The sequence below is a fragment of the Salmo salar genome, chromosome ssa01, assembly GCF_905237065.1.
Source record: "Salmo salar chromosome ssa01, Ssal_v3.1, whole genome shotgun sequence".
NCBI lineage: Eukaryota > Metazoa > Chordata > Actinopteri > Salmoniformes > Salmonidae > Salmo > Salmo salar.
In genome coordinates this window covers 129,327,770-129,398,598 of record NC_059442.1, presented here as the reverse complement: position 1 = coordinate 129,398,598, position 70,829 = coordinate 129,327,770, and the positions used below count along the sequence as shown (strand labels likewise).

Sequence of the window (70,829 nt, the reverse complement as noted above, 5' to 3'; positions counted from 1 at the left end):
ATTTCAGACTAAAATAATCTTGAAGTTACCTCCCTAACAAGCTGAGTCACTAACTATGACATATTTACATTAGATCAAGCTTTGATAGCTGTCACCTGCAAGCTGATTAGGCCTAAATGATTAAAGCTGTCTAGAAAGGTTAACTATAAAGGCAACAGCTTTGTCACTGTATCCTGAACAGTGAACTTCGTCACACTTCTGATTCTAGTCTCGGAGTGTATGCTCAGGACAGGTTTATTATTGTATATGTCAGGATTCTAAACCAGCAGTAACTTAGTGTATGAGAAGGAACAAAAGTGAGGCAATAACCAACAAGACCATTAACACTAACGTTACACCAATGACAATCTGATAATAGAAATCAATGCTTTTCAGAAGTTATAAATATCGCGGTGACAACTTGGTTAGTCAAGTTAACGTCGTCAGCCAACTTGGCCAGATATGACGCGCTGGTTAGATAGTTAACAAGTTAGCTAGCTATGCACGATCACAACAGGGACTAACGTTAGCTAGCTAGCATACTTTGGCTTGTTGCCACTCCAATAACGTGAACTACTTGTCTCCAGCTGGCAAAATAACAGTAGCTAGTTACGTGTAAAAGTAAGTTAGCTACTGTAATGTTACTTGTCTAACGTTAGCTGGTTAGTCGCTTACCCGTCATCCTGCTGGTTTTTGCTTGCGTTTATCTTGGAGCCCTCTGGAAACTCGTCTGTGCTGAAGTCAACTTGGCCTTCGGTTTCCATTTTTTCACTTCAGGCGGTTGTCAGCTGTAAATATAAATTTGTATTTAGGCCTGATTGCTAGCTACTTTTTGGGACGAATTCAGTCGCGATTGCTATGTAAAATGGCTGACATCTAGGGCGGCCAGGGTGGCGGGGAATGACGCAGATGATGTGGTTTGTTTGCGGGGGCTCATGCCTCGTTCAAATGCTAGTTGGAACTAGGAAACGCGGACATTTCCGACTTGGTGTGTATCGTTGAACGCGGCACGTGTATAACTACAACAAGTTGGCAAGTCGGAAATAGAGTTTCCTAGTTCCGACTATTACTTGAACGCGACATCAGCGTGTCATCACTAGTTACCCCAGCCGCAAAGTCCTAATTATGCCTAAACCTTGCCTATTTCCACAATGTATGTTCTTAGAATCTTATTTTAAACATAACCTTAGCCACACTGCTAACATTAGGCCTAAAATTAAATAAAAATGTAAAAAAGCTATTTTTGGTGTTCATACATTTCTACGATATAGACAATGTTTGACTTTGTGGGTGTGGTAACTAGTCACTCACTCTAAAAAAAGAAAGAAAAGCAATGCAAGTTTGAATTTTGTAAAGTTAGTGTGGGAGAGGTGGAAAAACGATTCTTATTGATCAATAGTGACAACCTGGCATTGACAACTTAGATGGAAAGCTACTGAGGATGGTATCTGACTCCTGTCTGTCATGTCTTTAAAATGAGCCTAGAGGAAAGTCTGTCCTCAGGCCTGGAGGGAAGCCAAAGTCATTCTGCTACCCAAGAGTGGTAAAGAGGCACTAACAGCAGACCTATCAGCTTGCTGCCAGCTCTTAGCAAACTGTTGGGAAAAAATGCTACTACACAATGCTACTTCTCCATAAACAAATCAACAAGAGACTTTCAGCATGCTTGTGAAGGGCACTCAAACACATACTGCACTGACACAAATGACAGATGATTGGTTGAAAGAAATGCATAATAAGAAGATTGTGGGAGCTGTACTGTTAGATTTCAGTGCAGCCTTTGATATTATTGACAATTTGTTGAGAAAACGTATGTTTTATGACTTTTCAACCTTTGCCATATCGTGGATTCAGAACTATCTATCTAAAAGAACAGATGGTTTTCTTTAATGGAAGCTTCTCTAATGTCAAACATGTAAAGTGGGGTGTACCAGTAGGCCGTCTACTCTTTTCTATTTAAAAAAATTACATGCCACTGGCATTAAACAAAGCATGTGTGTCCATGTATGCTGATGATTCAACCATCAGCAACACCAGCTAATGACATCACTGAAACCCTTAACAAAGAGTTGCAGTCTGTTTTGGAATGGGTGGCCAGAAATAAACTGGTCCTGAACATCTCTAACACTAAGAGCAATGTATTTGGTACAAATTATTCCCTAAGTTCTAGACCTCAGCTGAATCGGGTAATGAATGGTGTGGCTGTTGAACAAGTTGAGGAGACTAAATTACTTGGTGTTACCTTAGATTGTAAACAGTCATAGTCAAAACATATAGATTCAATGGTTGTAAAGATGTGGAGAGATCTGTCCGTAATAAAGAGATGCTCTGATTTTTTGACACCACACCCCACAAAGCAAGTCCTGCAGGCTCTAGTTCTATCTGATCTTGATTATTGTCCAGTCATATGGTCAAGTGCTGCAAAGAAAGACCTAGTTAAGCTGCAGCTGGTCCAGAAATGAGCAGCACATCTTGCTCTTCATTGTAATCAGAGGACGAACATGAATACTATGCATACCAGTCGCTCTTGTCTAAGACTTGAGGTCGGACTAACTGTGTCACTTCTTGTTTTTATAAGAACCATTAATGTGTTGGAAATGTCTAATTGTTTGCATGGTAGACTTACGCAAAGCACTGACACACACACTTACCCCACTAGACATGCCACCAGTCCGCAGGTCCAGAACAAATTCAAGGAAACGTACAGTATTATACAGAGCAATGAGTGCATGGAACTCCCTTCTTATATAGAACAAATGAACAGCAAACCTGGTTACAAAAAACAAATAAAACAACACCTCACAGCACAATGCCTCTCCCCCATGTGACCTACTTGTTGTGTGTATGTATTGACATGTATGTGGAACTGATAGATGCGCACACACACACACACACACACTACATGTTCATGTTTTTAAATGTATGTAAATTGTAAAGTCTTGTTTGTAATGTTTTTTTTTGTTATGTCAGACCTCAGTAAAACTAGCTGTCTCCATTGGCGTTGGCTAATGGGGATCCTAATAAATCAAATCACAACCGTTCTCAGTGGGGGAGGCGCTGTGATCTTTACTACAAGCACTGGTCCGACCTCAGCTTTGAGTTTTTACGTAAAGGACTATGGTTATGATTGGGAATGTTAAAGCTGATCGTAGATCATCATCATTACAAACAACTTCCTGATTTTAATATTTCTTCATTTTATCAAATGCAATTTATTTTAAAATCTCAGATTTTGGCAAAATAGAGGTTTTGTGGTAAAATTGTCGCACAGTAAATGCCCTTTTTTGTTGTGTCAAAATGAAATGCTGCATATGATTTCCATTGTAATCAACATTTAACATACACCAAAGAAACTGAAAAGAGGTTTCAAACATCTCTGCAACAGCCAGAGACAGATACTGTAATATTTCTCCAGGAGCAGCACCATGGAGCAGCACAGTTGGAGATACAGTACCTGCACAGCTGGAGATAGCCAAAGCAAGCATTTCTGTCGCCATCTACTGGTTATTTTCAGACCTCACATGCGCTTTGACCTCATACAAGTACCAATAAATACAGTACAGTATGAAGATAGGCTAAAACTGTTCATCCAATAGAAAACCCCAATCACACTTGTAGGCGATGTCATGGCGACGTTGGCTTGCTAAACTCATGCGTAGAAACACGTCATCGGGTCTAACGGTCGTCGAGCTGGTGTAACTGAATCAGGTTTGTAGGCCTCCTTGCTTGCACACGCTTTTTCAGTTCTGCCCACATATTTTCTATAGGATTGAGTTCAGGCCTTTGTGATGGCCACTCCAATACCTTGGCTTTGTTGTCCTTAAGCCATTTTGCCACAACTTTGGAAGTATGCTTGGGGGTCATTGTCCATTTGGAAGACCCATTTGCAACCAAGCTTTAACTTCCTGACTGATGTCTTGAGATGTTGCTTCAATATATCCACATAATTTTCCTTGCTCATGATGCCATCTATTTTGTGAAGTGCACCAGTCCCTCCTGCAGCAAAGCACCCCCACAACATGATGCTGCCACCCCCGTGCTTCACAGTTGGGATGGTGTTCTTCGACTTGCAAGCCTTCCCCTTTGTCCACCAAATATAAAGATGGTCATTATGGCCAAACAGTTCTATTTTTGTTTCATCAGACCAGAGGACATTTCTCCAATAAGTTTGATCTTTGTCCCCTTGTGCAGTTGCAAACCGTAGTCTGTCTTCTTTATGGCGATTTTGGAAGTGGCTTCTTCCTTGCTGAGCGGTCTTTTAGGTTATGTCGATATAGGACTCGTTTTACAGTGGATATAGATACTTTTGTAACGGTTTCCTCCAGCATCTTCTCACGGTCCTTTGCTGTTGTTCTGGGATTGATTTGCACTTTTCGCACCAAAGTACGTTCATCTCTAGGAGACAGAACGCGTCTCCTTCCTGAGCGGTACGACGGATGCGTGGTCCCATGGTGTTTATACTTGCGTATTATTGTTTGTACAGATTAACGTGGTACCTTCAGGCATTTGGAAATTGCTCCCATGGATGAACCAGACTTGTGGAGGTCTACAATTGTTTTTCTGAGGTCTTGGCTGATATCGTTTGATTTTTCCATGATGTCAAGCAAAGAGGTGCTGAGTTTGAAGGTAGGCCTTGAAATACATCCACAGGTAAACCTCCAGTTGACTCAAATTATGTCAATTAACCTATCAGAAGCTTCTAAAGCCATGACATCATTTTCTGGAATTTTCCAAGCTGTTTAAAGGCACAGTCAACTTAGTGTATGTAAACTTCTGACCCACTGGAATTGTGATACAGTGAATTATAAGTGAAATTATCTGTCTGTAAACAATTGTTGGGAAAATTACTTGTATCATGCACACAGTAGATGTCCTAACAGACTTGCCAAAACTATAGTTTCTTAACAAGAAATTTGTGGAGTGGTTGAAAAATGAGTTTTAATGACTCAAACGTAAGTGTATGTATACTTCCGACTTCAACTGTAGATGTTTCAGTAAGATTGGATTTTTTGCATTTCTAGCAATGATTATCAACTGTACTGCAGGAATGGAACGTAGGTCGCTGAAAATTGAGGTTGTGGTGGCAGCTGTAGAGAGGTATTTGAGTGTGCGAGACTTGTCATCAGAGGAGTTACAAGGTGTGTTAAGTGGTGGTGTCCAACCCTTTCAGGTTGTTGGCTTGAAGTAGGAATAAATAGATTTGAATAATGGAGTAGGGTGGTATTTTTGTGTGTGTGTGTGTGTGTGTGTGTGTGTGTGTGTGTGTGTGTGTGTGTGTGTGTGTGTGTGTGTGTGTGTGTGTGTGTAATGTTAGATGGTAGGTTATTTGTTAATTTATATTCAAGCAAAGTATAAGGGAGTTATACTCCAGTCTAGTAGGTGGCGGTAATGCAACATTTATTGGATACCAACTGCCGTTAAGCCTCATAAAAGAAGAAGATACCAAAGACGCAGAACACTTCCTGGGCACTCGGCTATTATTATGTACGCTCCATGTGTTGGGAACGTTCAAATGAGTCTGTCTGGCTGTTACATGTCTGCTGACGTGACGAGCCTCCACTATCCAACATTAGCTAATTGAAAAGGAACCTAACACGACTTGGAAAGGAATTGGTTTTCCTCTCTCTTAGGTTGGATACCGTATTTTTCCAACCTGGATAGCTGAGTAGATAGCTAAGCTAACAATCGCTATACTAGGCGGATTTAGACAGAAACATGGCTACGGTTTCAATCCCTGCAAACACTACCGCACTTTTGCTGGATATTGAAGGAACCACGACACCAATAACGTTTGTAAAGGTAGGACAACATGCTGAGACTAATATATGGCATTTGAGGTGTGTATTGAAGCTCGCAAGTTACATTCTTTGCTAGACCGATTGCTACCCAATGAGCAAAATGACGTTGAAAATACGTCTTGTCCAGACGTTGGAATTTGGTTAATTTTCGGTTCTGAATGGAAATTGAAAATAAATATTTTCTATAGCCAAATTTCAACCGTACACATTCACTTATATACATGTCAATTAAGAAAGCATTATCACATTATTTTTGTATTCCAATTTAAGTAGGAAAATGGAACAAGCTGAAGATTTCAGTATGGAATATTTATTACTCCATCTGTCACAGCTTTTTCAAAAGCTTTGAAACGGTCAGTGATCATGTTGTTTGTCTGAACTTTCATTCTCAGTAATGGTTACAGAAAAGTTTTTCTTTAACTGTGATATGTGGTTGTTTATCTACCTTAGTTGAATGCACTGACTAAGTTGCTCTGGATAAGAACGTCTGCTAAAAGCCCAAAATGTACATGTGAAAAGGAACACTTGCAAAATATGCTGGGTATTATTCTAATGAGCTCTGCCCCCAAACAATAGCAAATTTGGTTGGGCTGGACTGGATGTCTATGTCTCAAGTTTGGACAGTACCTTACAGCCCTACAAAACTTGCCGTCACATACAGTTACAACCGCAAATACAGTTATTTAAACAGTAATGTTTGGTCTTTGTGCATTGCATAGAAGTGTGCAAGATTAGTACTCGGCCAATGACTGTACCTGTTTTAGCAGCACGTGTCCCGTGTTGGACGCTATCTGTAATTGGTAGACGTCGTTTGCATTACAGATGGGTATGGTTAATCGAATATCCGAACGGATGTCAGTATTTGATTACTTGCGAGAGTATACATTTCTTTGAACAAAAAAATAGGCCTATTTTTCTTTTTTACAATTTAAAAGGCTTTGTCTGAATTAAATACAATTATTTATATGATATTGCTACATACAAGTGTGTGTGTGTGTGTGTGTGTGTATATCTCACACACACACGTGCGTACGTACGTCGACACCGATTCAAATGTCTGCCCTGTTAGAGCTGCCCCGGTCAACTGTAAGTGCTGTTATTGTAAAGTGGAAACGTCTAGAATCAACAACGGCTCAGCAGAAAAGTGGTAGGCTACACAAACTCACAGAATGGGACCGCTGAAGCGCATAGCGCTCAGAAAACATCTGTCCTCGGATGCTACACTCACTACCAAGTTCCAGACTGCCACTGGAAGCAATGTCAGCACAAAGCTTTTCGGGAGTTTCTTGCAAGGAGTTTCCATGGCCGAGCAACTGCACACAAGCCTAAGATCACAATGCCAAGCATCAGCCGGAAGGGTGTAAAGCTTGCCGCCATTGGACTCTGGAGCAGGGAGAACACGTTCTTTGGAGTGATGCTTCACCATCTGACAGTCCGACGGATGAATCTGGGTTTGGCGGATGCCAGGAGAACGCTACCTGCCCCAATGCATAGTGCCAACTGTAAAGTTTGGTGGAGGAGGGATAATGGTCTGGGGCTGTTTTTCATGGTTCGGGCTAGGCCCCTTAGTTCTAGTGAAAGGAAATCTTAAATCTACAGCATACAATTACATTCTAGATGATTCTGTGCTTCCAACTTTGTGGCAACAGTTTGGGAAGGGCCTTTCCTGTTTCAATATGACAATGCCCCCATGCACAAAGTGAGGTCTATACAGAAATGGTTTGTAGAGATCGGTGTGGAAGCCCTGACGTCAACGCCATCAAACACCTTTGGGATGAATTGGAATGCCAACTGCGAGCCAGGCCTAATCGCGCAACATCAGTGCCCGACCTCACTAATGCTCTTGTGGCTGAATGGAAGCAAGTCCCCGCAGCAATGTTCCAAAACCTAGTGGAAAGCCTTCCCAGAAGAGTGGAGGCAGTTATAGCAGCAACAGGAGGACCAACTCCGTTATTAATGCCCATGATTTTGGAACGAGATGTTCGACGAGCAGGTAATACGATGACATATTTGACACACTTTTGAATGTAGTTATGATGTGCAACACAAAATAAAATGCCGCTTGTTGTCAAAGCGACAGTACAGTTGGAGCAGGGATTTGGCAACACAAGTCCTCGGGGGCCGGAGTGGTGTCACACTTTTTCCCCATCCTTAGCAAATGCAGCTGACTAAACTAATTACATTCTAAACCTGAAGATCATTAGTTTATAATTAGAATCAGGTGTGTTAGTTGGGGCTGGTGCAAAAGTGTGTCACCAATCAGGCCCCCGAGGACTGGAGTTGCAGTCTAGCAGTCTGGACCATATGTAGTCTAGCTGATGAAGTGGAATGCAAAATGGAATTAAAATGACGGAAATATGTTACTTTAATGAGGAGTAGACTGCAAACAGCAGGTAGGCTGTTTAATCTAAATTGATTTGTTGTAGAAAAGGACAGGAAGTGCGGGGGAAAATGGCCACAATTATCCTTGCTAGCTAGGTAGTTGGCTGGTGTAGTGTTAATTTCATCAACAACTACTCATCAACCTATTTTTCTTGACAAACTATTACTAATAACTTCATTTTATTTGACAAAAAATGTGATGAGACAAATTCCATGTGACAGTAATGGACAATCAATTTGACATGAAGCTCCTTTTCATCTGTTTTGTCTATTCCTAAACTTTCATGCATGCAGAATATTTCATGCAATCCTCTCATTGGCAGAATTTAAAAAAAATTCAGTTGCGTGGTCTCCCGAACAGCTCCCAGGTGGTCACTTCAGTTACTCGTCAATCTTTTGAACTGCTCTGAAGCCAAGACACTTGACTTGTAACTAACCTCAACTAGAAACAATGTTTACACTCTCTCGCTCTTACTTTAAAGTAGGCTATATTTGCATTCATCTGTGTGGCCACTCTCGTGCCACAGTCGACAAAAGCGAGTTGCGGTTGCTTTTTTTCCAATGGGAAAAATGAATATTTGTTTATTTTTTTTATTAGTAGTACAGTAATACTTCTGGCATTTTTGGAAAGCAAAAATTCTCCCATTTTTCAAGGAAACCACTTATTTAACCCCTTGATGGTTATGATGGGGAGAAAATCAGAGTTGTAAATTGTTTACCTGTAGGCTTTATACCCAACATGGTTAATTATGGCTGGCATTGGTTACAATCTGCCACAATATCAATGTTGCCAGCTAAGGTATAAAAGGGGATAGTAGCCTTGTCCATCTAGGCCTATCTGAATGTGCACATGATGGAAGTTAGAGGTTGCCTAAATATTCATTATTTAATAGAAAAAAATGCACAGACTATATTGTGACCTAAAATGGCTGACTAAAGCGAGACATTGTCCAGAGGTTTAGTCGTCTGAACTAAAACTAACGAAGGATGAAATTATCAAACGGTGACGAAGACTAAGTTAATTTAAGACTAAATATAAAATAGCTGCTAAAATTAACACCGTTAGCATAGCTTGCTTGCTTTACATCGATTTGATGCAGTCAATAATATAACATCAATGTATATCACAGCCTCTGGCTAGTGCTCGTGAACCACAGGCAGGATTTGGTATGATTGCAGGCAGTCTGTTTACCTGTCTAGATGTGAAAGCGTGCCATGTGAGTGCACAGCTTAGGAATCTTTCAATTAGATTGGAGGGGGTGGGGGTAGCATCCCCAACACTGGGCACGTGCTGCTAAAACGGGTAAAGCAACAGGTTTGGTGATATCTCGCAAGCTTTCGCTATGGATTGCCCTTCAGACCCAGCTTATTAATAAATAAATAAAATAATTAAAGGTATCTAAATTTGAGCTAAGTACAGTAGAGCACAGTAGATTAATTCCGTACAATATAGTACATTATACTGTATTTTATGCTAAGCTGCTCTACTGTATTGTACTGAACTATACTCAACTGTACTATGCTCTGCTGTACTGTGCTCTCCAAACTTGTGAAAGATGGACGTCTGATTGGTTCAGATTTGGTCCGGTCCAAATCTGAACCAATTATAGACGTCCAAAAACGTCTGTAGACCTTGAAATCAAGGACAGGGTGGAAAGACCAAATTTCAATGTCTTTTCAACATCCATGAACAAGGGGGTCGAATGGTGCACACAAGGTAATGAATGACAGCTAGCTAGCTATTTGCTAACGGTGCTATTTTCTCCTGTAGGACATTTTATTCCCATACATCAAAGATCATCTTGAAGAACATCTGTCTGCGCATTGGGAAGAAGATGAATGCAAACAAGATGTGCATCTCCTGAAGAAACAGGTAACTGGTTTTCTGAAAACTGTGGACAATGATGAGCAGTTAGCAGTGACTGCACACAGACAGAATATGCAACACCCATGCATACATTCTGGGTGGAAACATATACCTTGTTCTTTGTTGAGCCTGTTAATGATTGCTTATGTGGTATGCCTCAGATTAGTACATTAAATGAATCAGCAGTTCAGGGTATCTACAGTGGGTTTGGGTTTAGCCCAAATATATAAACTCAGCAAAAAAAAGAAACGTCTACTGCGGTTATTTTCAGCAAACTTAACGTGTAAATATTTGTATGAACATAACAAGATTCAACAACTGCGACATAAACTGAACAAGTTCCACAGACATGTGACTAACAGAAATGGAATAATGTGTTCCTGAGCAAAGGGGGGGGGGGGGGTCAAAATCAAAGTAACAGTCGGTATTGGGTGTGGCCACCAGCTGCATTAAGTACTGCAGTGCATCTCCTCCTCATGGACTGCACCAGATTTGCCTGTTCTTGCTGTGAGATGTTACCCCACTCTTCCACCAAGACACCTGCAAGTTCCCGGACATTTCTGGGGGGAATGGCCCTAGCCCTCACCCTTCGATCCAACAGGTCCCAGACGTGCTCAATGGGATTGAGATCTGGGCTCTTTGCTGGCCATGGCAGAACACTGACGTTCCTCTCTTGTAGGAAATCACGCACAGAACGAGCAGTATGGCTGGGTCATGTCAGGATGAGCCTGCAGGAAGGGTACCACATGAGGAAGGAGGATGTCTTCCCTGTAACGCACAGTGTTGAGATTGCCTGCAATGACGACAAGCTCAGTCTGATGATGCTGTGACACACCGCCCCAGACCATGACAGACCCTCCACCTCCAAATCGATCACGCTCCAGAATACAGGCCTCGGTGTAACGCTCATTCCTCGACAATAAAGGCGAATCTGACCATCACCCCTGGTGAGACAAACCATGACTCGTCAGTGAAGAGCACTTTTTGTGATGTCTGGTGAGGGCCTGCCTTACAACAGGCCTACAATCCCTCAGTCCAGCCTCTCTCAGCCTATTGCGGACAGTCTGAGCACTGATGGAGGCATTGTGTGTTCCTGGTGTAACTTGGGCAGTTGTTGTTGTCATCCTGTACCTGTCCCGCAGGTGTGATGTTCGGGTGTACCGATCCTGTGCGGGTGGTGTTACACGTGGTCTGCCACTGCGAGGACAATCAGCTGTCCGTCCTGTCTCCCTGTAGCGCTGTCTTAGGAGTCTCACATTCACATAGATGAGCAGGGACCCTTTTTTCAGAGTCAGTAGAAAGGCCTCTTTAGTGTCCTAAGTTTTCATAACTGTGACCTTAATTGCCTACCGTCTGTAAGCTGTTAGTGTCTTAACGACCGTTCCACAGGTGCATGTTCATTAGTTGTTTATGGTTCATTGAACAAGCATGGGAAACGGTGTTTAAAAGACAGGCTCCTGAAAAAGGGACGTTTCTTTTTTTGCTGAGTTTAGCTATGTAGGTCAAAGATTAATGGGTGTATTTGATTAGCTGCCGGCGTTAAGTGCCCTGCGTCCTGTCAAATCGGATGACATGAGTGCAAGCGACGAGACAAGCGTTCAGAGCTGCACTCACATTCACTGGCTGCTGAAGTCTAGCAGACCTACTGCAGGAAGTTCTTTGCCAGTCCCTCCCTGGTGTAAAGCTATCTACATCCGAGAAACACTTGACTACAGTAAATTCTGTAACAACATTGGGTTCTTCAATAAGGGATGCAGCCAGGTCTGTGAATGGAGCTAATGAGTTCTCTCCTCCTCCAATGAGCTTATTGATTTGCACAATGCAGAACAGTGATAAGTTCTCATAATAGCGTGGCGGCTACCATAATATCTAATTTACTGGAATGAACAGTTTCCCGTCGGCCAAGACCTGTCTGTCTTCAACATTCGATAACAACAAGAGTTGTCAATGGTTAATTCCAACCCTGCTCCCTAATGAACATGACTCTGATTAACCCTTGACCCTGTGCTGACCCTTTCATGTTAGGTTGAGGAGGACCTGCGTCTGAACCGAGCATGTGCGCAGCACGCCCTGGACCAGTCTGGGCACACGGACGAGGAGAAAGCCATCAGGGAGGTGGTGGACAACGTGCTGTGGCAGATGGCTTCGGACAGGAAGACCACGGCCCTGAAACAGCTGCAGGGACACATGTGGAGGGCGGCCTATGCTGCTGGGAGAATCAAAGGCGAGTAAGTAGCAAGAAGTTTTCCTTCTATTGCACTAAATGTACTGTATGACGGATGAATCCTAAATCGATTTTAGTGCAAATATCCCATAGACATAATTTCATGGTTAGCATAAGACAGATACAGTTCCGGCCAAATACAGTGCCTTCGGAAAGTATTCAGACCCCTTGACTTTTTCCACATTTTGTAACGTTACAACCTTATTCTAAAATTGATTAAATCGTTTTTTTCCCTCATCAATCGACACACCCCAAAATGACAAAGCAAAAACAGGTTTTTAGAAGTTTTGGCTAATTTATCAACAAAATACGGAAATATCACATTTATGTAAGTATTCACTCTTTACTCACTACTTTGTTGAAGCACCTTTGGCAGTGATTACAGCCTCGAGTCTTCTTGGGTATGACACTACAAGCTTGGCACACCTGTATTTGGTGAGTTTCTCTGCAGTTCTCTCAAGCTCTGTCAGGTTGGATGGGAAGCGTTGCTTGCACAGCTATTTTCAGTTATCTCCAGAGATGTTCGATCGGGTTCAAGTCCGGGCTCTGGCTGGGCCACTCAAGGACATTCAGAGACTTGTCCCGAAGCCACTCCTGCGTTGTCTTGGCTGTGTGCTTCGGGTTGTTGTCCTATTGGAAGGTGAACCTTCACCCCAGTCTGTGGTCCTGAGCACTCTGGCCAAGTTTTCATCAAGGACCTCTCTGTTTTTTGATCCATTCATCTTTGCCTCAATCCTGACTAGTCTCCCAGTCCCTGCCGCTGAAAAACATCCCCACAACATGATGCTGCCACCACCATGTATTGCCGTAGGGATGCTGCCAGGTTTCCTCCAGAGGTGACGCTTGGCATTGAGGCCAAAGAGTTCAATCTTGGTTTCATCATGAGAATCTTGTTTCTCATGGTGTGAGAGTCTTTAGGTGCCTTTTGGCAAACTTGTTAGTTACAGACATTCACAGCCTTTGGTTCTTATAGCCATCAATGAGCTTGCTGTACCTTTCTACTGGCAATTTGGGCCACTCTTCAGCAGCAAACTGCTTTAATGTTTTAGGGGTTCCCTTGACCAACTACTGTTTTCAGATCTCACCATAGGTTTTGGATGGGATTTACATCTCTTCGCTTCACTTCGGATTTACATCACTCCAGAACAGTTTAGCGTTTTCTTCTTGAATCATTACTTGGTGCTTTTTGATGTGTGTTTGGAGTTGTCATGCTGTAAGAACCACAACCTTCATTGGAGACCAAGTTTTTGGACACAGGGTTGAACGTTAGACTCAAACACCTGATAATCTGCTGATTTCATGATGCATTGCGCACGTTCAAGGCCCCCAGTACCAGAGGCAGCTAAGCATGAGATTCCCTAAAAAACACACCACTTCGATACAGCTACGACCGGAAGTGACTTACGCAGAAGGTTAGGAGAATTAGGGTTAGCGAAAAGGTTCTCCTAACCGGCTATGAAAAGCCGCTTCCGGTTGTAGCTGTATCGAAGTGGTGTGTTTTTAGGGAGTCCCAGCAAGCAACCCCACAGCATTATCAAACCTCCCCCCATGTTTGATTGTAGGGAGGATGTTATTTTCATTGAATGCTTCATTTGGTCGTCATTGATCTGTATAGCCAAAGATCTCTAATTTTGTTTCAATGATCCACCGAACAGTTTCCTAGGATTTGGGCTTGTTTAGTTGGGTTTTTGAGAAGTTCTACTAGGCTTTCTTGTCTCCTTCAGCAGTGGGGTCTTCCTATGTTTACCAATGACCAAATGAAGCATTCAAAGAAAATAACACCCTCCCTACAATCAAACATGGGTGAGGTTTGATAATGCTGTTGGGTTGCTTTGCTGCTGAAGAGTGACAAATTGCCAGTTCTAAAGGTGCAGCTGTCTGAAAGAAGGATTTGTCGGCAGTTATCTTGGCCAAAGGCTGTGCAACTAAGTACTACCTCTGGAGTGGCAATCATTTTGTCCATGGCACTTGTTTTATTTATTTTTTTCATTAACAAAAATTTAAATTTAGTTTTGCAATGTTTAAATTCCAAGAACAAGGTGTGGAGACCCAAAGTTATTGTCTTTAGAAAAAAATACTTTATTTGTAAAAATAATACATCCCTCACCCATCCCACCAAGGCATCATACAAAAATTGCACAAAAAAAACAATGGCAATAAGTAATAACCATAATAGTAATGAAGGGGCAGTAAGTAATGACCATAATATTTTTATTTTACCTTTATTTAACTAGGCAAGTCAGTTAACAAATTCTTATTTTCAATGACGGCTCAGGAACAGTGGGTTAACTGCTTTGTTCAGGGGCAGAACGACAGATTTTCACCTTGTCAGCTCGGGGATTCGATCTTGCAACCTTTCAGTTACTAGTACAACACTCTAACCACTAGGCTACCTGCCGCCCCATGAAGGGGCAATAAGTAATAACCATAATAGTAATGAAGGGGTAATTACAGCACCACTGCTGACATTTTAAGAATGCCTTAGAGAATGTTCTTTCTTAGCAACTCTTACCATGTTTGGCCTACGACAGCGTCCCCCAATCTCAGTCCCAGGGACCCGGAGGGGTGCATATACGCGCCCCAGCATCCAACACACCGACTACAATCAGAGGCTAATAAGTTGGTAAGTTAAATCGAGTGTGCTGGCGCTAGGGCAAAAACAAAGATGTGCATCCCCAGGCTCCCAGAACCGGGAGAAACCGACTTCCAATTCAATCGGATTCAGATTGTTTAATAGTCACGTGCAATGTTCCCTCTAAACTGCAGTAGCCCGAGACTGCTGCGCAGAAATATTAGCCCACAGGGACAAGAATGAGATTGAACTTCACTAAACTTTCGAGAGCAGTGGTCACCAACCAGTCAATCACGATCGACTGATCTCCAAGGCATTCCTAGTCGATCCCCAAACATTTCTGTAAAAGACTTAACGATAAAGCCTTGTGTTCCTTTTTGTTGTTTTATTCGTCTCGGGCTGTTGGCGGTAGGTGCGCCCGATTCAGCTGCTCTGCTAGCCGGGTAGGTGAACTGTTGCAATTTTGAACCATTTCATGTGTCTGAAGGTACAAACTCTGCCTTCCCGGCGGGCCCAGAGAGCAAATCAAGTGCACTATAGGCCTAATGCTGGCCAAACAGATGGTTCAGATTACCGTGTCTGCTGTAACGTAGCAGACATAAGAGAGCTACAGAGAAGTTGCTACTCTGAGATTTCAAACTGTTTAAAACCATGACTAGAGACTGTCAACGAATACAGCAAAGAGCTGCTGTTTTTATGAGTGAGTTCATGTTTAAGTTCTTACTCAGCACTGTCAACACTTTGTGTTCAACACTTTTATAAGCAATAATATGTGCGTTCTTCCTATTTCAACTCATCGCTACAACAAGCACTGTAGCAGAAATTAATGAGTAGGAAAATGTATCTATAGGCTTGCGTTGTTATTATTAGTGGCTCAAGGAATATTTCACTTTCTCTGTTCATAGGAGTAACAACTTGAATTTGTGCATGAGGCAAAAAATGATGTGGTGCGACTCGAGTTTCGCCATCAGCTGGAAGACGGTGTCCCTTTTTGGTAAGGGAGAGATGTTGAGAGGCGGACCCTCAGTCTAATGCTCTCTCCCTCCACTGACTGACCATCAGCCCAATATTTTTTTTTAATAAAAAGCTAATTATTTAAATGTATGCTCACTCAGCTGTGCTTCACAAGTAATACAACAACCGATCTATTACAGGTGTGATCATATAGCCTAAAAATGACACGACCAACAATGCATTGGCAGGGCAATTCAAGCAAAGTCAATATGTGGTGATAATGTATTGGGCCTATAGCTTACTGCACAAACCTAATTGTTACAGTTCTGTTTTTAATTAGTTAATGTTGCATAGGGTTATGTTTTTTTTTAAGTCATGTTTAAATAAAAAATATCCGAGTGGTAGATCTTGGCTTGTATTTTGACTCAGAAAAGGTTGGTGACCACTGTTCTAGAGTTTTCCTTGTTAACTCTATCAACGTTTCCCTTTACTGTGGCAATTGTGATAGAATCAACGCAATATTAGCCACTTTCAATGCAACATACCGAAACAAAACAAACTTTGCTAACAATTTTGTTGTAGGCAGAACGCATCAGAGTAGGATTCTATTGCATTGACACACACGACACCGCCCGTACTCTAGTGTACACAGACCGGTGCGGCATAAACAATCAGAGCTGCAGTAGGCCTATATGCAAATAGAATATTGCCATATATGGATCTGTGCCATTTACTTTGAGTTGGACTGTGTTTACAGCATGAGCGGTCATGAGTAGATGAGCTTGTTTTGAGATTAAAGCGAGAGCTGCATGTAGCCATGTGTGCAAATTTTGTTCATATCCTTCGCTAGTTAGTGAGTTATTAGTTATAGATAATTTGTAGTCTAATAAGGGAGTGATTGCTTCCTGCAAGAGTACAAAACGTATAAATTTCTAGACATCTTTGAAAAGCTAGTCAGGTAAAGAGATTTTTTTTTGAGACCGGGTTGAATGAGCTAAGTAGCCAATAGGCAGAGGGTAGCATCATTTGTCTGATTCTCTGTAATTATGGTATGGGAATAATGCATTTTTAATTTGTAAAGTTGTTTCTAGCATCAAACACAACATTTTCAGTCACCTTGTCTGAAGGAAATGTGGATAAACAGGTTAATGCATGTTTATTTTCAAAAGTCTGATGGAATGTAGGCCTACATTGAACACCACACATTGGCTGCTACTGTAGGCTGAATGATAGAACAGCTATTTCCATGTTAAAATGTTATGGGATGCATTTTCTCCATTGTTTTTGATGGTAGGCCAACATTATGATCAAGTAGCCTACATGGCAACTTAAATTGCCGTGAGCAGATTTCACATATGTAACAAACCCCCTCAGAGATTGGCGTGACCAAAACAGTCGCGGAATCACAAACACTTGGTTGAAATTTGGATAGATTCTTCCCAGCCTGTCATTTGAGTAATGGAAACGGTGCAACACTTTTGAACTGAATGAGCCTATATCTTTATGTAAAATGATGTGTGGATACGCTCTATACTACGTTGCCATATGTCACCGGTTTATTTTCCAGTTCAACTTATTGTAGAAGAAATGGGGAATTATTTAAGGGAAGTGCAAGGGTGCCAATATATTTGGCCACAACTGTATGTGTGCACAGATTGCAAGATCCGATTTTTTTATTTTTTTAATTTTTTTATTTATATATTTTTTTTGTATTTAATTTTTTTTCTCTCCCCTGCAGGAATGTAGATCTACAGGTTGTGTTTAGTCTTTATGTAGTGGTATTAATGCTAATGGTTTCTAAACGACCTGTGAGAGGATCAAGTCCTATTGTACTCCTGCATTTATTCCAAATGTCACCTTCAAACCTTCATTGTCTGGAGTCCTTGATGACTCATCCAGACAGTATTACTAATGTGTGTGTGTGTGAACCAGGGTGTACCAGGACGTGGTTCCATCCATCAGAAGGTGGAGACGGCAGGGCCTGAAGGTCTATATCTACTCCTCTGGCAGCGTTGAAGCCCAGAAACTACTGTTTGGATACTCTGTAGAGGGAGACGTCCTTGACGTAAGAAACTCTTCTCTTTATAAACTGTTTAGAACACGCACTGATCTCTCTGGTTCATTGTAATTAGGGGTGTGAATATTTAAAACGCAGTTGGGATTGTTAACGTTTAGAAAAAGTCAACCGAAAACAATGTGTGTGGGGGGTGTTTCTCACAAAAGTAAAATCACAGTGCAGTTATTTTATTTTCCGTGTTATAGCCTAACTAGACGATAGGTTATAAAGGCCTGGAGAAAGTTGTGTAATTTAAATAAAACCAGGGAGGAAGAGGAACTTTAGACTACTTTGGTGAATATGCGAGATACAGATTACCAAGACACGTGCGCACGCTTCCTGGCCCCTCCCCTCGCGCTGGCTCGCCTGCTCTTTCTCTTTACTCATGATGCGAGTGTGTTCAGTCTTCGGTCTGTTGTGTGTACAATATCCATGCTTATTCATTTATGATAGGCCCTGCTTTACTGAAGTTGCGAGACACATGCAAGCCAAGAGATTGTGAGATACAGCATTTAATTACCAATAGATGGGTCTAGTGCACGGTTCTGACTGTCTGCCTGGTGGTTGACCTGCCTATACTGGGCCCCTCCCCTCTCTTTCCCTTGCTAGCTTGCTATGAAAGATGTTTTGTGTTCTCGGAAGTACGGCAACAAATCAGTCTCCGTTCCAAAAATACTGAGTCTTGACACTCAGAAATAGGAGTTGAAACTGGGAGTGGATGTGCAAGCTGTCAAGGAATTGATTCTTTTGGAGTCGACTCTCCACCACTACGTCGTCGTCATTGGGAAAATGGCAGAGAAAGCCAAGCGACGGCAGCATCCTGTATTGCAATACTATGAGAAGGTGGTGAAATGCGAACTTTGCGCTGTGGAATTGGGGTAGGCCTAAAGTAATTGTAGTACAGGTGCAATGCTTAACCATCTGAAAGGGACGCAGTGTAAGACCCAACCTGGCGCTGGCAGCATAGCAGGCCCACCAACAACAGACCTGAAAGCACTGATAAGGGACGGAGTAGCCATGACTGCGGTAGATGGAACTGCATTTCCCCCCTAGCAGTCATATGCAGCACAATATTTTGCCTTGTGAATTCTCATGCAATTAAAAAAAAAATCTTATTTAATCGAGAGAAAATAACACTTTAAACGTTAAGGAAAATTGTTAATTTGTCACATCCCTAATTGTAATACACTCCTGGCTAGGGTTGCAAAATTCCAGTGACTTTCCCAAAATATCCAGGTTTTCCAGAAATCCCAGTTGGAAGATTCCTTGAATCAGGAGGGAATAAGCAGGAAATTGGGGAATTCTCCAACCAGGATTTCTGGAAAACATTGGAATTTTTGGGAAAGTTACCGGAATTTTGTAGTCCTACTCCCAGCTAACTTCAGATTGTCTCTATCCTTTCAGCTATTTGATGGCCACTTCGACACCAACATAGGCGCTAAAGTAGAAAGTAAAAGCTATGAGAGAATTGCGGAGAGAATGGGCTGCCTGTCTGAAGAAATCATGTTCCTTACAGATATCACACGGGGTAAGTGTTGTAGCAGGCAAATGAGTTCAATGGTGAATGCTCTTTACATGTTGTTTGAGCCAGAACCTTTCCACCTAGCAGGATCAGCCTCAGAAGCTTTGCCAACCTTAGCTATGCCTGAATTCCACCGTGGAATTTCCCACTTGCTTGTCAAAGGGCTTGTCCTGAATTACAACAACCCATATGCTGCTTATAGAATGTCAAATGGGCATATTTTAATTTGTATTTATTTTCCTATGTTATGGACTGTTTTATGGACACGCATGTTCTCAATAACCTACTGGGTAACATGAAGGAAGAGGATACGTTTTCCAGATTTTCATAACTGAGGCCATGTAGCTAGCCCTGCTTTAGTGCAGAATAGCACTTGGAAAGGCTGTTGTATCGGTGTTAAATCAGTACAGTGTTAGAGCTATATGCTGTACTGCATCAGAGTGCGAGCCTCCCCCTGAGGTATGGCGACTACATGTCCCGGATTGCGTGGGACAGTCCAGCAGTTTGGCCCTTTGTTCCCCATCCCGCAACTAGACTATCATGTCCCGCAATTTATCAACAAATTCAAACAAATTTCATTTTTTAATTTTTTTTAAATGTTTTGTCCCATTTTTTCATTCAAACTGGTCTCTTACAGTTAGACTTATGAAAATATGTAGGCCTATATCATTAGGATTTGGTACAGGGGTGTTGAACACTTCTCCAATCGTTGTTGAGATCTGATATTCTGTGCAAGACGAGACACAGGCCAATGTCAACCAATGACATTTCTCAAATCCTTTCGGGCTAAATTCCAGCTAAACTGGGAGAGGACAGTTAGGCCTAACTACTTACAAAAAGCTGATGAAGAGTAAGTTAACAGCCGTATTAGACTGAAAGATGGGCTATAAGGTGACTTCGTCAAACTTGTGAGGCTCTCTATGCTCATTAGTTGCTCATTCATCATATTTTGTACTACTTCACTCAATCCCGTTTTTAAGTCTACCTTCCTAACTGTTTTATATTCCCTGAGACCAACCAGAAATGTTTCCTTGGCCACACATTCCCAGATTTTCCTAAAACAGCCACATGTGATGTCTTTTTTTCATCACCAAAAGAGTAGGCTAGGTGTGCTTCAGTTGGCTCATTCAGTGCAGCGGGAGAAGGGGTGTAGTGCTGCAGGAGTAGTGTCACTCGGCCACATCTTACAGTCGTGCTCATCTAGTAAAGTTGGATCAAAGCTGAATCAATGTCTCGGAAGATTATAAGGTTGAATTAGTATTCTATATAACAACCAAATATAATCGCATAGTATAACGTTACTGTTACTAATTTCTTGAGACTTTAGAATGGTTAGCTGAATAATACTTTTTTTTTTTTTTTATCGAATGCGGTCAACTCCACCGCGTACGCCACAAGCAGAATGGGATTTTGATTGGAGAAAAAAAATAGGAAACAGGAAGGCTATATAGTTTAACACCATCTTCTCTCATTTTCTCACAAAATAGTAATTCAAGATCTAAATGAATATTCCCATGAAACCGATTTGAGATCAAATGATTGGCATGCAGTTTGGCTATTTCACCATAAAACGTGGAGAATTGTCCATTTTAGATATCAGGCAGCCTGACTTGGTGTTTGAGGGTATTACAAATACTAATTTCATAGGCAGACGTTGGAGGATGTGTTTTGTATAATGATATTCAATGGGCTACATTAGTGGAGGGGTGCGAATGTCCCCCAAACTCATCGATTTGGGTATTTTTAAATGTGGTCACTCTAACCTGAGGCGAAGCAGATGCCATCGCGTGGAGAGCCACACGGCTGGCCCCACAATCACCTTAATGTTCTACCTTCCTTTGTGTAGAATGTTAGCTTACAACCAAGGGTTAGGGCCTCTGTTACACCGTTACTGGGACCTGGGTGAGCCTGCTGTACTGGGATCCTAGTGTGTCTCAGGGAACATGATCGAGAGGAGGATATTTGTTTTTGTTCTTCCCTGCAGAGGCCAAGGCAGCGGAGGATGCGGGTGTGAACGTGGCGGTGGTGGTGCGGCCGGGGAACATGGAGCTGACGGAGGAGGAGAGGTCACACTATAACCTCATTACAACTTTCAGCCAACTGGAAGTGATGGGCCGCGTGTAACACTGGAGGAGGGGAGGGGAGAAATGCTGCCGTTCGAATTCTGCCCTTTTCCTCCCCAAAGTGTGCACTCATTGACCCCCCCCCCTGTGGATGTAAAGGTACTGGATAAGTGTACGCATGGGAGGTTTCTCCATATCTAACACCTTTTTGTTTTTAAATACATGGGGGAGTAATGAGTGTACACTTGGGAGAGAATCGGAACACCTCTAGAGAGAGGGAGTACACTTACTAGCCCTGTTCAATCAAGTTCCCTAGCCTTTTCCCCTAGCACCTGCTGCCCCTTGGGTCTTATCAAAGGACTGGAATGGTAAAAGCAAAGTGATTGACGCTCCTTTAAGCCTATTGGAGAGCCAGGTAGAGCTATTGCTTTCCCCTATCTGGTCCTTTCAGACTCTGAAGGGGAGTGGGCTAAGGGAAGAAGCTACTAACCGAAATTGAACTGGGCCACTCATGAGAACTGTTTGTCCAAGGGGAGGGGAATGGGAGAGTCGGCCATTGATCCAAGGATTTTGGGAATGCACTAAAAGGGGAGCCTGGGTGCCAGTCTGTTTCTGCTCTAGCCAACATGTCATTGTCTTAGCCAGGTAACAGTGTAGCGTTGTTGAACACAGAAACAGTCGGGTATCTAGGCTACACACAGGGCGGTGGGCACTAAGAGTCGTACCAGTCTGCAGACTGCACGTTTTAAGGGACCTCCCAGGGTTTCTTTCACCTTTTTTTAAGCATTTTAAATAAAAACCATATTTAAGTTGATCACTTTATTTGTATTTAACTAATGTGGTTCAAAATCATGCTGATTGAACTTGGAAGTTTGAGTATTACATTTCTGTACTGTTTTTGTTTCCATTGTGAAGCATGTTGAGTATAGCCCAATCCTGTACAGGTCATTAATCAGAATGCAAAGACATGTTTTATTGTAAAAAATCATTTAATGTTCTAACAAACAGCAGTACAACACTGAGATGCATGTGTCAGTTATGCTCGAATGACAAAGCCAATTGTTGTACTAAATCACATGCAATGGAGAGAACACTGAAAAAGATTCCCATGACTTGTGTTTAATGGGAGCAACAGTGATATGGTTCAAAATGGCATCATTGTACCTGGGTGATGACCTAAAAAGTAATACTACTGTACTAATCTTCAGAGGGGCTGAGACTTCCTCAAACGGTCTGTCTTAAGTCAGGTTGAAAATAGAGGTAGACAGGAAAGAGAGCGAACGCAGCAGAACACCTCATGTCGGTAGAGGAAGTTGGGTAGAATCAAAAATGGGAGAGGGTGATGACTCCCACATTTTGAGGACTTAGCTACATTCATCTGAAAGTCAGTGAGGTATGGTGTCACTATTTAATCTGAGACATGAGTTCTACAACTCACAGCTACATGATAAACAACCATGTTCATATATCTTCAATGAAATTGTTTAGCATCTTTTAGTGAACACCCCTGCTGATGATGACAAAAGTTGCTCATGGAAAGAGTTTGTTTGCTTTTGAAAGATCACCTCGACGTACTAGTAGTAGTAGTAGTAAGACAGTCATTCACTGGTTATTACGTTCAAACAGGCAGACATGCCGTAGTGAGACTAACTCTTCTTCAGTAACTAACAGAGACCCACTGGAGCCCTTGACCCCATAAAGACTTCATGTTCATTTGTACATTCCCCCCCCCCTCCCCAACCACAGGCAACTTAACTGTTTTGTAGTACTCCAAAGCTCTATAGCTGGTTCTGTCCCCCAGAGCCGCTCTATAGCTGGTCCGACTGGTACTCGGACACCTCCGAGAAGGTTTCTGACAGGCTGAGAGGCGGGTCGCGGTTGTCGGTGCAGACGATCTCAAAGTGGCAGTGTCTGAACTCGATGGCGAAGGTTGCGAGGAAGCTCAGAAAGAACATGACCAGCGCCCACTGCGCTCGCGCAGCATGCATGTGAAGACGCTGCGCCATCAGGGCAAAGTCTGAACCGGGGGAGTTGAGGATCAAACACTATACAAAACACAACAAAATTCCTAGCTTCCTCCTTTGAGGTAAACACTGATCGAACTGTTGAATAAGTGAAAGCAAGGTTTCCACCTCTACAGCTGTAGCCAGCCCACAGACCCATAATATTATACTAACTGTGTGGTAAATAACTTTGTAAAAGCGTCTGCTAAGTGACAAGAGTGAGTCCCTGGTGCAAGCCAAAGCCAGAGGAAGGATACAGAGCAGCATGCAGGCGGTGATGGCCCCAGACAACAGGAAGCGAGGGATGCCTGCCCTCCGACCCTCGTTCCTAAGGTTGACTTTCAGGGTGATGACAGATTGAACCCAGCAGAACAACGTTCCCAGGCCAAACGTCATGGACGTCCCAATGTTGTGGAGCTCCTCGTCATTTGATAACTGGACCAGACACAAAGACAAAACAGACATGGCTCTTATCTGTTTCATGTTTACTGTGACCTTACAACCTCTGGCAAACATCTGATTATCACTGCAAACCAGGTTGAGGTTTTTTGGCTATTTTACCAGTGGTTCCCAAATGTCTTGGGTCTGGGCTAGGAGTTGTGTCAGACTCCTACGAAGTAGTCCAGTGACAGTCTATGAGATAGGGGGAAGTGTCTAGAACAGGGTCAGTGACTCCTACCTGGAAATTTCCCACCAGTGTCATGCCGAAGCAGGCCAGGGACAGAGCCACCAGACTGCTGATGTTGAGCCAGGGTTTGTGGACCTGGGGCTTCAGCTGCAGGTATCTGAGGACACCAATGATGAACCCTGAAAGGAGAAGACCCATAAGGGATCTATCTCTGGTCTGGTCTCTAACCATTTCATTCCTGGTCCTGGGAACCCACAGGATGTGCAGGCTTTTGTTCCAAATCAATACTAACATCCTCAACAACTGTTTGTAATGAGCACTACATGGTCTGCCATTGGAACTACTGACTAAATGCATGCCAAGCAATAGATAGCACTTCCCCATTTTATAATGTACATCCCGTTGTTTCTATTAGTGTCTCTATCCTGCCATTTATTTTTGGTTCAGTGGTCAACGTTGACTATGTTTCCATGTTCATACAGGAGATAAACAGAAGAACATGCGTCAGTCTTACCTACGAAGGCAGCCAGGTTCATGACCTGGCTAAATACACAGCTGGCCGGGGGAGCATTGCCTGCAATGCTGAGAGAGGGGGGGAAGATGGGGAGAGAGGGATACAATTGTATTGACAGGAATCACAAAACCTAGGTAAAGATTAGAAACCAGTAAGGTTGGCACTAGTATAGGGTGTGTGTACTGTACCTTATATATGGAGGGGATTTAGGGCCAGATCGCCTGTGAAAAAATACATGTACTATTTAGAAACTGGTGCGTGATGATAACTGGAATATCATATTGCTACGTTATTAATAGTCCTTACTTGTATTCTGAACTCAGGGGTGTTATCTTCTCATCTTCAACAGCTATGAAATACCTGCAACCAATGATGACCATTTTGTTAATGTCACACACAGCTGTAAAGCCAAATGGTGTGTGAGATAGCAAAAACATCGTGTTTAAAAAAAAAAACATAAAAAAGTGTACTTACACAACCCAGAGTCCAGCAGCTGTGAAGAGAGAGTACATGGAAGGGAGAAACGTCCAAGGACTGCACTTCCTCATGGTGTCTCCTGTATACAAAGACAGTTTCAAACATCTCCACTGTCTGTCAACGGTAAGATAGGAAATGAAGGAGTTAGGACTGTTTTAGAACCAACTGAGGCAAAACGGGTGGAACCTATCCTGAGATGTGTTTGAGGGAATTACTGTAACTCAAAATAGAGAATGAATGCTGTTCAGATGCCACACTTACGAATAGTGAGACCAAGACAAAGTCAGAAAAACAATGATGCGTTGTTCCCTGAATTTTACAACGTAAGACTGCAGTCACCTCTTCCGCAGTAGGCTTCCATTGGAGAGGACTGAACTGCTAGGGCTAGTAGCCTACTCCAATAGCCTGCTAGCTGCTACAATAATTAGTTCTCGTAAAGCGGTCATAAATAATTGCACTTATAATAGCCTTGAATTAACTGACATACAGACAGGTGCATGTATCTTTAGAGGCAGAGATAAATGGTGAATGTGTTTGTCTCGGGCATAGCCTTGAATAAAAACGACGTAGCTAACATGCAACGCTTTTCATTCTATTGCTGGTGTGCTGGGAATTGGAATGTAACAATATGTCAATATGCTGTTCTGTCATTTCTGACAGGATGCTTCCACAACAGACAGCTTCACATGTAGGTGAGTGACAACAGTTCAATTTCCCAGACAAGTGTTTTCTTTTATTGTTCCCCACAACCTATAAAATGGAGGATACCTTCACTAACTGGCTTCACCAATCCCAATATGATCGGTCTCTCTTTTTAATCGTCAGCCACAAACATGAAATACCTCGTTGTCAGCCGGCGCCTGTTGGATTTATATTATGTCTTCTCATTTCATATTTGACTGAAACACGCAGTTTTTGTTTTCAGTCATAGTCCCCAGTGAGAAAAATTACGTTGAAAAGACGTCTTTTGGAAGTATTTTCCAGATGTCGAAATAAGGTTCATTTTTGGTTCTGAATGAAAGTTGAAAAGAGGTCTACCTTATTTGGATGCACTGACTGTAAGTCGCTGTGGATAAAAACGTCTGCTGAATGACCAACATGTAAAAACAAACACTTGCAGAGCATGCTGGGTATTATTCTAATGAGCTCCGCACCCAAATAAGTACACATTTGGCCAGACCAGACCAAATCTGAACGAATTATAGATGTCTAGGCTAAATTTCACAATGTATAACAGCACGCTACAGTACGACACAGTTCAGTAGAGTACTGTACGGTAAAGTTTATAGCAGTAGAATACAGTTTAGTTCAGTAGAGTACATTAGGGTAAAATACAGTACATTATACTGTACTGTACTCTACTGAACTATACTTTACTTTTCTTTATTGAACTGTACTGAACTATACTTTTCTTTATTGAACTGTACTGTACTCTACTGTACTATACTCTACTTTTCATAACTGTAATGTACTGTCCTGTACTGTGCTGTCCAAACTTATGAAAAACAGATGTCTATGATTGGACCAAATCTGAACCAATCATAGACGTCTATGTTTGGGCCAAATCAAGGCCGGTCAGGACTGGACCAAATCTGAATAAATTATAGATGTCTATGTTTGGGCCAAATACAAGTCGGTCCGGACCGGACATCTAGGAACGTTGAAACCGGACCAAATCTGAACCAAACATATATGTCTATGATTGGTTCCAAAAAAAGTATAAAAATTCGTGGACGTTGCAATCAAGGCCAATCTGGACCGCCACCAAGACAAAACGTTGGCGTCGGATAAACACGTGCTAGAGAGCACTAAATCCAAAGATTAGGTTTCTTCCTAGGTTTTTGGCCTTTCTAGGGAGTTTTTCCTAGCCACCGTGCTTCTTTCACATGCTTTGCTTGCTGTTTGGGGTTTTAGGCTGGGTTTCTGTACAGCACTTTGAGATATCAGCTGATGTACGAAGGGCTATATAAAAATAAATTTGATTTGATTTGAGTGAGATAGAAAGTGCAGTCCCCAACATGCACCAGGTCATGGGTGATCCTCTCTCTGTTATCAGCCCATTATCTGCTTCAAAATGTCATCCCATCACGTTTTTGCAAAAAGTTAGGCCTCAACCAATTGATGCTTATGTCAACTGGTTATGCTTCCAGCAGGCTTTGCGGTGCCAATGGGAAAAGATGAGCGTCAACCAATTAATGCTTATGTCAATACATTGCATTCAATGAGAAAAGATGTCTCTCAACCAATTGATGCTTATGTTAATCACAGGAGGCTGCTGAGGTGAGAATGGCTCATAACAATGTCCGGAACCGAGCAGATGGAATGGCATCAAACACCTGGAAACCATGTGTTTGATGTATTTGATACCATTCCACTGATGCTGCTCCAGTCATTACCGCAAGCCCGTCCTCCCCAATTAAATTGCCACCAACATCCTGTGACGTCAATACATTGCATTCAATGGAAAAAGATGTGTGTCACAGGATAGACGCTTATGTCAATACATTTACAGTAGTACGGAGCGATTAGTGCTTTTTGAGGTCGGTTCAATTGTTAAAAAAGAAACATTAAATGCATTATGTGGGTTGAATGCTGTAACAACACAGAATACAACAATTAATAAAAGTCCCATGATGGTAGTGACTGCCCATTACTACTTATCACTTATTAACCATCATCTTTTCACATTACTTTACTTTGATCAAATATTTAAGTTGTTGCGCAAGTCATCATCTCATCTCTATAGAGCTGCTGCCTATGCTGTCTGACAAAATCACCTACTAAAAATAACCTACATTTTGGTTAATTGCTCAGCAATAATTTGTAGTCAATGGGAAAAATGAGTGTCAACCTATTGACACTTAGATGAATACTTTGCATTCAATGGGAAATAAGAGTGTCACAAGGTTGACGCTTATCTCAGTACATTGCATTCAATGGGGAAAATAAGTGTCACAAGGTTGACGCTTATCTCAGTACATTGCATTCAATGGGGAAAATAAGTGTCACAAGGTTGACGCTTATCTCAGTACATTGCATTCAATGGGGAAAATAAGTGTCAGAAGGTTGACGCTTATCTCAGTACATTGCATTCAATGGGGAAAATAAGTGTCACAAGGTTGACGCTTATCTCAGTACATTGCATTCAATGGGGAAATAAGAGTGTCACAAGGTTGACGCTTATCTCAGTACATTGCATTCAATGGGAAAAGATGAGCGTCAACCAACTGATGGTTATGTCAATACACACATCCCTACATACACTCGTTCTATCTCCTCTTTGCCTCCCTCCATCTCTTTCTCTCTACCTCCTCTTTATCCCCCCCTCTTCTCTCCCTTCCCCTTCTTACACCCTCTCCCCCTTTCTCTCGCCCTCCTCCTTTCTCTCTCTCTTTTATCTCTCTCTTTCTCCTACCTCTTCTCTCTCTCCCCCTCCCTCATATCTCTCTCCCTCCCCTCTTCCACCTCTGTGTTGACTCTCTCTCCCCTCCCTTCTTTCTCTTCCCTCCTTCACCCTCTCCCTTTCTCCCCCTCTCACTCCCCCTTCTCTCTCTCTTCTCTCTCTCCCTACATTCTCTCTCCTTTCTTTCCCTCCCCATCTTTTCATCTCTCTTTCCCTCTCCCTCCTCTCTCCCACCTCTACAGACAGGATATTTGACACATAAATATGCATCAAGAGTATTCGCGCACAAGTCAAGATGTTGCATTCCAGTCAAAAACGTTGGGTGATACAGCTGCAATGGATAAATTGGTGAAAAACTCACAGACAGACAGGCAGGCAGACAGACAGAAGCAGGTAGGCAGACAGACAGGCAGACAGACAGAAAGACGCAGACAGACAGATCAACTGACCAACAGGCAGACACCGACAGATAGACAGGCAGACCGTTTTCAGGGATGTAGTATATTCAACCTAGCTTCCTTTTCCCCTATATTCAACCTAGCTTCCTTTTCCCCTATATTCAACCTAGCTTCCTTTTCCCCTATATTCAACCTCGCTTCCTTTTCCCCTATATTCAACCTCACTTCCTTTTCCCCTATATTCAACCTAGCTTCCTTTTCCCCTATATTCAACCTAGCTTCCTTTTCCCCTATATTCAACCTAGCTTCCTTTTCCCCTATATTCAACCTAGCTTCCTTTTCCCTTATATTCAACATAGCTTCCTTTTCCCCTATATTCAACCTAGCTTCCTTTTCCCCTATATTCAACCTTGCTTCCTTTTCCCCTATATTCAACCTAGCTTCCTTTTCCCCTATATTCAACCTAGCTTCCTTTTCCCCTATATTCAACCTAGCTTCCTTTTCCCCTATATTCAACCTAGCTTCCTTTTCCCCTATATTCAACCTAGCTTCCTTTTCCCCTATATTCAACCTAGCTTCCTTTTCCCCTATATTCAACCTAGCTTCCTTTTCCCCTATATTCAACCTAGCTTCCTTTTCCCCTATATTCAACCTAGCTTCCTTTTCCCCTATATTCAACCTAGCTTCCTTTTCCCCTATATTCAACCTAGCTTCCTTTTCCCCTATATTCAACCTAGCTTCCTTTTCCCCTATATTCAACCTCGCTCAGGCATTTATTTAACGCCTGCTACTTTAGTTTACATCAACCCTAAACCTAGCTTCATATCTACTACTTGCTCAAACCTTATGCTTCAACCCTAACCCTAAACATTTGCCTCATCTCTACATTTTGTCTCAACCCTAGCCCTAGACATAACCCTAACTTCTTGTCCACTAACCCTACACATAACCCTATGTAGCCCTTTCCTGCAGTCAATGACCAAAAGCGCCCTCTTTGGCTTCATGGGTGGAATGTTATTCATATTTTTCATAATGAATAAAGACTGATGAAAATCCGGTGTTTCTATGTTGAACGGTTTTGTTATATTTCAGTCTTCTGTGATGTGTATATGATGTGTAATATTGGGATGAAAACTCATAATTGAATACATTTCAACTCTATATTTGACATGGTACCGTTGTCTTATTTTTTAAGCCCATAACCATGAGTGTGGGATGTATATTTTTGCAAGCCTGACCATGTGATTTATCGCCCTCCAGGTTCCCTTGGAGAGTTCATCAATGAGCTTGACGCCTTGATAAGTTCCTTTCCTGAGGATGGCTCACCTCTCACAGTTCTGGGTGACTTTAACCTCCCCACGTCTACCTTTGACTCATTCCTCTCTGCCTCCTTCTTTCCACTCCTCTCCTCTTTTGACCTCACCCTCTCACCTTCCCCCCCTACTCACAAGGCAGGCAATACGCTTGACCTCATCTTTACTAGATGCTGTTCTTCCACTAATCTCATTGCAACTCCCCTCCAAATCTCCGACCACTACCTTGTATCCTTTTCCCTCTTGCTCTCATCCAACACTTCTCACTCTGCCCCTACTCGGATGGTATTGCGCCGTCCCAACCTTCGCTCTCTCTCTCCCGCTACTCTCTCCTCTTCCATCCTATCATCTCTTCCCTCTGCTCAAACCTTCTCCAACCTATCTCCTGATTCTGCCTCCTCAACCCTCCTCTCCTCCCTTTCTGCATCCTTTGATTTTCTCTGTCCCCTATCCTCCAGGCCGGCTCGGTCCTCCCCTCCTGCTCCGTGGCTCGACGACTCACTACGAGCTCACAGAACAGGGCTCCGGGCAGCCGAGCGGAAATGGAGGAAAACTCGCCTCCCTGCGGACCTGGCATCCTTTCACTCCCTCCTCTCTACATTCTCCTCTTCTGTCTCTGCTGCTAAAGCCACTTTCTACCACTCTAAATTCCAAGCATCTGCCTCTAACCCTAGGAAGCTCTTTGCTACCTTCTCCTCCCTCCTGAATCCTCCTCCCCCTCCCCCCCTCCTCCCTCTCTGCGGATGACTTCGTCAACCATTTTGAAAAGAAGGTTGACGATATCCGATCCTCGTTTGCTAAGTCAAACGACACCACTGGTCCTGCTCACACTGCCCTACCCTGTGCTTTGACCTCTTTCTCCCCTCTCTCTCCAGATGAAATCTCGCGTCTTGTGACGGCCGGCCGCCCAACAACCTGCCCACTTGACCCTATCCCCTCCTCTCTTCTCCAGACCATTTCCGGAGACCTTCTCCCCTTCCTCACCTCGCTCATCAACTCATCCTTGACCGCTGGCTACGTCCCTTCCGTCTTCAAGAGAGCGAGAGTTGCACCCCTTCTGAAAAAAACCTACACTCGATCCCTCCGATGTCAACAACTACAGACCAGTATCCCTTCTTTCTTTTCTCTCCAAAACTCTTGAACGTGCCGTCCTTGGCCAGCTCTCCTGCTATCTCTCTCAGAATTACCTTCTTGATCCTAATCAGTCAGGTTTCAAGACTGGGCATTCAACTGAGACTGCTCTTCTCTGTGTCACGGAGGCTCTCCGCACTGCTAAAGCTAACTCTCTCTCCTCTGCTCTCATTCTTCTAGACCTATCTGCTGCCTTTGAAACTGTGAACCATCAGATCCTCCTCTCCACCCTCTCCGAGTTGGGCATCTCCGGCGCGGCCCACGCTTGGATTGCGTCCTACCTGACAGGTCGCTCCTACCAGGTGGCGTGGCGAGAATCTGTCTCCGCACCATGCGCTCTCACCACTGGTGTCCCCCAGGGCTCTGTTCTAGGCCCTCTCCTATTCTCGCTATACACCAAGTCACTTGGCTCTGTCATATCCTCACATGGTCTCTCCTATCATTGCTATGCAGACGACACACAATTAATCTTCTCCTTTCCCCCTTCTGATAACCAGGCGGCGAATCGCATCTCTGCATGTCTGTCAGACATATCAGTGTGGATGACAGATCACCACCTCAAGCTGAACCTCGGCAAGACGGAGCTGCTCTTCCTCCCGGGGAAGGACTGCCCGTTCCATGATCTCGCCATCACGGTTGACAACTCCCTTGTGTCCTCCTCCCAGAGTGCTAAGAACCTTGGCGTGATCCTGGACAACACCCTGTCGTTCTCCACTAACATCAAGGCGGTAACCCGATCCTGTAGGTTCATGCTCTACAACATTCGCAGAGTACGACCCTGCCTCACACAGGAAGCGGCGCAGGTCCTAATCCAGGCACTTGTCATCTCCCGTCTGGATTACTGCAACTCGCTGTTGGCTGGGCTCCCTGCCTGTGCCATTAAACCCCTACAACTCATCCAGAACGCCGCAGCCCGTCTGGTGTTCAACCTTCCCAAGTTCTCTCACGTCACCCCGCTCCTCCGCTCTCTCCACTGGCTTCCAGTTGAAGCTCGCATCCGCTACAAGACCATGGTGCTTGCCTACGGAGCTGTGAGGGGAACGGCACCTCCGTACCTTCAGGCTCTGATCAGGCCCTACACCCAAACAAGGGCACTGCGTTCATCCACCTCTGGCCTGCTGGCCCCCCTACCTCTGAGGAAGCACAGTTCCCGCTCAGCCCAGTCAAAACTGTTCGCTGCTCTGGCACCCCAATGGTGGAACAAGCTCCCTCACGACGCCAGGACAGCGGAGTCAATCACCACCTTCCGGAGACACCTGAAACCCCACCTCTTTAAGGAATACCTAGGATAGGATAAAGTAATCCTTCTAACCCCCCCCCCTTAAAAGATTTAGATGCACTATTGTAAAGTGGTTGTTCCACTGGATATCATAAGGTGAATGCACCAATTTGTAAGTCGCTCTGGATAAGAGCGTCTGCTAAATGACTTAAATGTAATGTGAAATTAACTCTTCAACAGTGAAAACTTTGTTCCCAAGAGAACAAGGCCTTTCTTCCATAGAGGAAAGCATTTCCTACAGCCCTCATATAACCATGACGCACCCGTGGTCTGCAATTGCGCTAGCTAACCGTCCTTCCGCACAACCCATTGCGACTTTATAGGGATGCCCTGTGTTGAGGCGCAGCTTACCGTGGCAACAGGAAATGGCTTAATTCATCCTCAACATGGTGCTTTAAACTCTCCCTGAAGTTTCACAAAAACACTGTCTTCTGTCCTCTGTAGGACAGTCAATTCTTAACGTAAAGACTTGAAGCGGTTGAATCTTCTCAAATTTTCATATTTGTGACCAGGGTATCGTCATGACCTGGCATATGGAATTTGAAGTCAATCAACCCAATAGCATTTTTGACCTCCATTGGACACAATGGTCTTGCAGTTCTAGAAGCTAAGAGCCTTCTTAGAATTAATTCTGAAGAGGATATTGTTCACATTAGTTTAGATTGACTCGAAACTGGAAACTGTCTGTGTCCGTCTTTCTTTCGGTCTGCCTGTCTGTCTGCCTGCATTTCTGTCTGTCTGTGTATCTGTCAGCCTTTGCCTGCCTGTCTTTCTGTCTACCGATCTGTCTGCCTGTCGGTCTCTGTCTGTCTGAGTTTTTCACCAATTTATCAATTGAAGCTGTATCACCAACCTTTTTGCCTTAATTGCAATGTATTGACTTATGCGTCAATGTCCTGTCTGGAGGTGGGAGAGAGAGGAGGGAGATGGAGAGAGAGATGAGAAGAGGTGCAGCGATGGAATGAAGGAGGGAGAGATAATGGAGGGGGGAGGAAGGAGAGAGAGAAGGGGGGAGAGAGGGGAGAGAAATGGAGAGGGTGAAGGAGGGAGGGGAGAGAGAGAAGGGAGGGGAGAGAGAGTCAACTGACAGAGTAGGGAGAGAGAGATGAGAGGGTCGAGGAGGGAGGGGAAAAAGAGATAAGAGAGAGATGGAAGAGAGAGACAAAGAGAGAAAGAAAAACAGAGAAGCAGGGAAAGATAGGTGGTACAAGAAGGGGGAGGGAGGTAAAGAGGAGCTAGAGAGAAAGAGACAGATGGAATCAAAGAGGAGAGAGAAGGGAGGTAGAGGGGGATTAGAGAATAGAGCGAGAGAGAGACATGTATGTCTGTCTGTGAGTCATCTTTTCATATTTTCCCATTGACTGGAATTTATTGACATAAGCATCAATTTGTTGACACTCGTCTTTTCCCATTGACTGGAATGGATTGACATAAGCATCATCCTTGTGGCACTCTTCCCATTGAATATAAATGTATTGACATATGTCAACCCTGTCACACTGATCTTTTCCCATTGAATGCAATGTATTGACGCGTCAACCCCGGGACACGTCTTTTCCCATTGAATGTAATGCATTGACACCTTAACCCTGTGCCACGTCTTTTCCCATTGAATGTAATGCATTGACACCTTAACCCTGTGCCACGTCTTTTCCCATTGAATGTAATGCATTGACACCTTAACCCCGTGACACATCTTTTCCATGCTCCGTAGGAAAGAGTAATAGCAATACGCCTCTTGTTTCCAGCATGCAAGCTGCCCTATCCTACACTATAGCCTGTGTGACCTGAGAGCAGGCCACTTGGAGCTGCTCTGCTGTGGTGCGTCTCCCAAGTATGTGGGTTTCTGCTGTATTCAATTATGCTAATGCATACTAGGCTATTATAATGGAATCGTGTTATGTTGGCATGTTGCCAATGGCTATAGAGTAAAACCATAATAGATCCTGTACTTGAAATGAAAAAGAAAATGCACACAAACGTTCCTCCATCCTCAGAGGACTTGGTAGGGACATCAGCTGCTTTTCCAGACAATAAACATAAACACGGGGGAGATTTGCTTTAAAGTTCTCGAAAACCATACACAAAATGTATCATTGGACACAATGTTTAGGAAGAGGTCATCGTTTCATGAAGTCTGAAGGAAGAAACCAAATGGAAAAAGTGGTGAGCAAGTTAGGTCCAAAAAACACATTTTCACCAGGTCAAATGAATTTATTGTGTTAGAGGTTTAATTATGCGTGTATCTAAAGCAAAGTAGATCATTTAAACATTGTTCTATACATCAGTTAGGGTCTCTATAAGCTTCAATATGAGGTCTTAAACCAGCATGAAAATGTTTGCCTTGGAGTAAGTTGAGCTAATGGCTATGGGGTAAATTGAGCCAATGGCTATGGGGTAAGTTGAGCCAATGGCTAGTTGAGCCAATTGAAATGTTTTGTTCCCAGGCGTAACGCAAGACATTATCACTGGGATATGAGGTAACAACAGGGCCTGATGTTAAGTGTTTTTTTTTTAGGTACAAAGTGTTTGTTAAGTGTTTAGCCTGTGTTCAAATCTGCTTAAAATGATTAAAAGACAATGGTTTTAAAAAGGTAGTGGTCATATTTCATTCATTACAGAAGTTTGTAGACGGCTTAATTTACCCTGTCCCGCGGCTCAACTTACCTCATACCCGGGGTAGGTTGTGTCAAGATACCACTTTTTTTTTGGACAAGCTTTGCTTTCAAAACTGTTTAGAATGAATTCTTATTTTTCCAAGGATACACAATATCCTTACCCCACTTTTGCCCTCAGAACAGCCTCAATTCATTAGGGCATGGACACTACAAGGTGGCAAAGCGTTCCACAGATGCTGGCCCATGTTGACTCCAGTACTTCCCCCAGTTGTGTCAAGTTGGCTTGATGTCATTTGGGTGGTGGACCATTCTTGATATACACGGGGAACTGTTGAGCATGAAAAACCCTGCAGTGTTGCAGTTCTTGACACAAACCTGTGCGCCTGGCACCTACAACCAAACCCTGTTCAAAGGCACTTACATTTTTCTGAATGGCACACATACATAATCCATGTCTCAAATGTCTCAAGGCTTAAAATACTTCTTTAACCTGTCTCCTCCCCTTCATCTACACTGATTGAAGTGGATTTAACAAGTGTTAAATTAGGGATTAGGGAATTAGGAATCATATCTTTCACCTGGTCAGTCTATGTCATGGAAAGAGCAGGTGTTCATAATGTTTTGTACACTCAGTGTATATAGGTATCTTTGTTAGAAACAATACTATATTTCCCTTGATGGGGTGATGCTGAATGTCAAAAATGGCTCAACTTACCCCACTCTCCCCTATACTATAGTTGGTTATTGAAAAAGCCCTCTCCAAAGCATGGCACAAAGTCAACAAACACACACATAAAGCATTTGCATTAAATAATGTATCTTAGCTATAATAATGGCACGATGATATACTATAGACATTCAGTTACCCACACATCAGTTTAATCATATGTATCCTCTCAGCCGGATCCAGTCATTTACAAAGGAAACTCCACCGTCCTCTGGACGTGTTTACTTATCTGGTCCCCACAAGAATAGTAAACTAATTCACATTTGACCAACTGGTGATATTTTATTAGTCCCCACAAGGTCAAATGCTATTTCTAGAGGGTTTAGGGTTAAGTTTAGAATTAGTGTTAGGGTTAGGAGCTAGGTTTAGGGCTAGGTTTTGGGATTATGGTAAAGTTAGGGGTTTAGGGAAAATATGATTTTGAATGGGGCTGAATTGTGTGTCTCCACAAGGTTAGTTATACGAGTGTGTGTGTGTGTGTGTGTGTGTGAGAGAGTTTAACCAGGGGTCCCCACAAGAATAGTAAACTAAGAAAATAATTGACCAACAGGGAACATTTTGTTAGTCCCCATAAGGAAAAAGGCTATTTCTAGGGGTTTAGGGTTAGGGGTTAGGTTTTCGGGTTAAGGTTAGGGTAAGGGTTAGATTTAGGGTTCAGTTTAGAGTTGGGGGTTAGAGAAAATAGGATTTTGAATGGGAATCAATTGTGTGTCCCTACAAGTTTAGCTAAACACAACTGTATGTGTGTGTCCAATAAGAACTAAACAACTAAACCAGAAATATATAGGCTATTGATATCGACACAGCATATAACCCACACAAGACAGGTACAGAATAGAAACAAATACAGTCACTGGGGGAGGAAAACACAGGCATATAACAGACGAGCTCATCTCTCAACAATACTATAAAGCACAGTAGTAATAAAAGTCCTATGGTAATGTTATCTCTCATAACATAACATAATAATAGAGTGGAATCAATTCATCAAAGGGATAGATCAAATAGATAGATCATCAATTCATCAAAGGGATAGATCAAATAGATAGATCATCAATTCATCAAAGGGATAGATCAAAGTTCAGTACATGCTCTCGTACCTCATGTCTTTTTCTCATGTTCTGTCTTGTATTGAATTCAAATCTGAATCGCTCCCACTACATCATGAGCGACAGACTTCTGTTGTATACCTGAGAGTAGTGGTGTCGTGTGGTGTAAATATGGAGACTGAACTTTCAGCATAGTGAGTAGATAACGCTGAAATGTTCCTGTGAGCGTTTTTTAAACTACTAATTCGTCGCCATGGAAGCTGCAGTGCGGCCTTGCTTTGACTGATATATTGAACATCTACCCGCCACTTCTTCCACGGTCCGTTAGATTCTCTGAAAGCATAGAGGTGAACTATGATCATTAAAGACTGAATCAGTCAGAGACCTCATCCACTCAGTCTGACTCCTCAGTCATCTATCTGACCTCCTCAGTCATCTATCTGACCTCCTCAGTCATCTATCTGACCTCCTCAGTCATCTATCTGACCTCCTCAGTCATCTATCTGACCTCCTCAGTCATCTATCTGACCTCCTCAGTCATCTATCTGACCTCCTCAGTCATCTATCTGACTCCTCAGTCATCTATCTGACTCCTCAGTCATCTATCTGACCTCCTCAGTCATCTATCTGACCTCCTCAGTCATCTATCTGACCTCCTCAGTCATCTATCTGACCTCCTCAGTCATCTATCTGACCTCCTCAGTCATCTATCTGACCTCCTCAGTCATCTATCTGACCTCCTCAGTCATCTATCTGACCTCCTCAGTCATCTATCTGACCTCCTCAGTCATCTATCTGACCTCCTCAGTCATCTATCTGACCTCCTCAGTCATCTATCTGACCTCCTCAGTCATCTATCTGACCTCCTCAGTCATCTATCTGACCTCCTCAGTCATCTATCTGACCTCCTCAGTCATCTATCTGACCTCCTCAGTCATCTATCTGCTTCTCAGACGTCTACTTAGACGTTGCTTTATTCCGCATGTCTGTGTCTCGCAGACAAGCTGAACGTGGAGGGAAACAGAGAAGTTATACATCACAGGCGATACATTCTGATTGATGGTAAGGCAAGGGAATAAAATAAACATTCCCCGCAACCAGCGGCCCTATTTCACACCGCCTAAGGTCATCTCGATGTGATGAAGGATTGAAGGGGGGTGGGGACTTGGTACAGGTTACGTGAGTTTCCACGCTAGAGGGAACTCTCCAGGGACCATGAACAGGAAACAAGAGACCTCTCCTCTCTCCCTTACGTCCCGTTCTGGTAAACATGTCGAAACATATTAAAGTTAACTCCCATACACCATTACCTCTACACGTGACTGACATTTACCGTCCACGTTTCGGTCTGTGACCTTTTTCAAGACGCGACAACCAAAACGTTGACAATAAACAGCATGTGTATCCTGAATGCAGGAGTCATCTTTTATAATGTCTCCCCACCAGTCACCCTGCACTAGAAACCCTTCTCCACATAGTAATGTACTGCAGAGCCTGGCTTGTGGAAGCTCATGCAACAGGTAAGTAACAATGCTAGGATTTGATTTTCTGATTTCAAAAGGTGTCTGGTTGTCTTGGTTTCCAGACTAAACCTTGGATTAACTAACCAGTGAGTCAAAAACTACACCTTTGTGTCAGAACATAATGTACAATTTGGGGATCCAAAAGAACAAAGTACAAAATATAGCAGACGAAACATGATGATAAATCATAATGCAGTGGCGGTCTAAGAATATATTGACGTCTCACCGTGGACTTCTCAACCACAACTTGGTTCAGTGAGAACCACCACTCATGCTTCTTTATCTTGTGTGCTGTTGACCGCTCCGTAGCTCCCATCCCCTGTCCTTAGTTTCCTGGACTGTATTGTTTCCACGGAGGCTTTCTTGCGGTTGCTGGCTAGGCCCATCCAGCACATGAGATCGATAAAACAGGTGGTGGGGTTGAAGCGCAGGCCGAACTCACTGGTAGAGTAGTCAAAGGGGAAAGTGTGGTGGAAGTTATGGAAACCCTCACCTAGGAGTATGTGTATAGGGGATAGGTGGGGAGTGGAAGTACAAATGTCATATGTATTATTTTGCATACAGTTCCAGTCATTTCAGTCCATTCATCTGAATCGTACAATATCAGACAATATATCAGACAAGTCAAAGCAGTAATGAAGAGTGACCCTAGATACAGCAACATTATCAGTCACTACAGTATAAGACATTGTATAGGAGTTATAACAGGTCATAGCCAGACTCACCGATGGCTCCGAAGGTGACCCAGCGGTTCTCGCGGGGGCTGATGTTCTGGTCGTACGGCCGGTTCCCGTACATGTGGGCGGCGCTGTTCACCAGCCAGGTGACGTTGAGCGAGACCGTGTAACGCAAGATGGATGCCAGGAAGTAGGAGTTCCACAGTGTCTCACCCCAAAAGTACCAGGGAACCACAGTGGGAACCAGGAAGCACATGATCAGGACTGAGGTCTTATAATACCTGGGATGAAATAGTAGAAAGGAAGAGGGGGTGAGAGGAGTAGAGAGGGAAGAGAGGAGAGGAGAGTATATCTTAGCTCGTATTCAGAGTAACTTGTGATATCTGTATTCAACTTACAGTAAAACAAGTGCAGAGTTAGGGTGTTGTGTGCTGGTCAATCAAACAGGGCTAGAGCTAAGGGTCAATGTGAAATGGGGCAGTGGACCCACCTTCTCTGGAACTGGACCACGGGGTCAGCCAAGAGATCAGTGACGTCCAGCTTTTTTCCCTTCTCGATGACATCGCGGTGTTTACGCACAAACAGCCAGCCAATGTGAGCGAAGAAAAAGCCTCGTGTTGCATTGTGGGGGTCTGCATCTGTCTCTGAGAACTTGTGGTGCACACGGTGGTCTCTCGCCCACTCATAGATGTCATTCTGGGGAAGAGAGGAGGAAAACGATGGGTGAAAATGGGCGAAGTGAACATTTTGAATCCTGCATTCAGGCAAGTTTTACATAAAGAGGACATTCAGTTTCTGGTGGACATTCATGATTTATTTGTGGAAGAGAGACATGACATCATCTACAGTTTGTTATTCTAGAAAAGTCTCTCGCAGTGCACCTGGGTAGTCATGACGACACCACTATTCTTTCTGTCCAGGAGACTTCCCACAGCAGCCATTGTTTCCCTGCTTTAGAAACCAGTGGTGTAATATATTTCAGGTCCTGGGAGGAGACTGAGAGCACAACGGTCAGCCACTTAATTAGATTCATTAACCTGAAACTCAGATCAAATGGGGTCATGTGTTCCAGAGGGATGAAACTCAGCTCAGGTTTATAGCTGCCAGTTTGTCTGTTGGGTTGTGTTTTGGTCCTTTCCTCAGAGGTAATGCTGACATGACGCAACAGAGCCGCAGAGAGACTTTGGAAGAAATAGCTTTTGATTTGTAGAAGTTCAGAAATGAAACAATATCTACCTGTTTTAGAAATGTATTTCAAAAAACGCAGATGTCTTTTATGTGTCTGAAAGGGCAGAAAGACCAGCAATACGATACTACATTGAAGTTGTATATACATCCCCTGTGCTTTATGAAGGTTCTCTAATGAGTGACTCCCACCTGAACTAATTAACAAATATCTTCAGGGGGATGTCAACAGTACGGAGGGAGAGAGAGGGATGGAGGACATGAACTAACCTGGAAGGCCATGGAGTTGGCGGCTGCGAGGAAGACTCTGAGAGGAAGCTTGGCCCTGTAGGAGCGGTGGCTCCACAGCCGATGGGCCCCTGCTGTCACCCCCAGGGCTGTCACGATGAAACACACGTAGGCTGCAACAACACACCAGAAGACACGACATTCATTAAAAAATATATATATGAATAAACATATAGGTGAACACCCTCCTGAACACACAACAGTTTCATCTTTAAAAAACACATTCCTCTCTTTTATTTGACATTCATCTATCTGGGTTAGTCTCACTGAGATGAAATCTCTTTGCAAGAGGTCCAGGATAGCAGCAGGGCGAGCAGGTTAGTAAATGTTACAGGTGGATACCAGGCTGAGAGTTTATGCTCATCCAAATCTCCCTGTTTGGCACCCAGTTCACAAAAAAAAGGTGCTTTTGAATAATGAGGGGTCATAGACCGGAGGCTGTGCAGCTATAAATAGTGTCCCCCCCCCCCTGCCCCCCTGTTCAAACGATTAATGACTAGACTAATGAAAAGGGTTCCACTTGGAGAGCTGTGCCATCTGATGTCTCTGTGGAATTGATTCCAGGAACAGTGCATCACTGTGATGACTGGCTGACTGGGGCATGGTAAACACCCGCCCAGAGTGGCACAGACACTTCCCGTACATGGCCGGACACACTGTGACTGGACATGGTCCAGCATCAACGTCTTCCAAGAAAATAAACAAACGACAGATTATGGTTATCCCTCAATTAATGTCTTAATAGCTCAAAATTATGATGTAGCTAATAATTATAACATGGTAATTTGGTAGATGATAACACTTGATTTTAAATTATTCTTTTTAATTCGTTTCGGATATTACCTACCATATATTCATGTTTTAGGTCATCAACACACTTTCTCACTTTGTCGTTTAAACAGGTTTAATTTAGAAACCCTTATAAAACAAGATGCCTGCTGTTTCTGACATGGTGCGTACTTGACGCCACTACATCTTGAAGGAACAATCTGTTCAAGATGTTCAGTTGTCATCTCAATTATCTCACTGAAAGCTCTCACAGCAAAAAAATATATGTACTCTAAAAAATCTACATATTAGCTTACGTGCATTAAACGTCTAATATGACAATACCTTCCTAGTTATGAAATCAGAGGAATTACTGTCTCTAAAATAGTTGATGGTTACAGACTAAGACAGGCCACTCTGCTCTATAACATTGAAAAAACACTATGCCTTTTTAAGGTCAAATTAAATTCACAGGCGCATTAAGGTGTAATTCAATTCACAAGCGCAATATTGATCATTATTTATAGTGCTGGCATCTCCTTTGTTTACTCATAAATGTTTTAACATAAATAGCATACACTTTGGGAGTCGGGTAGACTACATATAACATGCATCTCATCACGTATTCAGTGGCATCCGCTTGCACCGACCGACTACAATGGTAATTTCCAGAAGTTGCACAAGCACGCTATGAGTGGTAGCCTCCACACGGCAAGTTATCTCCGGCAGATCAGACTTACACCAGACCCAGGTAAGGGGCTTCGCTCTGGGGATAACAAGGATGGAATACACCGCCCCGATGTGCAGAAGGGCCATGAGGATAACGTTTCTCCATACGATTCCCAGAGACCGCCACCGGTCAGCCTTCTCATCTCCAGCCCGACACGGAGCTTCCATCGCCATCTCGCTCCAGTCCTTAGGTCCCATTGGCTCCTCGACTACAGTCTCCCCATCCTGAAGAACAACTGCGTCCGGAACACTCACCATCTCCACAGCACAATGCGCAATATGGGAATATGGCCTATGATCAGTTCGACTGGCTAAAACGAAGTTACCTCAATGGAAAATATAAAGTCACAAACTATGTAGCAAAAACGAATACATTTCCAGGTAAAAGCTCACACACACGGATCTCTCGCCTTCCTCTGCTCTGACCTCAATGCCAGTGAGGATGAGGAGGTGCGCTGGCTGAGAGCGTTGAAAGCCCTAGTGTGGCGCGCACGGGAGCTGCAGTGGCGCAGCTGAGGTGGTCCTGATGTAAGAACACGTGGAATCAGGACCAGCTGAGTGCAAGGATGATGATCCAGGAAAATAACTGATCTTGTACAGTTTAGCTTTTTACCGAAAGGTTTTCAAGCAACGGGACTGTCTGTAGAAGAGCATATTTGCCACAAGACGATTAAAGTAGGTGTTGTGTGAAAAAGTGTAAGTCGATCTGTACAGGCTCGACACGTTACAGTAGCCTAATGTATCATGATAGAATATTGGAGATCTGAGGAAAAAGATCAGACTGCACATGATTTGTGAAAGCATTTATTTTTTTACATTTTACATAGTTAAATCTAATGTACATACATATTAGGCCTAGTGCATATGAGGGAGGGCAGGCAGAGATTGTTATAAAAGCTAATAGTGACTCTATTTTGTAAATACATAAGAACATTACAAATTCAAGATACTAAAAACTCCCTAAAGGTCAAGGCTGACGATGGATCTAGACAGTCAAAACACATACGTTTCATTCTCCGTTCCAACACACTCGCATTGCATTCAGACACTGCATCCAGTATCAGATTAGTTAAATGTTCAGTACCAACTAAATTGGCCAGTATTTGTAAACGGAAAGACAATTAGTCTATTAAAACATGACACCCAAGCTGTTTATGACAAACATGAATTAGTAACATCTGAAAGCAACTGATATTAAAACAATGAAGCAGCAGGTTTTAAATAAATACTATTTATTGAAAATATTGCATGTTGTCGATTTTAAAATGTCCCATTTGCAACATAAGTGTATTTCTGATCTTACCGGGATGAAGAGACAAATACTGTTTAATCAAAAGCCTAAATCATACTGAAGACAAGAACTGAGGGAAAGAAAATGGACGCTGTGGCGTGAAATTCGTGGCATGAAGACCATTATAAAAAGCTAGTTCCCTCTTTATTAAACCTGACAATAATACCCAATTAAAACAGTCTGACGATGATCCCTGGCATATTATTATCTTAGCATGCATTCCTCCTGTGTTTTAAAGTACAGTCTCTGGTTTCTGTGTTTTAAAGTACAGTCTCTGGTTTCTGTGTTTTAAAGTACAGTCTCTGGTTTCTGTGTTTTAAAGTACAGTCTCTGGTTTCTGTGTTTTAAAGTACAGTCTCTGGTTTCTGTGTTTTAAAGTACAGTCTCTGGTTTCTGTGTTTTAAAGTACAGTCTCTGGTTTCTGTGTTTTAAAGTACAGTCTCTGGTTAAAAGGGGAGCAACCCCCATTGCACTCTGCTCTGTCTGAAAATCATGATTACACTAAAAATGAACAAGAAAATAAAACAGAACGAAAAAAAATATTCTAAAAACAAAATATGATCCTCTAAACTGGGTTGTTTGGCTTTTTAACATATTATCCCAGTCACAACGATAAGACTGGCAATATCAATACATCTTGGTCTTATGTCCCGCATGTGTTTACTATACTGTAGTGATACTGGTGGCATGGCTTGTGTTTGAGTTGTAAAAGAGAAGGGGGGAGGGGTCTCTCGAGTCCGGAATGGGATGAAGAAGGATCGGACAGTTATGTCATAAAATCTAATGATTCTACAGGAAGTGTAATATCTGCACTGGGAGCCACATGGAACTCCCACTGATTAAAACACCTGGCTCCCTACGTCTACTTCCTGGCCTCTTATGACATCATCTCTGACCAATCCTTCTCCATCTCACCTCAGACTCTGAGGAGTGGGGGAGGGTCTCTCCTGCTCAGACCCCCAGTTTGTTGGCTTGTGTCAGCACCACCTTGAGCACAGGCATGAAGGCAGACGTCTCGCTGAAGTTGCTGCTGCTCACTATGTGTGTGTGGATGTTGAGGCTCTCCACGTAGGATCGAGACTCGATGCACTGCACCATGTTGTGCAGGCCCCCTACGATGGCTGGGGAGAGCTAGAGGGAAACAGAGAGAGGTTGAGAGAGAGAAAGCGTGAGAAAGAGAAATTGAGAGAGATGTGCAGTGTAAGTGCACGTCTCAAAATGATATGCAACATTCTAACCCGAAATGTTTGAATTGTGACAACGCAGAATTGTTCCAACTCACTGTCTGCTCTCGTAGCTTGTCGTAGAGAGCCTCAAGGCGTTTGTTGGCGTCATCCAGCTTCCTCTTGGTTTGCTGTGGGGAGAGAAAAATACGATGAGACACGCATGTCAACAGCCCTAAGCTGAGGGAGTGTTTGAAGAAGAAGTGTGAACAATTTTACACTAATGACATAACTTAAGGAAAAGTAGTTGTACGTGACGATGTATGAACTCCGTAGCTAATCTGACTCGATAGACACGCCGCACTCACAGGATCGGTGGCAGCAGCCAAGCACTTGTGGATGAGGCCCTCAAAGGTGTTTTTCAGGACCAGGTGCTCATCAGGGATGGGCTTCATAGTGATCTTCTCAGCAGGGATGGACTGCAGCGGCTGGAAGGTTAACCACAGCACATGGGTTTTAGACTACCTCTTAGGTATTGTTGTGGCGCTTTCTAAGTTGCAATTGTACCACGTTAAGAGCTTTGAGGCCATATTGCACTACCAGTAATGTAATCCACTAGCAATATGTTTCTCATAATTTCAATGAGGAATTGACCAATTTTATGTAGGACTAGACCAGCACCTGTATGACATCTCCAGTCGGGGCTCCGGGCGCTCCCTCCACACTTCCTCCACGCGTCTTGAGCATGCCAGGGTTCATGGGTGGGGAGGCCATCTGCTGCTGCATGCCCTGGTAGGGGACCTGGTTCTGGGCCTGGCCTGGAGGCATGTAGGGGGGCTGCTGGGGGTCCCCGGCACCGAGGGGAGAAAAGATGGGGGCCGTGATGGGGGAAGGAGGCGTGTAGTTCTCTGGAACCTGCAACAGTGGAAAGAGCGTGAGTGTGTAATGTACACTGAACAAAAATATAAACACAACATGTAAAGTGTTGGTCCCATGTTTCATGAGCTGATATCAAAAGATAGCAGAAATGTTCCACACGCACAAAATGCTTACATCTCTCATATTTTGTGCACACATTTGTTTACATCCGTGTTAGTGAGGAATTTCTCCTTTGCCAAGATAAGGCAGAGCCCCACCTGTTTTGAGCCTCACATTAAAAAAATATATATATATTTTTGTGGGTTCGATTACAGGCTGTAATAAAAAAATATATATACATATATATAAAAATGTATTTACTTTTTGCATGTTATTTTGTCATTAATACGGGTCACATTAGTTTGCAAACTATGTAAATAAAAATGTATATCATTGAATTAATAAAGATGCATACAAACAGTCTCTTTTTCGTTTTCTTGAGTAAGGCAGATCCAAAATGCAGCCTAGCTCAGTGCTTTCTGTGGTGGTGTGTACTATTCCCTTCACAGAACAGCGCAAACTGGCTCTAACCAGAACAGAAAGAGGAGTGGGAGGCCCGGTGCACAACTGAGCAAGAGGACAAGTACATTAGTGTCTAGTTTGAGAAACAGACGCCTCACAAGTCCTCAACTGGCAGCTTCATTAAATAGTACCCGCAAAACACCAGTCTCAACGTCAACAGTGAAGAGGCGACTCCGGGATGCTGGCCTTCTAGGCAGAGTTCCTCTGTCCAGTGTCTGTGTTCTTTTGCCCATCTTTTCTTTTTATTGGCCAGTCTGAGATATGGATTTTTCTTTGCGACTCTGCCTAGAAGGCCAGCATCCCCGAGTCGCCTCTTCACTGTTGACATTGAGACTGGTGTTTTGCGGGTACTATTTAATGAAGCTGCCAGTTGAGGACTTGTGAGGCGTAGCACACAGTGTTGTACGAGATCTTCAGTTTCTTGCATGGAATAGCCTTAATTTCTCAGAACAAGAATAGACTGACAAGTTTCAGAAGAAAGTTTTGTTTCGGGCCATTTTGAGGCTGTAATCAAACCCACAAATGCTGATCCTCTAGATACTCAACTAGTCTAAATAAGGCCAGTTTTATTGCTTCTTTAATCAGGACAACAGTTTTCAGCTGTGCAAATATAATTGCAAAAGGGTTTTCTAATGATCAACTAGCCTTTTAAAATGATAAACTTGGAACACAGGATTGATGGTTGCTGATAATTGGCAGCTGTAGGCCTATGTAGATTTTCCATTTAAATGTTTTTTTTTTTTTTTCAACAGCTCCTGTGTCCTGGAGAACTATAGAGCAAGGTTCAGTGACCACAGCATGACAATGTATAAGTGTAATTGATTGTGCGATAGGTCTCACCTTCTTCTTCTTTGGCACTCTGTTCAGGTTAGGCGGGTCGTTCCAGCCATTCTGAGGGCCTGTTGACAAACAGAAACCCATCACACACCCGCCTCTTCACTACAGTCTGGGTGCCACGGTCTCTGCACTCACACGTGCTACATTGTTAGCTAGCCTTGCTAACTCTAGCTGGGCAAGATGAACAACCAGAGATCGACTGGCACCTAGACTACTCACAGCGCAACACATTTCATACGGCATCAGCACGACAATGAGCAAAGTATGTTTGTTTTTTTGTCCTTTAGCAGACCATCTTATCCAGAGGTACTTACAGGTGCAATTAGGGCACATCAATATATTTTTCACCTAGTCGGCCCGGCGATTCGAACCAGCAACCTTTCGGTTCCTGGCCAAACGCTCTTAACCGCTAGGCTACCTGCCACGGTTAGATCATTTTCTTGCCATTTGAGCAAATGACCAAAACAGGTCTTTCAGGCTAAATGTATTGGTATTTGAGTGCAGCGTAGCCTGGGCTAACCCCTAAATATAATCACCATGATCCTCCTGCCTGCCATTTTCATCAGGATATTGCCTGCCCTAGATAGCCAAGCAAAGCTCCGAATCAAACCAATCTGACTAACTTACCAACCCAATCATTCCCGCTTACGCTCCTGCCCAGAGCGCCACACATCTGGGTCAACCAACTGACACTCATGTTTACCTTTTCTAATCAACAGCTACGATGATGATGATTATGTCCTCGGTACTTCAGGTCTATGAAAAAGTTGATTATGCGATAGCGCCCGTTAAAATGAGCTGGTTTTAGAAATTGCTGCAGATTCTTTGATTGAACATTCACCTGAAAACAGAAGCGGCAATGCATCACATTGTCGATCATCAGGGATATTGGCGAGCGCTTTTGAGGGCTTTGATTAAATTGATTAGTATGATCTGGTCAGGCCGGTGACGGTCATTTACAGGCAGTAATTAATTGTATAAGGTAGTGGAGCGGTTTTTCAATTCACCTTCACCTTCCATGAAACAGGTAGTGTCTGGATTATATCCCTCTGTGGACGAAAGAAATACACTCTAGAACACTTCACCGAGCCAACAGAGCAGATGTGAGAGATGCTAATGAAGTTGATAGCTAGGGAACTAATAACAGCATACTCGTGTGTCGTTAGTGAGTGTTACTGTACCTGTAAATGTTTACAACTAATAAAGTCCCATTTCATTTAACAATGCGCTTACGCTAATAACATTAACACCCCTCACACAATTTGGCCCCCCCCCCAAAAAAAGACGGACCCTGTTAATAAGGAACCACCATATTTCAGAGGAGTAACAGTGTCTCAGCTGAGAATTGCTACCTCCACTTTCCCCGCCCAGGGAGAGAGAGGTGCGAGAAAGAGGCTTGGAACAGCAGCAGCCGTTGACAAATCTGAAGGCCGTCTGTGCTCGGCTGCACTGTGCTCACTAAGCAGATAACACACACACTGACTCCGCTATGCCCTTACAGTTGGACACCGTCTAAACAGCTGCTTTCGGTCACTTACTCCATTCAGACCAGTTCAATATCCGCCATTAGCTTCCTATACTGTTCTCTGACCCTACACTTGACATTCCCTGTCCACATTTGGCCCCGGCCATTCAAACAGAACTATGTCTATGTTTCAATACCCACACTAGCACACCACTTTAGAATACAGGTCGGATACACTGCTTCTTTCTGAGGGTTTATTGTAGTGTGGATCCTGGAACAGATCCAGTCACACCTGTTCTCCCAGAGGCCGGATCAGGCTGTGTACCTGAGGATCCGGTTGGTGGGAGCGGCGGCATGTACGAGGCAGGCGAACCCGGTCCGCCATGTTGGAAAGACGCTCCAGATGACAGCGGAGGAGGAGAGAAAGGAGGAGCGGAGGACACAGGCTGGCCCATGGAAGGAGGTGGGTAGAGGGGTTGTTGGGTGTATTGGGGCATGAAGCCTGGGGCTGGGGCTTGGGGTGAGGAGGAAGAGAAGGAGGGAGGAGGAGGAGGAGCAGAGTACTGGAGAGGTGAATAGATAGCTGGGCCACCAGTGCCACGGTTGTACTGGCTGGCCGGAGGGTAGGCTGGGGGTTCACAGGAGAGAGAACAGCATGCATTAGTCACGTCGTTCCGTTAAAAAGACTAACTGGAACAGTGCCCTCTGGGGTCCTTTAGCAGTAGTAACATGCATTCTAACTCTTAGCAGTTCAGGAAAAGTGAAACGGAAGCATTTCCTCTGTTAATAATTACAATTGGGTAACGTTACAGACAAATGCTTCAACTTTGTTAGAACTTCATTCAAAAGTATGTAGGCGTTTCTAGATAGACTAATCAGGCATGAAAGATTTGTTATTCAGAACGGGACATCATGCAGAGAGAGAGTAAACAGCAAAACATTCTCATTCTCAATTAAGGGCGATATTTCAGGTTTAGAAAAATGGCCATAGAACGCTCAAGGCCGAGCTAATTAGCAAAGAACTTTCGAAAGAGAGAACACTAGGCAAACATTCTCCGCCACAAAATGCTTGATGATTTAAATTGAGAAAAAGGGTCATGGAAGTCAGACTAACTGTATATAGAATACCCAAGGCTAGAATCTGTACCGCACCTCTGATTCAGAGGGGTTGGGTTAAATGCGGAAGACACATTTCAGCTGTACAACTGACTAGGTATCCCCCTTTCCCATCTGTATGTGCGAAGCCACGATTAGCTCTTGAAGCTACACAGTGTATACTCCAAACCGGTTGGTGGCAGCAGACACTTCTAGGTGTTCAGGCTGCCATTTTCCTCCTACACGAAGAAGAGAGTACCTATAACCTGGAAGTGGTAGTGATGTTTGAGACACTTACGCTGGTACTGATGTGAGTACATGGGGGGGTATGCAGCAGACGAGGAGGCTGGGGGAGCAGCTGGCCCAGAGGGAGGCATCCCATACATGGGGGGTGTTGGCTGAACCTGCAATGATCGACAGGACAGACACAAAAGATGACATCACAGACTCAAGGGCTGCATTCCAAATGGCAGCCTAATCCCTATATATTGCACTATTCTTTAACAGAACCTTATTCCCTGGCCTATAAAGTGCATTATATAAGGAATAAGCTTCCATTTGGGAAGCAGCCAGGATCATAACCACGACAAGGGCTGGGTTTCATTCGAGAGAATCTCCCTCTCTTCAGGTCTTGTTCACTCCCCTTCACAGATCTTAAATTAACTGCCCAGTAATAAGCTCACTTTTAAAAGTTCATATTCTGTTAAGTCATATCCAAATACTGTTTTTGACTGTGTTTTTGTATTTATACTCATATGTGGCTAAAGCATAAATTGGAGATTTTTATTTTTTAACTTCAAAACCCACCTCAGACCGTTCCAAAAATGCTTGCCATTTCCTCATAGAACATGTCATCTCCCCAAGGAGGATGAACTGGCCAATCAGTGGTCTAGAGCAGAATTATCTGGCCAATCAGCGGTCTACTTGCATGAATATTTTTTATGACCGATATATGCCCACACCATTGCAAACACATAAAAGCTGCATTTCAACATAATTACAATTAGTCGGGGGAAAAATATTTGACTCATATTGCAAGTTATTATAGGTAATATTTCATAGAATTTTTTGGGGGGGAAACACTGGGCAGTTATATTCAAGACAACTAGATAGATGTACAAAATGGTGTAACACAAGAGCTGTGAGTGAATCAGAAACAAGAGACAAACAGGACTGAAGAAAGAGACAGAGCAGTGCTTCTTAAATCCTGGTCCTGGGGACACAAAGGGATGCACTTCATTGTTTTTGCAATACACACCTAATTTAAAAATCATTTAAGCTTGATGATGAGTTGATCATTTGAATTAGCTGTGTAGTACTAGGGCAAAAACACAAACCCTTTGGGTCGCCAGGACCAGAATTAAGAAATACGGTTGGATCAGGTGTTCCACACGGACATGCATGACAAACCACACATGCATCCAGGGTGGGTTGGGCTATCAACAGGGTGACATGCATCCAGGGTGGGTTGGGCTATCAACAGGGTGACATGCATCCAGGGTGGGTTGGGCTATCAACAGGGTGACATGCATCCAGGGTGGGTTGGGCTATCAACAGGGTGACATGCATACTACAGCAGCCACAGTAAGTGACCAGCTGGTGTGGGGACCATGGGAACAGGGGGTGGCGTCATGATGATATGACGCGCGTTGCAAGGAGCGGCGCAGAAAGCCGCCGCGCTGTCTGATGTACGACAACGGGGGTTGGAGCTGTGACTGTGGAGGTAAAGGGTCAGGTAGAGAGACAGACTAGGGTCATGCAGTAGTGGGGGGGGTTCAGTGACCCTGAGGTGAGAGGTCAGGGGTACATGGCTGTGACCCTGAGGTGAGAGGTCAGGGGTACATGGCAGTGACCCTGAGGTGAGAGGTCAGGGGTACATGGCTGTGACCCTGTGCTTGGTATACGTGTCAGGTCTACGTCGTACCACAATAGCAAGAGAAGCGCTTGCAACAGAAGAGAGTAGCAACGCATTGACCCATAGTAGAACAGCATGTCCAACAAGAAAAAAACCTTCGTAACGAGACCACTGGAAAATCAATTCATTGGTTTAAATCCCATTTGAATCAATGTAATTAATCAATTCATTGTCAACCGGCCAAACCAAAATGGGACGACAGTCAACCAGAGGAAAGATCGTATTAAACATCCAGGGAAAAGAGTTAGGAAGGAAAGCTACTGGTACTAACTACAGCAGGTAGTGACCTGCAAAGAAAGCAGGGAAAATATTTCAACGTGTGTTTATTTAGCTGCTAGAATTAGATTGAGGAGTTAGTCAAGATTGTGGAATATTGAACATAAGCCCAAAAAGCTGAAGCACAGTTGCTGGTGTGGTACACGTGTGTGTGTGTGTGTGTGGTCACAGCCATCGTCAGGGCTAGTGTGTGTGTGTGTGTGTGTGTACCTGGGGCTCTGTGGTGGCAGGGCCTAGATGAGGAGGAGGAGGGACACTGGGGAGAGCTGTGGGAGTTTGGTTACTCCAGGAGGTAACTGTAGAGGCAGACCTCACCTGGAGAACACACACATACACACAGACCGCATGGTACACACACAGACCAATGATGAACACACAATGGAGGAGCCCCGACAAAAACAACCCCAGCTCAACACTAGAGGTCGACCGATTAAAATCGGAATGGCCGATTAATTAGGGCCGATTTCAAGTTTCCATTACAAATCGGTAATCGGCATTTTTTACACCGATTGTGGCCGATACATTTTTTTAACCTTTATTTAACTAGACAAGTCAGTGAAGAACAAATTCTTATTTTCAATGACGGCCTAGGAACGGTGGGTTAACTGCCTTGTTCAGGGGCAGAACGACAGATTTTTACCTTGTCAGCTCAGGGATTCGATCTTGCAACCTTCCGGTTACTAGTCCAACGCTCTAACCACCTGCCTTACATTGCACTCCACGAGGAGCCTGCATGGCAGGCTGACTACCTGTTACGCGAGGGCAGCAAGAAGCCAAGGAAAGTTGCTAGCTAGCATTAAACTGATCTTATAAAAATAAATAATAATCTTAACATAATCACTAGTTAACTACACATGGCTGATGATATTACTAGTTTATCTAACGTGTCCTGCGTTGCATATAATCGATGCGGTGCCTGTTAATTTATCATTGAATCATAGCCTACTTCGCCAAATGGGTGATGATTTAACAAGCGCATTCACAAAAAAAGTAATGTCGTTGCACCAATGTACCTAACTATAAACATCAATGCCTTTCTTTAAAATCAATACACAAGTATATATTTTTAAACCTGCATATTTAGTTAATATTGCCTACTAACATTACTTTCTTTTAACAATGGAAATTGTGTCACTTCTCTTGCGTTCCGTGCAAGCAGTCAGGGTATATGCAGCAGTTTGGGTCGCCTGGCTCGTTGCGAACTGTGTGAAGACCATTTACTCCTAACAAAGACCGTAATTAATTTGCCAGAATTGTACATAATTATGACATAACACTGAAGGTTGTACAATGTAACAGCAATATTTAGACTTAGGGATGCCACCTGTTAGATAAAATACGGAACGGTTCCGTATTTCACTGAAAGAATAAACGTTTTGTTTTCGAGATGATAGTTTCCGGATTCGACCATATTAATGACCTAATGCTCGTATTTCTGTGTTATTATAATTAAGTCTATGATTTGATAGAGCAGTCTGACTGAGCGATGGTAGGCAGCAGCAGGCTCGTAAGCATTCATTCAAACAGCACTTTCCTGCATTTTGCCAGCAGCTCTTCACTGTGCTTCAAGCATTGAGCTGTTTATGACTTCAAGCCTATCAACTCCCGAGATTAGGCTGCTGAAACCGATGTGAAATGGCTAGCTAGTTAGCGGGGTGCGCGCTAATAGCGTTTCAAATCGGTGACGTCACTCGCTCTGAGACCTTGAAGTAGTTGTTCCCCTTGCTCTGCAAGGGCCGCGGCTTTTGTGGAGCGATGGGTAACGATGTTTCGAGGGTGGCTGTTGTCGACGTGTTCCTGGTTCGAGCCCAGGTAGGAGCGAGGAGAGGGACGGAAGCTATACTGTTACACTGGCAATGCTAAAGTGCCTATAAGAACATCCAATAATCAAAGGTTCATGTTAAAAGGAACCACCAGCTTTCATATGTTCTCATGTTCTCATCTGAGCAAGGAACTTAAACGTTAGCTTTTTTACATTGCACATATTGCACTTTTACTTTCTTCTCCAACACTTTGTTTTTGCATTATTTAAACCAAATTGAACATGTTTCATTATTTATTTGAGGCTAAAATGATTTTATTGATGTTTTATATTAAGTTAAAATTAGTGTTCATTCAGTACTGTTGTAATTGTCATATATATATATATATATATATATATGGGCCTCCAATAATCGGTATCGGCGTTAAAATCATAAACGGTCGACCTCTACTCAACACCAGAGTCAGCGGCCGTCGGCCACACAACACGTAGGAACAAGACCAAAAGGGCACCCAGAACAGCGTCAGAATCAAGAGAGGATCATCAACCACTTAGGGGCTAATGAGGAGGCTGTGTGAGTGACTGTCACTTACCGGCTGGTAATACTGTTGCGGTGCGGGGGCAGCGGCAGGCACCGGGGCTGGAGCGGGCTGCTGGGACACCATAGAAGGCTGGGCAGGGGTGAAGGGCTGCCTGGGCTGGGCAGCTGTGGGCTGGGGGGATGGGAGTTGTGGTTGGGCTACAGCAGGAGCCTGTTGACCCAGAGCTCTGCTGAGACGGTCACGCAGCTGCTGCACCGCAACCTGGCGGTGGAGGAAATAGCGGCGAATTAGAAGAGGTAGAACGGACATTACGTTCCGGTTCTGAACGAGTAAACCGAGGCAGATTGTGGGGGAAACGTATCGTGTGTATCATTGACCTGCTCTGTGTTCTGGGGCAGGTATGCGATGGCGTTGGTGAGGCTGCCCTGGGAGGCCAGCAGGCTGGCATACTGACTCATCCTCTCTCCCAGTAGAAGCCCCACAGCAGAGGGACCAGACTCCTGGTTCTGCTCTACCGCCTTGCGGAGCACCACCACCTTCTCGACCAGGTCCTGCCGCAATACAAACATTACATAGAGTTAGACCCACACACAACCATGTCTTGAGAGAGACGAAGGCAGCCACACACACACAAAACGGTTGTACACACTCCACACACACCGGCGTACCTGCAGAGAGAGAGGGCAGTGTCTGTCCTGTGCTCTGGTCCAGCAGGTCACCAGTTTCTCCACGTTGCCAGCGCAGATGTAACAAAGACAAGCCTGAGCCTGCAGCGTGCTGTCCTCCACAGCCTCCAGTCTGCAGCCCAGCAGGTCTACAGAGACAGCAGCACAGTTGGGTTCAAAATTCACATCCCAACTTGTTCACACGGCAGCAAACGCGACAGAAATGGAAAGAAACGTTGAAAGGGAAGGCCAGTGAGGGAGAGTGTGAAAGGCTAAGAGACAGTAAAAGGCCCTGCATGGTCAATCCGTGCAGCATTTACTGTGACCGTACAGCATTTACTGTGACCGTACAGCATTTACTGTGACCGTGCAGCATTTACTGTGACCGTGCAGCATTTACTGTGACCGTACAGCATTTACTGTGACCGTACAGCATTTACTGTGACCGTACAGCATTTACTGTGACCGTACAGCATTTACTGTGACCGTACAGCATTTACTGTGACCGTACAGCATTTACTGTGACCGTACAGCATTTACTGTGACCGTACAGCATTTACTGTGACCGTACAGCATTTACTGTGACCGTGCAGCATTTACTGTGACCGTACAGCATTTACTGTGACCGTACAGCATTTACTGTGACCGTGCAGCATTTACTGTGACCGTACAGCATTTACTGTGACCGTACAGCATTTACTGTGACCGTACAGCATTTACTGTGACCGTACAGCATTTACTGTGACCGTACAGCATTTACTGTGACCGTGCAGCATTTACTGTGACCGTGCAGCATTTACTGTGACCGTGCAGCATTTACTGTGACCGTGCAGCATTTACTGTGACCGTGCAGCATTTACTGTGACCGTGCAGCATTTACTGTGACCGTGCAGCATTTACTGTGACCGTGCAGCATTTACTGTGACCGTGCAGCATTTACTGTGACCGTACAGCATTTACTGTGACCGTACAGCATTTACTGTGACCGTACAGCATTTACTGTGACCGTACAGCATTTACTGTGACCGTACAGCATTTACTGTGACCGTACAGCATTTACTGTGACCGTACAGCATTTACTGTGACCGTACAGCATTTACTGTGACCGTACAGCATTTACTGTGACCGTACAGCATTTACTGTGACCGTACAGCATTTACTGTGACCGTACAGCATTTACTGTGACCGTACAGCATTTACTGTGACCGTACAGCATTTACTGTGACCGTACAGCATTTACTGTGACCGTGCAGCATTTACTGTGACCGTGCAGCATTTACTGTGACCGTGCAGCATTTACTGTGACCGTGCAGCATTTACTGTGACCGTGCAGCATTTACTGTGACCGTACAGCATTTACTGTGACCGTACAGCATTTACTGTGACCGTACAGCATTTACTGTGACCGTACAGCATTTACTGTGACCGTACAGCATTTACTGTGACCGTACAGCATTTACTGTGACCGTGCAGCATTTACTGTGACCGTGCAGCATTTACTGTGACCGTGCAGCATTTACTGTGACCATACAGCATTTACTGTGACCATACAGCATTTACTGTGACCGTACAGCATTTACTGTGACCGTACAGCATTTACTGTGACCGTGCAGCATTTACTGTGACCGTACAGCATTTACTGTGACCGTACAGCATTTACTGTGACCGTACAGCATTTACTGTGACCATACAGCATTTACTGTGACCGTACAGCATTTACTGTGACCGTACAGCATTTACTGTGACCGTACAGCATTTACTGTGACCGTGCAGCATTTACTGTGACCGTACAGCATTTACTGTGACCATACAGCATTTACTGTGACCGTACAGCATTTACTGTGACCGTACAGCATTTACTGTGACCATACAGCATTTACTGTGACCATACAGCATTTACTGTGACCGTACAGCATTTACTGTGACCGTGCAGCATTTACTGTGACCGTACAGCATTTACTGTGACCGTACAGCATTTACTGTGACCGTACAGCATTTACTGTGACCGTACAGCATTTACTGTGACCGTACAGCATTTACTGTGATCCGGCCTCTGCAGAAGTCAGGGCATTCATACTTCTTGCACGTCGCTGAGCAGAGCTGTTATGAAGGAAGTGAGCTGGTGTTTATACAGGACCTCCCGCCCCCAACCAATCATGTCAATGCGAAGCTATACGGATCCCTCCGCAATGTTACAACATCTGGGAAACGCGCACGGCGATGCAGGAGCAAGCATAAATTGGCTTTAAGGGAGAGTGCGTGATAGAGGGAGAGAGGAAGTGTGTCAGTTCCTACCACACAGAGAGGAGAACTCCTCTGGCTGAGCGTAGGTCATGACTGCAGCCAGAGCCTCCTTCCAGTTCTGCAGCTCACAGGTCTGCAGCATGTCACGCCAGTCCCTCATCACCACCGCACTGATCAGCTGTTAATCAAAAAAACTACATCATCAATACCGTAGACCTCCCTCTGATCAGCTGTGAGAACTAATACGGCCATAACCAATACTGTCCACGTCCCTCTGCCAGTTCGTCAACCCCACCGATCAGCTGCAGGAGGATACACTGACAGTAAACCAGTAGCAGAACAGTAGCCAATACCACAGATCAACCACTACCTGATCACATGACCATGACACTGACTGACATCGTGGTGCTCGTTACCTCGGTGATCTTGCAGCGACCAGTGCTGGGTTACCTTGGTGATCTTGCTGTGAGTCTTGGTGAAGTACTTCCTCTGTGTTTTCTCCAGAAGCTCCGCCCCTCCGGCGATGGCCAGGATGATGCTGTCAGCCATGCGGTTGTCATGGAGACAGAGGTCCACTGCGCCCTGGAAGTCCCCCGTCAGCAGGGCCTGGGTGATCAGGCCATCCACGCCTGACGGGACAAACCAACAACTGTTTGCTTTGTAAAACTTTGACCAAAAAACAGCAGCACGCAGTCAACCTAAACTGTGAACGACTCCAAATAGAGATTCAGAGTGATATCAACGGATGTTTACCTTGACTGACGCGGAGTTTAATGCCCTCTGGGACTGGAGCTGGCGTCTCCCCTGGCAGACTGGCCTCTGCCTCTACTGGTGGAGCTGCCTCCTGACAGACCAGAGAGGAGAGTTGATCAATGTTATTTGACCGAGACCGTCGCTGGAGTTTCAGTACAATTCAAACTACTGCGTAAATCTGCTGAGGTCAACGGGAGATTTACTCGGAAGCATAACGACGCAAAACAATTGTTGTTCCGTACCGCTATACCATCTACTCCGAGCTTTACATGTAACCATAAAACAGCAAAGGGAAACAAAATGAACAGGTGTGAGTCTACCCCAGAGAGGAAGAGGAAGTTGAAGGAAAATAGGGGGATAAAAGAAAATTGGGCGAGTTAATTATAGTTAGAGATGAGACACTATGTGAAAGCAATGTCACAACATAACCGGAGCAATATAATGACATAGCATCACCAATGTAATAGGTTTACAGTTTTAGCCATTAACAACGATAACGACAAAGCAATAACAGTACGATGTGCCACTCTCTTTCTCTGGGATGGACTGACGGGATGAGAAGAAGGTACCTCCTCCAGAGGAATCTCTTCGTCTACTGGCATCTCTTCCTGGGCGATGGCCTCAGCTCCAAGGGCCTCTGTCAGGTCTGCTTCTGCTGCCAATGGTTCCGGAGCAGGTGTGAGTTCCAGTTCCACTGCTGGCTGGAGATTTGCAGCAGCGATGAGGTCAAATGGATCTTCCGCTTCTGGTTCCGGAGCAGGTGTGAGTTCCAGTTCCGCTGCTGGCTGGAGGTTTGCAGCAGCGATGAGGTCAAATGGATCTTCCGCTTCTGGTTCCGGAGCAGGTGTGAGTTCCAGTTCCGCTGCTGGCTGGAGGTTTGCAGCAGCGATGAGGTCAAATGGATCTTCCGCTTCTGTTTCCGGAGCAGGTGTGAGTTCCAGTTCCGCTGCTGGCTGGAGGTTTGCAGCAGCGATGAGGTCAAATGGATCTTCCGCTTCTGGTTCCGGAGCAGGTGTGAGTTCCAGTTCCGCTGCTGGCTGGAGGTTTGTAGCAGCGATGAGGTCAAATGCATCTGCAGGCGGGAGTCCAGGGTCTGCTAGAGGCTGCAAGGTGGGGACAGGAGGAGCCAGGTCCAGCTGGACTGCCGACTGCAGACTGGGCATTGTTGACGTTGGGTCGAAGCCGGGTACTGGCTGCAGGTTGGTGAGGTCGGATACAGCCTGTAAGTCCACCTGGTTGAACGCAGAAACAGGCTGTAAGTCAACTTGGTTGAACTGAAATACAGGCTGCAAGGCCACCGGGTCAAATTCTAATACATGCTGCAAAGCTACCTGGTCAAATTCAGATACAGGCAGTGAGTTCACTTGGTTGAACTCTGTTGGAGGCTGGAGGGTAAAGGAGGCAGTGGGATCAAACATGGGTGCTTGCTGCAGGTCAGCTGGGGGGGCCAGAGCTGGGGGGGCCAGAGCAGGGTCAGACTCTGGCAGGAGAGCAACGGGAGCAAGAAGCTGGGGTTCTGCGCTAAGGTCAAGAGTAAGGGCAGGCTCCGATTGGAGGACAGGCATAGGATCAGAAGCTGAAAGGTCACCGCTGGGTGGGGGGGCAAGCTCTGGCTGGGGTCCGGGTTGGAGGGCGGGCTCAAGCGGCGGTTCGGGGGTGGGTTCAACAGCAGCAGCCTCAGGCACGGGAGGAAGGACCTCAGGCTCCGTGTTGAGCTGGGGAGCGGGAAAGGGCACTACCTCTGGTTCTGGTCCAGCCTCAGGCTCAGAGGTGGGGGCAGGAGCAGGGGCGGGCTGCATACATTCATACAGCAGGAGGGGAAAGGAGTAGGAGAGGAGAGCCAGATTCACACAGAGTTCAGCAGATAGAGCCATTCAATCGAGAGTCGTAGATAAATTATCAACAGAATCACTGACATGTTGGAAACCCAACAATATTCATAAAATGTCATTGATTGTGTCCATTGAGCTATTAGTACCGTTACCGTTGAGCCCGGGTTAAGCAATGTCACAAAATATCCTTTACTTTTAACAGTACAATAGCATTAAGAATTTGATGAGAAAATAGCATTGTCTTGCAGATAAAAAAAATATATATGTACAATTGAAATATGTGAGGTGAAGTTCTCCAAATCATATTCAATGATGATCTATGACAAAAGTCAGGAAAGCAATTCAACGACTTTCAGCGCGTGAATAAGAAACGCATCCTTTCTTACTTCAAATAAACAACTGTATTGTGAAACCTAGAGTTAGTCAAGTTGGACACTTTCCCAATGCCCCTACCACTTCCCTGTTTGAGCAATGAGACCAAAGCTACAGAGAGTGAATGAGCAGATATATTTGCTCTGCATTACCATCATCTTTACCGCATACTGAACCGTATTCAATGTTGTTCATCGAATTGTCACAAATAAGGAATTATGTTTCTTCCACACACACAAAGTCCTTACCTCCTCGGGCTGAATAGGTTCTCCCTCTAATGCTGCTGCAATCTGTGAACAAACGAACAACCCCAGCAGAATTAAACCAGGCTGACAGACAGCATTAGGACCAGACAGACAACAGACTGACAAGGCCTGAGGACATTCAGTGACGGTTCATTTCAAACCTCACCTTTGCTGCTAGCTCCTCCTTCTTGTATCCCAGAAGCTCCAGGTATTTTCCACGGGCGTCATTCTCAAAGTTCACCTGAAAACACAATTTAACATTGGTAGGAAAAGACCAGCAAGAAACAAGCTTATGTTTTAACAATACAAGTCCCTATACTTACCTTCAGGAAGGACCAGACGGTCTTCTCAAACTCGTTCTGGGCAGAGTCCATCTTCTCCTGACAGAAGACAATGAAGCTGCCTGCAGCCAGTGTGGCCTGCAGCTGGGCAGAACGCTCCAGGAAGGTCGTCTCCGTAATCACCTGACTAATGTGAACCACATGGGCCGTGGGCTGCTGAGGCTGCTGGGGGTTGGGCTTGATGTTCTCCAACGACACCAGCTTACCACCAAACTGGATTGGGGGGGGGGAATGAACTTATTAGCACCATTTCAACATATCGATAGAATATCTATAGTGAGAGACACAGGAACCAGCAGCAAAGAGTTGCCAGGAGGAGAGATGATACTGCTGAGTGACACACTGTACATCATACGCCCATGAATACGACTTGACAAACATAGCAAAGAGATGAAGGCAGAGAAGATAGTGACTCACAGCGAAGGAGGCCCCCACTGGCCTGCGGATCCACTTGGGGGGCTTTTTGAGGGGGGTGATGGTGGTGGAGGCGGGCGAGGGCTGGGAAAGCTGCAGGGGGGGCAGGGTCTGTCCCATCCCAAACGGATCCATATTGCCAAATGACGTGCTGATCTAGAACATAGACATGCCACAGAGCGGCAAAATTAACACTTTTTTTTACAGATTATGTATTCATTCATATCAAGTGTCTCCAATGATGGGCTAAAATTGAAGTGAGTTTCTACTCCAAATCTCAGAATTCGTTGGAACTGCGAATGTAACCCTAAACAACCAACATGGAGGCCAGTTTCCAACCTCAACAGTGTTCATATGTGAAACTGTTTACCCACCGTGTCTGCCTGTGTCTGGCTGAAAGCCTGGCTGCTGCCCCCCATGATGGAGTAGATGCTGATGTGACCGTCGAAGGCTGCAGCCGACAGCACCGCTGGGTTCCTGGGACACCACTGGATGTCAAAGCACCACTGGGTACTGGTAGGCAGCTCATACAGCACCTGGAGGTAAAACAGCAGACGTGTAACCAGAAAGGCATTCCTGTCTCCGTAATGATAATTATTAGCAGTGTCCTGTAGTTTGTAGTTAGGGACCATGCTAAGAATAGCAGAGAGACAACGGCTCTGTGTATGCGAGACCACACACACTCACCTCAGCGGTGTTGGGGTTCCAGCAGAGGATTCTGTTGTCTTTCCCGCAGCTCAGTAGCAGCTCAGGGTCCGCCAAGCTCCAGGCGATGGCCAGGACACCCCTGACGAACACACACACCCCCCGCAGATTTAATTAGCATAATGTAATCCGATCACATTCGATCTAATGAACACTTGCAATTAGTTCTGACATGTCTTGGGTGTGCCGTTATTTTGTTAGCCGTCACACCAGATTAGCGTGTTATGATCACTCCTCTGATCGTCATCCCCATCTCCCAGAGACCTCTAGTAACCAAGAACAAATTCATACCGTAGCCACATTCCTACGTGGTTCTCTCACAAAGTTCAGCCTCAACCGCTGAACATGATTCCATTCAATACAAAAGTGTGGACCATGACAGTCAGTGTTTTGACATGACTTTTTCCCCAGACTGGATACCAGATTCATTTGAAGTCGTAATTTACCGTGTGTGGTTCTCCAGGACTTTGAGAGGGGAGGTGGCAAACCGCAGGTCCCAGATCTGGATCACTGGCATCCTGTCATCCTCCGAGGCCAGCACCAGCTGAGTAGCTACCTCAGGGTTCCACTCTAGCCCAGAGCAGTGCATCTGAACACACAAGTTATCTATTAATTTACTTATTATAATGAATGTGTGGTTCTCTCTCTGCCCATCTGTCACGTGGTGTTAATACTATGTTTGTACCAAGGGTTGGAATCGGTTCAGGGAACAGAACCGAAAACCAGAAAATAAATTTATGATTTGAGGAACAGAACCCGAACCGAAAGTGATCTATACTGTTCCGGAACAGAACCGTTCATTTAAAAGCAATGATCCGGGCATTTTTTTTCAGTTTCACAAAAATCACAACAAAGTTCCTACGCAAAGCCCTCACTGTCACAGAAATGAATTCCAATCTTTGCCGGTGTCTGCACATGTAGGCCACCTGCCCTCTGAAGCACAGGTTACTGTAGCCTACTGACGACATTGCAAGCGTAATTCAGAAATTAGGGAGAGGTGTTTAATTAGAGAAGAATGGATTTACTTTTTCAACGCTAGTTAAGGATACTACAGTTATCACGTTTCACACAGCATTTATTAACTACAACAAAAAAAAAGTGTTTTTAATTCTAGTGCTGCTCTGCACACACAAGCTAGTCAGCTAACGTTTGCTCTGGTCCAACGTTAAACAAACGCTGAGGTTGAAAGATATTCAAAGTTCCTGCATAGAAGCTGCTCCTCCGTAGGTATAATTCAGTGGGCCTGATTCAATAAGATTCTCAGCGCTTCAAGGCAAGCTTCCTCCATCCTTTCTCCTCAATGTATTTTGCATCTCACGCCCTACACTGTGGCTGGCAGCACAGTGTGTGTGTGTGTGTGTGTGTGTCTGTCATTATTATTAAACAATGCGGTTATGGCAAAATACAATTTGCTCTTAACGACTTTCCTATAGAGATTAAAAATCGCTTACCCACTCCACAGCAAGCTTCTCTATCCACACTGATTGGTGAAGTCATTTAAATGTCGAGGTAAATGGAAAAATAAATATCTATATATTTCAGAGGTTTAAAAAAGGAACCATGTAAATCGGAACCAGTTCACAACTTTATTTTGCTGGTCGGAAACAGTGGAACGAAACGAAAAAAAATAACATTTCTGGAAAATAATTTGTTCCAACCCCTGGTTTGTACTAATGTCAAAAGCCTCAGACCTAGTCGGTTGCCAATCCTGTCTGTCTGTCTGTCCCCCCAAAAAAGTGACGAGCTTTTAAGTGAAGGAGCTAGGAATACTTCCCACCCCCAACAGTTTGCAGAAAGCTGCAGGCCCGGGAGAGGACTTTTAAACTGGAGATGAAAGTGACAGACTAAGCCTTTAACAGCAGACAGACACGCATAGAGAGTACCATCTCTTGTGGTCACAAATTACAGACTGAGGCTTTAACAGCAGACCAGACACGGACAAACGTGTGTTGCTGGGTACCTTGTTGCTGGGTACATAAGTGGCAGACTGAGGCCTAAACAGCAGACGTGCTTTCCGGTACGTACCCTGTTGCTATGGTCGCTGACTTTGATGATTAGGTCATTCTTGCGGAGGTCCCAGATAGAGGCGCGGCCGCTGGGGCTGGCCGAGGCCAGGATGTGTTGGACCTGCCTGTTCCACGCCACACAGCTGATGTCCTCTAGAGGCTGAAATAAACACTTAAATGTTCCTCTTCTATCAAATTACCTGGGTGCTGGATCCTCGTAGACTAGATAACCTATGAACATTTTTAAGGAAAGCACTCCAAAAAAAAAGGTAAAAATGTCAATACTTATGGATTTCTTAGTTAACCATGCAGAGACATGTTTTGGTGCTATGGGTCTTACCTGAGTTTTAGGGCCTGGTGTCATCGGGGAGCCAAAGTTGTTCAGGTCCCAGATGTAGATCTCAGATTCATTACCTCCTGAAGCCACCAGGTTGGTCTGGGGAAGGGGAGATGGAAGTAATGCATTATCATCACTAGCTAACATGGGGTGACAATGTAAGTACAGTAACAAACACAACGAGATACACTTGACAAAGTTGGTGGAACAGTCAACAAAGGGCAGTAGACGAAAACGTTAGTATTCCAATAAAACAAAAGAAGATCTCAAGTGAGTTGAGCAATATCTCAACGTGCATATTATGCACAGAACAGTATAATGCCAAAGCGGTTAGTGAGAGCATAGTTACAGTTAGTACGGTGTACCTACCTGGAAGGAGTTGACGTCAAGGGCTCTGACTGGCCCGCTGTGTTTGTTACTCTGAGCGATGACAACGTCACTGTGTCCAGCGATGATCTTGGCCGGGTCGTAAAGGATGACGTCGCCGTTCTCTCCCCCTGCGATGAGCACTCCAGACGGGAGACCCTGTGCATCCATGCCGTGGGGACCCCACGCCAGCTTGTGGTATCTGATTGGGTGTGATAAGAGCAGTCTGAGCTATGACGTATGTTTTCTAAACCTACCCAAGAGTTGACTTGCTCTGATGCTGTTGTACCCTTGTCAGAACCCTTCACCACTCCTTGTTGATTGACTATACTTGTTGTTTGTTCCAGTAACTTGAATTTTAACCACTACAGTTTTCACAACTACTATTCCCTGCCTGGGTTTACCATACTACCTGAGATATCTGAAGAAATATAATTTACTAAGAATCCTGTTGAAAGAATGGGGGCTCCCGAGTGGCGCAGCGGTCTAAGGCACTGCATCTTTTGGGGCGGCAGGAAGCCTAGTGGTTAGAGCCTTGGACTAGTAACAGAAAGGTTGCAAGATCGAATCCCCGAGCTGCCCCTGAACAAGGCAGTTAACCCACTGTTCCTAGGCCGTTATTGAAAATAAGAATTTGTTCTTAACTGACTTGCCTAGTTAAATAAAGGTTAAATAAAACATAAAAGTGGGTTTGGGTTACGGCTAGTGCAGGGTTTCCCTACCTGTGAGAGGAGGAGTATGCCCCGCGGAGCTTCATGTCCAGAGAAGGCTCAGCCAGGTCCAGCTCAAAGATCTCCAGAGAGGCGGAGGTACTGAAGGAGGCATCCAGCTGCTGGGCTGACGTACCTGGACACAGAGACAGACAGGTGAGACAGACAGGTAGACGCACTAACGGGACAGCTGTACAAACAACAAATATTCAACGAGTCAGTTTTCAAGGATATTCAAAAACTTTTGTAGCTCATGACGAGACTATGACTCGAACATTTCTGAAATTCATCTGGGGAATTGACCCCATGTCAGTGCAACATGTACAGTTGGGGGTCTTGAATTATGGGGTCCCTTGATGATAAGCCAAAAAGAATGTCTAAAATAAATAACACAAATACTGAGCTATATTGTATGCAAAGACATTCTGGGAAATTATAATATTTGATGTAAAAAAATTGCTCAGAGAAATTGATTTTGTGTAACAAATAATAATTGGGGGGGGGAATAGGGTTAAAAATGGTTGGATCCGTTTTCAATATTCCTGCACCCTCCCCTTACGAGGATAACGATACTGTGCCTTTTTATAAAATGTTTTATGAGATCGGAGAACAGTGGGAGGGATCTTAGACCATTCCTCAACATGGAATCTTTCCAGATCTTTCATATCCTTTGTCTGTGCTTATGGACTGGCCTCTTGAATTCAAACCACAGGTTTTCAATCGAGTTTAAGCCCGGAGACAGATGGCCATTGAAAAATGTTGATTTTGTTGTGTGCTTAGGGTATTGTCTTGCTGGAAGATTCACGTGAGGCCAAGTTTCAGCCTTCTGGCAGAGGCAACCAGGTGTTTGGCTAAAATGTCCTGGTACTGGGTCAAGTTCATGATGCCGTTGACCTTAACAAGGACACCAGGACCAGTGGAAGCAAAATAACCCCATAATATCAAAGATCCTTCACCATATTTTACAGTTGGGATTAGGTATTTTCTGCATTGTTCTTTGAAGGTCGAACACCGCTGGTGTGCATGGCCAAATACCTTTTTTTTATGACTATTGCACCGATTCCAATCCAAGTGCCAATGCCGTTTAGCAAACTCCAGGCAGCGCTATGGATGACATGAAAATAGAGCTCTTTGGCCACGCACACGAGCGGCCAGTTTGGCCTTCAAAAGAACGCATATGCTGAAAATACCTACTTCCCACTGTTAAATATGTCCGAGATTCTCAGTGAAGTGTACGAAACAGGAAAACATACCTGCTGCCAGGTACACAGGATGGTGCTGTGCTGGGCTCCAGCTCTGGATGGCCGTGCGGTTGATCTCTTTGAGCTTCATTCTGATGGGGAGAAAACAACCCAAGCAAGAACTAATCAAGCTTCTAGCACACAGAAACAATGGATCACAATAGATAATGAAATGGTCCTAAAAATAGTTTACCACTCTTCTTCATCTACAGTCACTTTATACAGAAGCAGGTGTGTAGGCTAACGTCTGATAATCAACGTGCACAAATACAGAATAAGGGGACTGGATATGGTGGATCTGAACTGGGTATAGATTTATATGGCTGTGAATAGGGTAGGTAGGGCAAAGGTGCATTCAAATGAAACAGACATTTTGAATGGATTTCGTGTAGTTACCGTTCCATTTTTACTGAATAGATAGCCAAGTCACACAAAAGGAACTTTCCATTCAAAGGAGATGACACAGACAAGTTGTTTGTGCAGTAAAGTAACCTACATTTTTTGCTGGTACGCTAGCTAAAAGAAGCCACAAAGCTAATGCTAAAAATGCGTCGGTACCTTTCAAGGAGACTATGGTTCTGATAGTGGCACTTGATTCGTAAGAAAAGGAAACCGACAGCTGCAAATCAATGGTTTATGTCCTAACACAATGAACTCAGTAGCTAGCTAACTAGTACACTTATAGAGTAATACGTCAGCTAGAAACTAGCAACATGGCTAGAAGAGCTAAGCGAAATACTGTCCAACAGGGTCACACATCTAGCTAATCCAAAAAGTGCTTACCTTCTCAGTTCTGTTCGCTCTTATAACACATACATACACAAGTCGATATGCGACAAAAACGTTGATCACTCGTGCAAGTTCCCTTTTCTTACTGTGCAAGACTTATTAACAAGCCGACAGCTCTCCGCTGCAGAATGCACATTCAATGAAATTCCACGTCCGCACTGGTCTTCGGCTCCATCAACGTGGCACAATAATCTCCTCCTCCATCAGGCACTTCCGGTGAACGGCTTGAACGTCGTACATACGGCCTACGTACAGCACATACATGTACTCAATTCATTGCAGCCCTACTGTACATGTTATTTGTAGCGAACACAAATTGGTTGCATACTTCATTAGGGAGTGCACCCTCTGCCGTAAGTGTCATCATTATAGGATATACATTGACATTTGAAAACCCATTCCATTTTGTTGCATCAGGCAAAATGTCAACCGCTGAATAAAGTGAGTAAATCCCTCAGTATCATTGTAATGGAATCTTAATTTCCTCTCATTGCACAGCATTAGGTATCCAAGCTTTGGTCCTGACCACTCAACTTCATGCTACCACGGTTTAGCTATTCTAGTAAAACAACCAGGTTAATCAATTTCCCTACATGCATTTCAATCGAGTTCATGTAACCTTCACCTTCAAAATGTCATTTCAATGTTCTATTGCCAAGACAGCACTACGTGAGACACCACACACATTTCTGAAATGATCAGTCATTCAAATGAACATACTTTGTAGGGTTTTTCCCCCCAAAACATTTATTGGAATTGGACAAGGGATAGTAAATGCTTATATCAATTTGTGCTGCAATTTCACAAGGTGCCATCTTTGTAGACAATGTCACCATGGAAAACACAAAACCTTCCAGGGCACTCTTCTTGCTGAAGCCTGGGGAAAAACAGAAACTCATGGTTAGTGTGAATAGGGATATGTCCTTTGACAGCCATTTTTAAACATGCCGGCATACTAAATAAAAATGACACAATAACCTGGCCATATAACTGAAACATTGAAGACACTACCCTCATTCAAGTTCAATAATAAAAAATCTCCCCCAGGCTTGGAAGACTAGGTCAGATTGGTAGTAATCATTAAAACAGAGTGAACGCATATCCATATTATAATCTACCCTATAGGATTACCTGCATCATACTTATGCAATAAATCACAAGGGGGTGTGGTATATGGCCAATATACCACGTGCCTGGATACAGCCGTAACTGGTATATTGGCCATATCTCACAAACCCACAAGGTGCCTTATTGCTATTATAAACTGGCTACCAACGTAATTAGAGCGGTAAAAATAAAAGTTTTGGTATACCTTCTGTTATAACACGGCTGTCAGCCAATACCCACAGAGTGAGTTGCTGCACAGCACTGAAGAAATCAAGAGCCTCTCCACAGTTGCTATGATCTATACGGCCTCCATGTTGTATCAGGGAAAAGTACTGAACTGACCTCCTGGTCCAAGTCACATCCTTTCCACCACCAACAGTATTCTGTTGGATCAGCACCAAAATGTAAGCTTAAAATACAGTACAATCAAAGCTAGTCAAAATACCAATTATAGGCTCATGCACGTCCTCATATTAATGTAATAATAATCACTTTGGTTCATGATGTGAACAGCAGATACAGATTTGAATCATAGGACAAGGAAAATGGTCTGTTGGACTCCATGATTTCCTCAAGCAATTTAAATTACTGTTCAGAATTATAGTTGTTTGACAGACTAGCCAATTTGATATCTTACCATGTGTCCCGTATCAGTTTGTCATCCATCCTGCAACATTGCATCGGAAGACACTAGAAAAGGCAACAAATTGATACATTGTTACAACATTCTTGAGTCAAGCATAGGTCAAGTTACAGACCACGTGCAGTCTAGACTTAAACAATTTTAAGCTAGTTACGAGTCCTCATAGTTGTAAAAAAAAATGTAATCACAGAGGTTCATGATGTGAACAGCAAAGATTTAAATCATCGGACAAGGGATAAGAATCTTTGATATTGATAGCCAATAGTCAACACTGGCTAAAGATAGCGAGCTACTATCAGCATATGTTAGCAGTAGCTAGCTTTACTATTAGAGGACTGAAGACAACTTACTGCAAGATCTGCATCAAATACCCAGTCATCATCTCGCCAACAAATGACGAAGTCATTTCTTTATCAAATCATTCTTCAATATAATTTATTTTTTTCATCGATGTCACACGACTTGCCAGATTTTCGCTGTACTATTAATCAAAGTGAAATGACCAGACCTCGTGGTGGTAATTTGCGCACGCCTTTTATGTACACCGCAAAGCAATGTGGGAGAAACAAGAGAAAAGGCAGGACTTAAATAAGATGTCTGCTGACAACAATATGGACATCTATAATAGCGTTTCAATTACAAAAGTGTTAATGTATAGGAAGTTTTAATGTGTAGGTTTAAATCGCTTGCAAATCAACCTCATGTCACTGTAAAAAATAAATAATAATGATTTCATTGACATCTGAAATCAGAAAATGTATATATATATATATATATATATCAGAGATCTGACAATATCCAACAGGCTTATGCATTTGTTTGTAAAATATTAATGCAATTTAGTGTACCAATTGAGAAAGAAATTCATACTTAAATGTATAAATTTAATTTGCTTCGTACTTCGCTTACATTACAGTCAACATCTTACATACGCTTTACTGAATATAAATCTTTAAATCTGAAAATAAAAAAGTACTTTAATTCTGTGTGATACTGTGTTATAATCATGAGGATAATGTGAGATAAATCATTCTTGACAGAAAGATGTTTACAAGAACGGTAAAAAAAAAAAAAAATATGAACTTGATTTCACCTAGAAAGTAATACAGGCAATGGTCACGTAACATATACAATCAACCAACCCGGAATACAGCAGAGTACTACAGAGCCATTGCAAATGGTCTTTGAAACATGGAGGTGCAGATTTACACAGATCACTTCAGTATAGTCTCGAAAAAGACTAAGTTCAGTACAGACTCCCTCAGTAAAAAAAAGCCTGTTATTGCAAACATTATGAGAAGGTCCATTGTTTTGTTTAGTGTACATTTATTACTACCAAGTTCCATGGGTTAGATTAAGTTTCTCCTGAAATATCTAGATTTGTTAAACTTTTCTGTTTTCCAACAGAGCACAATTTAGCTTGATTGCTATTGATTGATTAATTCTGTTAAATGTCTCACTTTGTGAGAAGACAATCTAAAAAAAATAATTCCCTAACTTTCATCATCAGATTGACGTAGTGAATTTAGCACCATCACAGGGTTCTGGTTGTGCTCCTCTATTGGAAGCCCTTTGAAAATGTCCCACTTTGTGGGATGACAACGGACACTAGGGGTGTATTCAATGAGGTGAGACAAATGTTGCAGATAGACATGTAAAACAGAGCATAGAATCCCAATCCTCTACCTAAAATACCATTGTATCGTTTCTACACGGTCCATTTCTATCTGAACGTTCTGTAACATTGCACCCACCTGAACAGGCCACAGATAAATGTTTATTTTCTAGTATGAATAAAGCTATTTGGGATGCATCATGTCATTCAAACACGCAGACCAATTGTTGATGCTGCTGTACAGCAATTTTGTAATACTTCAGCATCCAGCAACGTTTTCAGTGCATAGGGATGATTACAACTTTGAAAAGCATGTGTGATGGTGTATAACATCTCTTATGGTGGAAAATATGACACACATGAAGGCCCTCTGTTTGGACGAGGGTCATTTGTCAAACGCCTGCTTGGAAGTACATATATATATATATATATTTTTTTATTTTTTTAAACGTGTGTCTTCAATAACATTGCAGGAAAGAACAATAGACAGACAACGTAGTAAAAGTCCTTCAATGCCCTGAGCAGAGTGGA

At 43.8% G+C, this 70,829-nt stretch overlaps 5 protein-coding genes across 17 annotated transcripts in view; 1 reads left to right on the top strand and 4 right to left on the bottom strand.

Annotated features, from left to right (window-relative positions):
- LOC106562358 (heterogeneous nuclear ribonucleoprotein D-like) overlaps positions 1-941 on the bottom strand; it is a 5,133-nt gene extending 4,192 nt beyond the window's left edge. For both annotated transcript variants that reach the window (XR_001319017.2, XM_014127190.2), the window contains exon 1: positions 655-941. Coding sequence is in view for 1 of the 2 variants with exons in the window: in XM_014127190.2 (XP_013982665.1) it covers positions 655-743 (89 nt within the window). In the remaining variant the exon portion in view is untranslated. The remainder of the gene's footprint in view (positions 1-654) is intronic.
- Positions 942-5,509: 4,568 nt separating this feature from the next.
- enoph (Enolase-phosphatase E1) lies at positions 5,510-22,231 on the top strand. Its single transcript, NM_001140080.1, is given in 6 exon segments — positions 5,510-5,778; positions 9,931-10,032; positions 12,052-12,254; positions 17,709-17,841; positions 19,237-19,360; positions 21,339-22,231. Coding segments are annotated over 6 exon segments (786 nt in total). The 5' UTR covers positions 5,510-5,694; the 3' UTR covers positions 21,479-22,231.
- Positions 22,232-22,387: 156 nt separating this feature from the next.
- LOC106562340 (transmembrane protein 150C) lies at positions 22,388-26,163 on the bottom strand. 4 transcript variants are annotated; one of them, XM_045688802.1, is made up of 8 exons: positions 25,882-26,163; positions 25,037-25,118; positions 24,869-24,922; positions 24,751-24,783; positions 24,563-24,630; positions 24,100-24,227; positions 23,678-23,855; positions 22,388-23,434 (listed from the first exon to the last, which is right to left on the bottom strand). In XM_045688802.1, exons 2-8 carry the CDS (start codon positions 25,108-25,110, stop codon positions 23,226-23,228), a joined length of 744 nt encoding a protein of 247 aa, XP_045544758.1. In that variant the 5' UTR covers positions 25,111-25,118; positions 25,882-26,163; the 3' UTR covers positions 22,388-23,225. The 4 variants fall into 4 exon arrangements, with proteins under 4 accessions (XP_045544758.1, XP_045544764.1, XP_045544759.1 ...); XM_045688808.1 differs by having other exon boundaries at positions 26,078-26,152; XM_045688803.1 differs by lacking the exon at positions 25,882-26,163 and adding an exon at positions 25,301-25,789 and having other exon boundaries at positions 25,037-25,153.
- An 8,762-nt stretch (positions 26,164-34,925) lies between these two features.
- On the bottom strand, positions 34,926-42,589 carry LOC106562327 (stearoyl-CoA desaturase 5). 2 transcript variants are annotated; one of them, XM_014127151.2, is made up of 6 exons: positions 42,139-42,589; positions 40,613-40,743; positions 39,648-39,853; positions 39,206-39,438; positions 38,707-38,973; positions 34,926-37,290 (listed from the first exon to the last, which is right to left on the bottom strand). In XM_014127151.2, exons 1-5 carry the CDS (start codon positions 42,383-42,385, stop codon positions 38,750-38,752), a joined length of 1,041 nt encoding a protein of 346 aa, XP_013982626.1. In that variant the 5' UTR covers positions 42,386-42,589; the 3' UTR covers positions 34,926-37,290; positions 38,707-38,749. The 2 variants fall into 2 exon arrangements, with proteins under 2 accessions (XP_013982626.1, XP_013982607.1); XM_014127132.2 differs by having other exon boundaries at positions 34,926-38,973.
- Positions 42,590-42,915: 326 nt separating this feature from the next.
- On the bottom strand, positions 42,916-67,232 carry LOC106562280 (protein transport protein Sec31A). Of its 8 annotated transcripts, XM_014127057.2 has the most exons (30): positions 66,928-67,232; positions 66,157-66,236; positions 64,916-65,039; positions 64,197-64,395; positions 63,831-63,926; positions 63,510-63,650; positions 61,931-62,073; positions 61,467-61,566; positions 61,154-61,315; positions 60,783-60,935; positions 60,348-60,578; positions 60,191-60,265; positions 60,028-60,069; positions 58,907-59,368; positions 58,145-58,807; positions 57,576-57,666; positions 57,273-57,451; positions 56,874-57,000; positions 54,582-54,727; positions 54,291-54,464; positions 53,965-54,174; positions 51,820-51,924; positions 49,717-49,822; positions 48,649-48,951; positions 47,866-47,907; positions 46,862-46,920; positions 45,263-45,496; positions 44,950-45,069; positions 44,701-44,772; positions 42,916-44,549 (listed from the first exon to the last, which is right to left on the bottom strand). In XM_014127057.2, the coding sequence occupies exons 2-30, from the start codon at positions 66,233-66,235 to the stop codon at positions 44,370-44,372; spliced, it is 4,818 nt and encodes a 1,605-aa protein (XP_013982532.2). In that variant the 5' UTR covers position 66,236; positions 66,928-67,232; the 3' UTR covers positions 42,916-44,369. The 8 variants fall into 8 exon arrangements, with proteins under 8 accessions (XP_013982532.2, XP_013982541.2, XP_045544749.1 ...); XM_014127066.2 differs by lacking the exon at positions 47,866-47,907; XM_045688793.1 differs by lacking the exon at positions 48,649-48,951.
- Between the last annotated feature and the right edge of the window lie 3,597 nt (positions 67,233-70,829).

Excerpts from the sequence above, each read along its gene's own strand:
- LOC106562340 (XM_045688802.1), bottom strand. The coding sequence starts at position 25,110 with ATGAGGAAGTGCAGTCCTTGGACGTTTCTCCCTTCCATGTACTCTCTC. Across the intron at positions 24,631-24,750 it reads AAATCCCCTCCATATATAAG|CATTGCAGGCAATGCTCCCC; the intron begins GTACAGTACACA and ends CCCCTCTCTCAG. Across the intron at positions 23,435-23,677 it reads CACCGCCTGCATGCTGCTCT|ACTTTGCCCTGATGGCGCAG; the intron begins GTATCCTTCCTC and ends CCCCCGGTTCAG.
- LOC106562327 (XM_014127132.2), bottom strand. The coding sequence starts at position 42,385 with ATGGTGAGTGTTCCGGACGCAGTTGTTCTTCAGGATGGGGAGACTGTA. Across the intron at positions 40,744-42,138 it reads GCCCCTTACCTGGGTCTGGT|CCTACGTGTGTTTCATCGTG; the intron begins GTAAGTCTGATC and ends GTGTTGTTGCAG. Across the intron at positions 39,439-39,647 it reads GTGGTCCAGTTCCAGAGAAG|GTATTATAAGACCTCAGTCC; the intron begins GTGGGTCCACTG and ends ATTTCATCCCAG.
- LOC106562280 (XM_014127057.2), bottom strand. The coding sequence starts at position 66,235 with ATGAAGCTCAAAGAGATCAACCGCACGGCCATCCAGAGCTGGAGCCCA. Across the intron at positions 54,465-54,581 it reads ACTGCCCTCTCTCTCTGCAG|GACCTGGTCGAGAAGGTGGT; the intron begins GTACGCCGGTGT and ends GTATTGCGGCAG. Across the intron at positions 44,550-44,700 it reads ACAAGCTACGAGAGCAGACA|CTCTCCCCAGCCATCGTAGG; the intron begins GTGAGTTGGAAC and ends GTTTCCCTCTAG.